The sequence below is a fragment of the Ixodes scapularis genome, unplaced genomic scaffold (assembly GCF_016920785.2).
Source record: "Ixodes scapularis isolate PalLabHiFi unplaced genomic scaffold, ASM1692078v2 PGA_scaffold4__175_contigs__length_147842914, whole genome shotgun sequence".
Classification (NCBI taxonomy): domain Eukaryota; kingdom Metazoa; phylum Arthropoda; class Arachnida; order Ixodida; family Ixodidae; genus Ixodes; species Ixodes scapularis.
The window spans coordinates 70121001-70193089 of record NW_024609879.1 but is presented as its reverse complement, the minus strand read 5'-3'; the positions used below and the strand labels follow the sequence as shown (position 1 = coordinate 70193089).

The window sequence follows — 72089 nt, the reverse complement described above, 5'->3', positions numbered from 1 at the left end:
TCTAAGTTGATCATACTTGAACTTGCAGTCTATACTTCGTTTCTGCTTAAGTCATGATGCAGTCGAAGCTACGACCAAAAGGGACAAATCAAGCAGCGTCAAAAGGGCAAGCCACTATGCCGTCCCTATACATATTTGTCCAGAGATGATAAACCAGGTGCAGAAACATGACGAACACCCTGATTGTGCGCAGTCTGATTGGTCCCACTAGCATGTAGCACTGGCTGAGACTTAAGGTGAAACAATGTATAAAATGCCAAATTTTCTTCAGTTTCGCGCAGAAGAGCACGCAGAAAGGGTACCCAAGCACAGAGAACCACAACTGGATTTCTGCGAATGCGGTTGCTGAGGTTATGACTAGGCCTACAATGGGCAAGCTGCGCAGGGAAGATAAGCAGAGTATTTGAAAGGCCCAGGGTTAGTACAGACGTCGCGTTATTCGGGTCTAATTATATTTTGAGTTTTGTGTTAGTAGCGCCACACTCGAAATTGATTTAAACAGTGCATAAGCAACTTTTTCCAAGGGACGTAAGGAGGCGCGGTTGGTAGTTTAGGTCCCCGCAAGAATACGAGCATAAAGGATCTCCTCCATAGCACCGTCTCTTCAACGTTTATGAAATACGAGATACTCGATGGAGATTTTTTATTACTCCCGTAAGACGACCGATTCCCCCTAAGATGTTGAATATCACACCATCGGAGCCTCGGTAAATTCTCCACTTTGTAAATTCTGTATATCTTCATCGTCCTGGAAATTTTACATCAACCAATTCGGAAAGCCTGTCGAAACGGAGCGACCGGAAGTATTTTGCGTATAGCCGCAGACGGCTGCAGGTTCACGCATTACCGTTTTCGTACGTTTTCTTTTGTTATATGTAAGTCAGCGAAACATTCGTGTCTCGAATATCGCGTGCCAGGATATCTCTGTAAACTGGTAGCCACGCTTAATATGAAGCACAGATGTCTCGACGATTTGATGCATAAGCTTTTGTAACGTAACGTAATGTAAAGTTAAAAAAAAGGGTTGCGTGAACCGGCCTTTACTGCGGCGTACGCCGAGAGTCACTGAAAATATATGTACTTTGTATGAAGCGTGTTAACCTGTTCAAGGAATCCACTTGCACACGACGTTCGCTCACTGATGTTCCGGTGACTTACACATAACGTAAGAAAACATCACGGAAAAGCCCCAGTGTGATCGGTGCGCGGCTCACGTTACGAGCCGGGGGCCAATCAAGCAGCAGCAAATAGTCGGCGTTATTGCGTTCGCAGTCTTTCCTTGCGTGCTCATCCGCCAGTTCATCCAATCAAACAAAGTATGCCGTGAGTCGGTGCTTCTATTATGAATGCATGCAAATGTGTATCTCTTACAGTTACTGAAAATTTAGGAAACACTTTACGAGGCCATGCCCCACTTATCTTATTATCCCTACACAGCCAATGACACTGCGGCATTAGCCCATAAAAACCCCACAAACACAATCACGATGCAAGAAATGGAAACTTAGTGAGCCATGACCGGCACTTTTTAAATCTTTTAAAGACTATATAGTCTGTGATAGCGCTCTGACTTACGGTGAAACGAAGTCTAGGCACGCCACGTTTGCTTAAGTAGTGAATTAGAATCATTCGGCGTTAATATTTGCACCTTCATAATGTCAACTGCAGAAGTTTAAAAACTGATATAGGTGCTTCTCAGTTCTACATGAACACAAAAGTAGCCTTTTGTATGCCAAACTTAAACATGAAAAGCACGCGAGATCACCCAAAACCTTCGCGTGAAAGAACTTACCATAGGCTAGTCCGCAGAATACAAGGAACACTGGCAGAAGAACCATGATCTGAGCTCAAAACAGGCGTTAGAAGAAAAATACTATTTCTGATGGACAATATGTATGTGACTCGAGCCTTTAGCCGAAGCTGGATAAGATACACACATCTTCTCGCCTCTCTTATACCAGAGCGGAGGTGGAGCTTGTGCCTGTACATTAATTTTGATAGGCCACAACGAAAGTGAGCTTTTCCTAGGAAGAGTGGCTGGCTGTTACGACGGTGTCGAATTCTGAGTAGGATATGGATGGCATTCAGTATGTGTTGTTTGCGAGTGACAGTGATCTCAACGGAACAATAAAGCGGAGGTTTTGATTCGGTTGCCGTGATAATGCAGCAGAGTGTCAGCTGTCCATCACCATTGAATCGAGTTGCCCTACGCCAAAATATTTTGCTCTCACCTTTTTTGTGACCTTAGTGTATCTGAAATGCTATTTGAAGATATCCCTTACCCTTAACGCTTCCCATGTTTTCTTCCGCCCTGCAATTTAGCAAAAAAAAACTGAAATGCAAAAATAGCCTTGTTAACATCAGTTAGGAAGTGGAATGTTCATATTAGATGATCAATAACCATAACCTAAACAAAGACCACTACACCATTTCATTTCGAAGCAACCTTCGATTAAAAACACAACAGCAACCGAACGGACCCGATAATGGGCAAGGAAGAGCTGCAAGATAAAACAATCAGGTTATGAGTTTCATGAACGAAAAAACGGCAAGATAAGTAAAATGTATCAAAAACAACGTCAGTGTTCTGCTTACGTGGATTAGCTCATTCCCTCAAGCTCGGGCTTTAAACATTTGATATCAGTTGGGGGCCATGGAAACATGCTAAACTGGTTAATTCGTTGGCTAATTAACATGTTTTCTTTTTTTTTTTCACAGCTTTTTATTTTGTCTACTCTGTATTTTGGGTGGATTTCAATTGTGTGTGCTTAACCCAGTAGGCTTTCGAGCTGTTGGTTAGCCCAGGAGAAAAATAAACATTGATTGATTGATTGATTGAACTAAACCAATTACATCACCTTTTAGTTTTGTTTTGTACTTGGGGACATATATATTGTAGTTGGGGAATTAACGCTCAATCACATTATGGTCTAGCCGTGACACGAAAGTTTTACTAAAGAATTAGCAGTAGGTGCTTTGGGGCGAGATATTTCATTATTTTACTCGGCTTCAAACCGAATCTATGCAAGCGAAAAAATGCCCACGACGTACATTCCTCCGTTCTGGGTCGGAAGAAAAACTGTGGCTGTACAATGGGATTCGTCAGTACTCTCAATGAGGCAAATTTCCAAAGCGCCAACGGAATTGCCATTATGTTGTGTCACGCAAAATCATCCGAGGTGTAGTGAAGCGTGGTGGTTAAAAAAATATTTCCTCCGCACGGTGCTTGCGTTCAGGTGTTTTATAGCCAATGTTTTGAGTCAGCAGATATTTATAATTGCAAACTTAATTAACGCTTGATGTTATTTTAATGGCAAGATTCAAAATGTTATCGTCTTGGGTTAACGTTCGCGTCTGACCGCCCGAGTAAAGGCTCAGTTTACGTCTAAATAGATGATATTTACTTGCACACTCGAGCGTTTTTCTCCGTTATATCTACCGCGCTCATTCCAAACGAGTATGCCATTCGTTTTTCCTAGGAAGTGAGTGGAAGCACGTTTGAGAGACATGGTCAAAACTAAAGTCTAGAAAACCAGCCAACAGGCAGCTACAAAGGTTTTCTGTTAGGTGCCATGTTGCACATGTTGCAAGTTCGTTCGTATGGTGCGTGCTTTAACCACGTTGAAGATGATTCATACTCGTATGTTGAGCTGTTAATTGTGAAAATTACTATTTAACTTTTTTAATAACTGAACAGATCCATACCCACAAAACTCTCGAACTGGAAATAACAAAAGACGAATTGTTAAAAAAATACAAATATACGTGGATCTTTACGAGCGTTCCCATCAATTTTGGCACAATAATTTTGATGGTCATAGGTTCTACACGCTTCTCTGTGATGTGTACTGAAAAGCAGAACTAGAAATATTTACCTCCGGCGAAAACTGAGCGGAAATTGTTTTCCCGCTTAAAACTATTGTGGGTGTCGTCTTCTGTGACCTTCACGATTGCATTGTTGTTTTCCTTAACTTTTCAATAATTCTCGGACTTGAGCGGAGACGGGAAAGATTGTAACTGTCATAATGTCAGCATTCTTGTCCGTAACCTTTGTGCTCTCATTCTACGTGTTAGTTCTTATTCTTTTAACACTGCTGTATAAAGATCGGGATTTCCGAAGAGCAACGGAATGCTACGGAAACCGCTACAAAATGCGTAGCACCTACTTCAAAGGACGATCTTTGCAAACTAGTCTTATATTAAAAAGAAATAACAAAATTCTAAGTGCGCGTCAAAATAATTAATCCCACGACCGATTGTGAGTATTATATTCTGCGAGTGCTCCAATTATTGAAGATTTTTTTATTGAGGCGCCAATTAGAGAGTGCACGCAAAGCTAGCTGGCTTTGTCTCACCACGGTGGTCTTTACTGCCATATTGAACACGAACGCCGATCGCCGGACGCCCAGGTTTGGTGTTGAACGTTTCGGTGTTTGGTGTTCGGCGGATTGGCGGTCGCGTTCGAACTGTTTATGAGACGAAGAAAGAAATAAAAGACGTTCCCACGATCACATAAAGGAGTACAGAGTTTGACGTAAGTTAATATAAAATAGCCAAAAAAGAACAAAACAAAACAAAACAAAAAAACGTCAACCTGACCACAAACTTCAAAGAACGCCCCGGAAACACATTATTTGTATACCAAATTCACCCGTAGGAAGAGAGTGAATTAAGACTCTTTGGTATTCCGCCCAAACGGAGATTGTTTGTGCTCACTGTGTGCGCAGTGGGGTCGATTACTAGCCGTGAAAACTAACCGCAGCTCGGAGCACGTAGCGCGAAAGCGATGCAGAACCCCGAGATCCTGAAGTGATTTGGTGACGCGCAATGCGTCAGCGGTGGGAGCCAACAGAGCTTCAGGCGGAGGTGTCGAAAACGGAAGTGGCCGAAGAGACGAGTGACTAGATTCTAAATCGATGATCCCCTATACGAATATTACCTAAAATTTAATATAATTCAGTCCAGTATTTTGGATCGAATGGGATTAGCATTCCCTTGGCACTGCATACGAGATTCTGCATGCAGCACTACATAATATGGGTGCACTGACACACGGTAGTGCAAACCAATGTACAGACAATGCACGTTAAAATATCAGGTTAGGTGTCAGACAGCCCTTTGTCTTACAATATCGCATGAACTACTTACACCACATGACACAAGCAGGGGAGTATGTATTTTCGTTCTATGATTTCATAATACAAATACCCTCCCATCCAAGGCATGATCGAAAGCAAAAAGTTCATTCTCAAACAGCCTTCAGTTCACTTTAAGGTGAAACGAAGTACGGTGGTGAAACGAGTCACCTTATTTAAATGCAAACTAAATACACGCTGTCTCGATGCGGAGCACAAGTTCGTCCGCTTCTTGGCAGGAGTGTGGTGACGTCGGAACGTCGAGCTCTTATTGGCTGACTGACAGAAAAAAAAAATTGTGAAGACCACAAAACATCTACCACTATGTTCTACCCACTATCCTTCCACTCAGAGCCAATCGGAGCTCGGCGTCGTTCTGAGGTCACCGTGACTCCTGCGCAAAAAGCAGACGACTTGCTCTCCGCATATTAACACGACCTCATTCAGTCTTTGCGATACACTAGGAATTAGAGAAATTGGCATGAAACTGCGTGCAACTGCACGAAGGCATGGGGGCGTCCGAGATAGGACACTGACGATGACCTCGGTGTCACATACAAAAACAATATTGTATGGCCGAAATTTATCTTTACCTCCTAGTTCTCAAGCTGCCTCTTTATGTCCAGTGACTGCGGGCGTACAATTACAAAGCAACATATAGCAGCAAGTTTTTATTGTCGTTTTCATTATTTTCTTGAAGGCGCAATTTCAATCAATGCCATCTGTGTAACGTTTGAAGGCTAACACACCTCCTTGCAATGTAGCACATAAACTGCTTCAGCGAAAGCAGTTCCTCTGTATGCCCGAAACTACTTTCGTTTCTCTGCCAACCACGCTCGCCAAAACCAGTTTCGGAGCATGTGGCTGGTGTGGAGCGAACAATTACCTGGTTCCATAATATGTTGATCATTTGTTAAAATATCCACTGGTGTATAAAAAAAGAAGATCAGTGCGGTACCGAAGTGAAGATCTATAATAGGTAACAGGAAACAACGATAGGAATGTTCCTTTAGAAAAGTTAAAGTCCTTCGGTTCTAGGATATCTAATATATAAATTAAAAGTTATATTTTTATAAGTTGTAGCGGCAATTAAGGAGGTTGTGCTGACATGCCCTGACATGGTGTGTGCGCTTACTCACGGACGGACTCTTAAACAGGGGAGGGACGCAAGGATTTCTGGGTGTAGGGGGTTTGTTTAAAAAAAAAAATATTCCAACTTTCAAAATAAACGCGCAGCCGGGTGATGCACAGGATAGGTAATGGACGAAAATAGAGACAGTCCAGCTTTCTCAGAAAGCGATAAGAATAGGGCAAGGGTAAAGCCAAGGCACCGCCAGTCCACTGCGTGTGTAACACGCAGGGGACTGGCGGTCGTCAAGCTTGCTCTCAAAAATATTTATAGACCAACTGTGGTTAACGTTTTTTTTTTCCTTTACAGATGGTGAAATTAATACAAGATACAAGCAGCAGGGTGCACCAGCGTTTTTGAGAGAACTGTTTCAGGGGTCAAATCGACTCAACGCACTTTCGCTTCTTTTTTTTTTACCCTCCATTTGTTCTTGTGTTTTTTTTGTTTGTCTTTGCCACATATATCGCCATAAAACTTAAAAACGACCGAACCGAAGCTTTAAAAAGAATATACTGTGAAAGACACGACTACAAATTTCTGCAGAATAAAGTTTTCATATCTGCGTGCTATATATATATATATATATTGCGCTGGGGTCAGAAACTTTGGCGTATACCGACTCGAATATGAACGGCAGTAATTGTTATGTTTTTGTTCTTGAAAGAAAACTTTATTTACTGACAAGGTAAGCGACAGTTGTGGCGCCGGCTTCCGTGGCTACCGTCCGTCTCCTCTAGAAGTCGGTTGTGCCATGCGCAGACATGGGCGGAGCGGTTGCGCTCAGAGAGCCTAAATTCCAAATCACGGGGAGCGTTTGCAATTTACTGGCAGACGCCCTGGGAACATTCTTCGAAAGTGCGCATGCCTCGCATTGTCGCATGACGAGAGGGAAATCAGGCAGAAAGGCGGAGACGCTCGCCGACGATCACCGCCTTCGGCATCTGGCCCGACTGCTCGAATCGCGGTTAAGCGCTGACCGCGGCTGAAGTTAGCCGCAGTACCTAGGAGAGGGATTTTGAAATCACGTGACTGGGCTCGATGGGGATACGGGGAAACATAGGGAAACATGGCAGTGCCCCGGTGAGTGAGCGCCGCTCGCTTTGGAACTAATATGTCAGTGTAGCAGCAATATCGGGCGCGTTAGTCAGCAACGAATGGTGAAGGAGGCTTTCGCTTTGCCTTACCTCACTTAAATCGCAATGCATGAGCAATGACCTCGCCGCATTTCTTAGATGATCTTTCGATTCTGGCCATTCCTAAGCATAAATTAACGTGATAATTGTCGGCGTGGACACGTCTTCGGAAAGCCGATTGCTTTGACTCAATCGGCCATGTATTGATAGCACACAAAACCAGACAACGTCCCACTAGACCCCTTTGTAAAGGCCTGTTCCCACATGCAGCGGAGCGCTACAAGCATAGCGCTTACCTCGCGCTAAGCGCGTGCTGATGGGAGCGTTCACCAGCTTTGTATCGCACCGTCAAAACTGTTGCTCATGGCAGACGATAAGTAGCTGACGGCACGTGAGGAGCGCTACATGAGCGCTTCGCTGCATGTGAGAACCGGCCTTAATTTTCCCAAGCAGCGAGGTGCATGCTACGAGTGTAGTTACACGCGTTGCACGTGCTGGCGTCTTCAGTAGCAATTGTTCTAAAGGGAAAAGTCTAAAACAAATTTTGCCTTGCACACGCGTTCGTCAAAGCCTTATTATGATTATTTACTTTGAATCTTTTATAACAGAAAGGCCAGCGCGCGCGGACCGTAGAATTACACCTCCAGCGTTCTTCTCGATGCTTGGGTAATTTACTAAAAGGTAAATTTTCACTGGAGCCGAGTTACAGGTTTTTTTAATTTATGATGCTGTTAAATACAGTTCTTACATGCTGACCAACCATGCTGCCGGTGTACCGCCCGCCTTTCACCGCTCACTTCTTCCTTATCGTTTCTACGACTGAACATCGTCGTCCTCTTTCGAACTTTGAAAGAAATTTCAACGAAGCTTGTCTTCAATACCGACGGGCAAGCATTTATAAATTATCCAAACAATGGTCAATTTAGTTTTACCTTACCCAATATCTGTACCACGAGCAACAAAAAAATTGTCTACTGAACTGTATGCCGCGCTGCGTCGTGAAAACACAGTAGCGCGCGTTCTTTGGTGCCCCCCTTCTGGAAACTTTATCCACGCAAGCCACATATATTCGCTACAACTAGTCGGCGAGACCAGCTACCACCCCATAATAAAACACGGAGCTGTCGCTCATTCAGCCATCGTCAAACTTAGCTAGGTGCTTGTAGGTACCTAGTAGGGAAGGGCAGTTAAATTTTAACCGCGGTTAAAGTTAACCGACCTCGAGCAAACGGGCTCTGAAGAGAAACACCAATGCGGTCTTGAACGTCGAAAGTGCGTACGCCGCAGCCATTTTGTCAAACGAAGCGATGGGGCCATGCGTGCCTCCCCGCATCCCTACCGAGCCAGTCACGTGATATCAAGATCCGTCTCCTAGGTACTGCGGCTAGCTTTAGCTAGGGTGCCTCAATGTCCTTCTGTTTAGGGTGAGGCCACCCTTTGTAGTACCACATGCCGACCAGTGTTGCGGAGTTGCCACTCCGGAGTTGGAATGATTCCGGAATCATTCCGCATTTTCACGACCCCGGAATGGAATGGGAATGGAATGGCGGCAACGTTCAGGGGAATGGAATGGGAATGGAATTAAGTGCCTTTTGCCCGGAATGGAATGGGAATGGAATGGGCACGGTTATTCTTTTTTTTTTTAGTGCTTACGGTCAGCTAAACTGAGCCAGTCAGCGAGTCAGTTGCTCAGAAATAAAATGAGCGGGAAACTGCTAGCCCGCGTGGAGCCCTAACAGACTTATATGCCAAAAATGCAATACAAAAAACAAGCGTCAAAGCAAAGAGCAAAGGGGGAAAGGGGGGAATGCGGCGCCTTTCACGGATGCGCAGGCGTCGAATCGGGCTTCGATGGCGTTACACGAGAGCGAAACAAGAAACCAAGCACCAAGAAAGAGAAAAGGGAGCGGCAAAGAAAGAAACCGCCATGCACAACTCCTCATCGTCCTTCTTGCCATGCTTTTTTTGTTGTTGCTGCGACGGTTTGTAGAATGCACGCGCGCGCACAGACTGAGATCTGGGAGCGGAAGCGACTCATACTCGCAGAGCTGTGATAACTCGTTGACTCGGGCAACGTCGAAAGATGATCAGGTATTGTTTTCTTATAGTTCGAGGCGCGTTGTTTAGCAGGCAGCCAACCATGCTGCCTTCCACGTTCATTCGTGCGCACTTCTTTGAAGTGCGAAATGTGGGTTTGCTTTGGCATTAAAACAAAGCAAGATTCACTTCCCTCTTCTCCTCTTGCGCTTGGCTCCGAGGCTTGTTTTTTATACTGCATTTGTAGTGTAAGTCCCCCAATTACTTCGGCTTTGTTCCGATGCTTGTTTTCTGTGTTATATGTTTTAGTGGGTTGGGGTTACAAGCAAGCTAGCGGATTCCCGCTCATTTCCTTTGACTTCAGTCTCTGCACACTTCGTTTCACCTTGCGATGGACCGCTGCGGACGCTACGAGTCACCCTAGGGAATCCAGCACCGTGAGCAGGGTCACGCGACACGCAGAAAGCACGGGATTGGTTTCGATGGCTCTCGTGCTGTCTGTTGAGGTCCATCGTAAGGTGAAGTAGACTATCGTCACCGCTCTTGGTGTGACCGAACTGACTAGACTTGCAGAAAGATCGTCCCGCGCCAGACGAGGCGCGACCGTTGCTGTGAGGGCAACTGAGAAGGAGAGCTGGGTGCTAGCTGCCACTGACGTTTTGGCTTCAGCGCGTCTCGGCTGTCCGGTCTGCATTCGTGTTCCTTGTCCTGGACCCTTTTTGAGGCGGTGAGAAGTCAGTTGGACGGTGTTGTTGAGGAAACACGGGGAATGTCAATTCGAACGGTGCGGTATCACCCCATTAATTGTATCTTGGTGTGAAGAGCTTTGTCAACGTTGACTCCCGACCCGTCGCCACAACGCGAACAACCGACATCGAGGTAGAAGAATAAAACGGTTGGTGCCGTCTGCTGCCTGAACCCGCCGCTCGATCAGCGCGAAGAGGAACATTACAATTCGGACGAGAAGGCAAGATAAATACAGATCGAGTCATGGCATCGCAGAACACATTTTTCTACATTAGTCGCGAAGAAAATAAACAAGCTGCACGCTGAAAGTTGTGCAACGAAACTATACATGGTGCAGTCGGCGTATATCATCAAACTTTATTCGCCATCTGAAGAGGAAACACGAGAATGAGTATGCGAAGGGTGGAAAAGGGCAGGCGGACCAGCCAAAAATTGAATTGAATATGATAAGAAATGTCGAGATTCGTAAAGCAAGCGTGAACTTATGCGTTTTAAAACAGGTTGCGTGACATGGTCTATACAGTCCCTCGTGCTGCGCCGCAGAGGTTGCATTTTGTCAGAGGATGTGTTCTTGCCCACTGCGCATGGAGTCGCTTCCAGCAGTGTACTAGCAGTGTTGCTGTATTTGAAGAATACAGTAATATAGCTTATTCCTGCTTCACGCACGAACTGGATATTTTTACGGTCTTATCAAACAAACACGCTGGCCGCGTATGTCTTAAAAGTCCAATGCAAAAAAAGTTTAAAAAAAAGAAAAGAAAATAAGTGGATTTCAGTTTTGCTGTTTCTTGCGAGCCACGTGGTCGCGAGACCGATGTCTTAAACAAGCATCGACATATCAAGGGGCTTTCTCGATGTTTGCAGTACATTGTAAATGAACACTTTCTGCCACCAGCGGTTCGCTTAGTAAAAATCAGTGCTTTTTTGAGGAATTTAGCTTTCTTTTTTTTTTAAATTGTCTCTGCATTTGATAATGTCAGCATTATGCTGCTTATGCCGGCAACTAAATGTAGCTGTCAAGTGCCAATTTTTACGTTTAGGAATTAAAGGAATGGAATGGAACGATTCAGCCATTCCAGGAGTGGGAATGGGCTCAGTGGCTCCATTCCTAGGAATTGAAAGAAATGGAATTATCGAAAACTCTAATTCCCCGGAATGGAATTGGAATGGAATGGGGGTGCCCATTCCGCAACACTGATGCCGACAGCACGCGCTCACGGGAAAAATACAAAGAAATCGACGAAAACAAAATGTCGCTATAGACAATTGCAAGCATGGCGCCACAAGTGGTGCCCCATGCGTGCAAGCGCGTGCAACGCGCGGGTGAACGTAGCTTTCGCAAGCTCGTAATCGCACGGGCGTGTCTGCTCGAGCAGAGACATGGCGGCGGCCAGTCGCCCAGCTTGCAATCGTCTATAGCACAGTCAGTGCCACAAGCGCGTGCAGGGACACGCTCTTTCACGCGCTTCTGAACAAAAAATAAAAATAAACGTGTGTGACAAAATGGCGAGATGCCACCACCCTAAGCAAAGCGCACATGAAGGCACCCTAGCTTTAGCCACGGTTAGCGCTTCACCGCGCTTCGAGCAAACGGCCCCTGCTCACACCTCTATTGAGAGTGCAACATATAAACCCCGTGACTTCGATGGAACAGATGGACACAGCAATACAGGCTCTGAATAGTTGCAGGGAGGTGGCGCCATGTAGTAGCGGTTTCTGTAGTCGATACACTACGCTGCTCCCTACATTCTGATGCCAAAATCCCACTAGGATTTTTTTTTTATAACAAAACCCCTACACCCATAAATCTTTGCGACCCTCCCCCGTTTACTTGCTTCGCCCTCGGAACCTCCCCAGCGTCCCTGTATTTGGGCAACGCGTTGCTCTCGGCTTGCCCTTTTGTATTATTATTAGTGCAACAACTAAAGCTTGTTCGCCTCGAAACTCCACTCGGCCAACAACACTCGGCCCGCGCCTTGCCGATTATCCGCATGGGGCGATCGAACCCGTAGCCCCCTTGGCGACCGAACACCCGGCCAGCGACAGACGGGTCGAGGAGCCCAGTTGTGTTTGATAGAAGAGCAATAATAAAACCTGACCGTACACCATATGATCAACATTCTCCAAATCATTATTTGTTTTCCCTTGGCGAACAATACGTAGCTATGTTCTAATTGTGCGAAATATGTTTTTTTCTCCTAGGCCGTGGCCCCACAGACAACTCAAGAAGCCTGAAGGTTTTCCCGACCCCATTAGAAAAGTTCTTGACAGGCTTTCAGACATTTCAAGGCATTGTAAAGGGGACTTAAGATATTTCAGGAGAGCCTCCGACGGGGCCAACGAACGCACCAGGAAATATCGGTGCACCCTCCAAACATCAGAAGAATTCCTGAAGTCCCCTTCACACCCTTTAAAGAATTCCTGAAGTCCCCTCAGAGCGATTTTCAATAGGAGCACGACAGGAGAGCGCCGCGATACGAGAGCGTTCGACAGCAGAACGGCGCGACACAAGAGCGCACGACGGGAGAGCGCCGCGACACGAGAGCGCAGGACAGTAGAGCGCCGATTCAGCAGAGCGCGCGACACAAGACCGCACGACAGCAGAGCGGCGCGACACCAGGGCGCACGAGAGGAGAGCGCCGCGACACGAGAGCGCACGACAGCAGAGCGCCTCGACACCAGAGCGCACGACGGGAGGGCGCCGCGACACGAGAGCGCACGACAGCAAAGGGGCGCGACACCAGTGCGCACGACGTGAGAGCGCCGCGACATGAGAGCGCAGGACAGCAGAGTGCCGCGGTGCCAGAGCGCGCGACAGGAGAGCGGCGCGTCTCGAGAGTGCCGCGACACGAGAGTGCATGACACCAGAGCGCCGCGAAACCAGAGGGCACGACAGGAGAGCGCCGCGACACGAGAGCGCACGACAGCAGAGCGCCGCGACACCAGAGCGCAAGACGGGAGAGCGCCGCGACACGAGAGCCAACGACAGCACAGCGCCTCGACACCAGAGCGCACGACGGGAGAGCGCCGCGACACGACGGCGCACGACTGAAGAGCACCGCGACACCAGAGCGCACAACAACAGAGCGCCGCGACACGAGAGCGCACGACAGCAGAGCTGCGCGACACCAGCGCGCACGACGGCAGAGCGGCGCGACACGAGAGCGCAGGACAGCAGAGCGCCGCGACACCAGAGCGCGACAGGAAAGCGCAGCGACACCAGAGCGCACGACGGGAGAGCGCGCGACAGGAGAGCCCGTGCCATTAGAGCGCGCGTCACGACAGTGCATGTGCGCGCATTGGGAATGCTCGATTTTGGAATCTTCAAACACATGTTTTCTCGAATGGCGCAGTTTTTTGCATGTAAGTTAGTTGCCCAATATATTGTAAGTTATACGCAACATACAGCGCGTTTTTTGTTTTATCAAAACGATATTTGTTTAATGTAGGGCTTTGTGCTTTGTGAATGTTGTCTTAGGTATGTGCTGTTCAAGGTTGGTCGACATTGGAGGTACCAATATACGGTAAAATGTTGGGCAATGAACAAAACGTCTCTAAATACCCCTTTAATTTACTGTTGCATGGTTTATGTTGCAATTGCAAGTACCGCCGTCTAATAACGTTGTTGGTTGGGGGTTCCGGAGAAAATTTCCCTGCAAAAAATGTCCCCGGAAAAAAATATGTTTCGGAAAAAAGATCTGTAGGTGTAAAGTAGAAAGAAAAGCCACCAAAGGGTTCTTTATTCCTGGATTTCCCTGATTCTCATGACATTCGGGAGCTCCGGTCGTTGTCTGGTCCAAGTGACCTGACCCATGCTAGACTACGTCCGCCGTGTCGCGCGATCATTCAATCTTTGAATGTTTTTCTTTTTATTTTAATATAATAGAGCGGCAATCGATAAACCGCTATATTTCCGAAATTCTGAATCTTGCTTCTTCACTTCGAGTTTGCAAAAATTGTATTTTTTAGACTTCCTACAAGTCTGCGTACTCAACGAATAAAATCACGTAAAGCGTTCGATCCGAGAAAACATGTGTTTGAAGACTCTAACATCGGTCATTTTCAAGGTGCGCGCATGCGCTTTCGTGACGCGCGCTCTAATGGCACGCGCTCTCGTGTCGCGGCGCTCTCCTGTCGCGCGCTCTCCCGTCGGCGCTCTTGTGTCGTGCGCCCCCGTGTCGTACAGTCGGCTATGGTGCCGCTCATGCACAGCTGCTGCAAAGCGTCTATATGTTTCGCCGTCAGGCCTACTGACAAGCAGAACTAGAAATGTTTACCTCTAAAGATAAACAATAGGCTATTGTTTGCCTGCAACATTGTGGCTGTATTCTTCTGTGAGCTAACCTTTGGCTGTGTTGACATCCCGAACTCTCCTCCGATACACGCATTGGATCAGAGATAGGGCAGTTATTGTAGCCGTTATAATTTTAGTTTTCTTGGCCGCAACCTTTTGAGTTCTGCTACTTTTTAGTTATTTTTCGTTTTAACACAAAATATGTCAAATCGTTCAGGAAAGAGTAACGGAACGCCACGGAAACCGTTAGAAAATGAGTAACACGTACTTCAGAGGACGATCTGTATAGAATTGTCTTAAATTGGAAAGAAATCACTAAAGTCTAAACACACCCAACAGAACAAAACCCACGACCAGTTAATGTGAGCTCAATATTCTACCAGTGTGCCTATTAGTGGGTTCACTTTTTTTCTTGACGCGCCAATCGATGGGTAGACGATCTGGCGTTGTCTCAAGACGGTGGTCTTTACTAACTGATCAAACACGAGTGCCGATCGCCGGCGTTAGGCGTTTAGGTGTTCGGCGTTACTGCGTCCGGCCTTCGCGTTCGGCGTTTGCGATCCGTGTTCAGTGTTCGGCCGATCGGCGTTCGCGTTCGAACTGCTCATAGGAAGAAGCAAGAAACAAAACACGTGTCCACTGTCTTGGTGCTCAGTGGCAGCCGAAAGAAATACGACTGACTCCGTGTCACAGCAAACCAAAAAGTACGTTTATTCCCTCGTCGCCCTGCACAAACCACGGGCCCCATTGCACGGGCGTGCGTGCCTCGCTTACAGAAAGCGGAAAGTTCAAAGGAGGCTGAGGCCACACCCACCATAACATAAAAAGGACTTAGTCTGGTATAAAATATTTGCAACGTGCGCGCTCGAAAGCGTCGTGGTGGTCGGCCTTCCACGATTGGCTGAATGGTGAATATGACGTCAGCAAAAGAGTTTTCTTGGACGGAGATAAGAGGGAGGTGAGGACTTCAATTCTGACTATGTTGACGGTGTTGGTTCCAGAACGCTATGATTTCAAGCTTCCGCCATGCTAGTGACAAACACAGTCGAAATTGTTGTTCGCAAGGCAATGACTTCACGAAAGGTAACCATACGAGGGCGCCCCCGAAGCATCTCGCCGCTAATACCCAAATAAAAATAAATCAATATTCCCCACAAACTCCGAAGATTGCCCCGGACTCACCGTATATGCTCGGAGCACGTAGAGCGAAAGGGATGCAGACCCCCGTTATACTGAAGGGGTCAGGTGAACGGAGCCAAGAAAGCTTCACGCGGTGGCATAATAGGAAATAGCCGGGGACACGACTGGTTAGATTCTGAATCGACTGAGTACACCCTACCGAAGTAGTATGACCTCAAAATGTAGTTGAAGTAAGTACACTAGTTTGCATTGAATTAGGGTGTAACTATTTAGCATTGCATCCGAGATTTTGGGTGCAGAAATATCGGATGCCATGGTAGTGGCAAGCGACAGTGTAACCAATATACAGATTATGCACTTTAAGATATCAGGTTAGGATCCATACCGCACTGTACTTTGCCTTACCACTATGAATGAACTGTCGCACAGACTACAAGCAGTGGGCTGTAGCTTAGTCTCGTGGTTTCATTATACAAACACTTCCCTATCCGAGGCATTATCGAAAGCAGGGAGCTCATGCTCATGCATTGGCAGTTCATTTTAAGGTCAAACGAAGTACGGACGTGTAACGAGTCGCCTCATTTAATTGCAGATTAAATCTATACTGTGCTAGTATCGAAACAACCTTTTTCACTAATTGCGACACACTGGTTATTAAGAAACCGCGACGAGGCTACGTGGGACTGTTCAAAAGCATAGAATTGCTTGGAATACAAAAATGAGGCTGAACCTTGGCATGCTAATACCTTTACGCAGTATCACGTAACGAACTTCATTTCACGGTCGAAAGGTCTTTTCCACCTCCTAGTCGTCGAGCTGCATCCGTATGTGCAGTGAATAGCTCTGTACAATCTGAAAGCAGCTTATAGCAGCAAGTTTTTATGGGCGCGTTCAATTGTAATTGGGATACGCAATTTCAATCGATGCTCTCTTAGAAAGGTGTAAAGGCTCACACAGATCGTTGCATGGAAGCATAAAAACAACTTCAGAGAGAGCTATCTCCATGATTTCCAAATAAATTCTGCGTCCCTGTAACACACTTCGTGGCGCAAAATATTTGCTTGCGAAGGTGTTCATTCAACGTGTAGTACTGTCCAAAGTAAAATTCCAAACTGACTCGCAGTCGATCGCGGAAATGTGCGACTAAAAAAGGCAATACTGTAGGTCACTTTTTGTAAAAATCGAAGATAGCAAGTAACGTCGGAAAAGAGGGACCTACATTTTTACTTGTACTCTTCTGTAAAATCATTCAAATCATACGGCAGCTATGCTGAAACTTGATTATAATGCAATTAAATGCAAAGGTGCAAGCGAACTGGATAAGAATGCCGAAAATAATCCCTGGAGAAGGGGAACAAGAGGGACAAAGGACAAACACAAATCTCCAAACACAGCGAGGTGACTGGTGCGCGACCGTAATGGCGAGGTCCCGGGTTCGATACCCGGACCAGGCGGATTTTTTCGGTCGCGCACCAGTCACCTAGCTGTGTTTGGAGTTTTGTGTTTGTCCTTTGTCCCTCTTGTTCCCCTTCTCCAGGGATTATTTTCGTCATCCTTGTCCAGCTCGCTTGCACCTTTGCATTTAATTGCATTATAATCATAACCTGAAATTGCAAGCTTCACCCTTGTTGGTGTTAGACTGGTGGCGGTTGATAAAACCCGTTTGCTCTACCGATGACTAACCCCTGCATGGTTAGCTTAATTGGTAGAGCGCTCCACCTGTAATGGAGAGGTCCCGGGTTTGATACCCGGACCAGGCGGATTTTTTCGGTCGCGCACCAGTCACCTAGCTGTGTTTGGAGATTTGTGTTTGTCCTTTGTCCCTCTTGTTCCCCTTCTCCAGGGATTATTTTCGTCATGCTGAAACTTCTAGGCCTATGCCCAAACCAGTAATATCTACAACCGCCCACACACAGATCGCGTTCTATCAACCGGAAAATAAAAAAAATCCTACAAGTAGCGTCTTTATACATACGCGACTCTGTTTAATGGTAACATTTTACACATGGATAACCTTCCTTTATGGGAAGTGGCGCATGATATAAAAAGTATGTCTCCACACTCTCGCAGATAGAATTCCGGGAACACTGCCTCCGGGTTGCTACAAGTGCCACCCGCACAACCAGTGGCGGAATCATTCAGAAAGGGTTTCGGATATCCTGACCCCCCTCTTAGATTCTATATGAGTAAAAATTAGGGCGGGTAAGTGGAGGAGGGGGGAATGGGTTCTCAAACATGATGCGCTGACCCTCCCCCTCCAGAAATACCTGCACCCGACCCAGCGCACAACCGCACGGCCCAGAGGCCGATCTCGGCCTGTGAGCGATAGGCGCAGTGGCCGACGAGCGGGTCTACTCAAGTTTTCCCCGCGCGCGCACAGGAAGAGCGACGCACGCAGTATTGGCGGCATTAAAATTCACGCCAAACGAAAAATGCGCGCGAGAAAAGGGGGAATGTTCCTCCACGCAACACTGACCGCGCGACACGTTTGGTACCTGATGATTGGGGGTTCCGCCGGACACTGTTAGTATATTAGTAGGGTTATGAAGGAGGAGAGGTGCCAGGGGAAAGGAGAGGTATGATGCTTCGACCAAACAGTCTTCTTCAGTTATACTAAAAGGGGAGATGACAGATCCAAATATAGACAACATATATACAAAAGGAGAAAAAACACGTTACAAAAAACATAAAAATATGTCGAACAAAAAACTATAAAGGCCCGTTCACACTCTTGGAACCGTGTACGACCGAGAGAGACGAGACCTGTTTTAACACCTTAAAATTTCTTAGAACGAGAGAACACACTGGCACTCTGGCGTCATCTGTGCGGTGACCCTGGAACTATATTTCACAAGAGCGAAGGTTTTGCGGGATTTCCGAGGTCAAATGTGCGTAGTACCTATAAAAAAAGCTTGTTTATAACGTTGACAAACCTTTTTCGAGCCAAGAAAGAAAGGATAATGCGCGAGAGAAATAGAAGATATGCCGGGCCACCAAGTTTACACCTCGACCCAATAGATGGCGCCAGTGTGCCCCCCGTTCAGAGCCGTGTATTGGGATTGTTTGGCCAATAGGCGGAGCAAAGGCCGCTGCCACGCTTAGAGCGTAAACTAAGTTTGGTGAAAGCCTATCGACGAAAACTTTGCGAAAGTGGGCTTTTTCCTTACCCCAAAAGGGGTGACTGCCAGGTCTGAGAGGATGGCAGCCTTCACTTTGAAAAAAAGCTTCACTCGCTAATAAGAAATGCAAAGAATTTTTCATTACCGGCGTTCATGGTGAGCCGCGCGGTACGTTTCTGCGCAGGAACGTACACTGTAGGCACGACGCAGGACACGAAGGCGAAAGAGCAACACGGTCACACGGCCGATGTAAACAGAGTCCGCTAGAGACCAAACAAAAAATAGAACTAGCAAAACAAAACAAAAAGTAATCAGGCAGTGCTTCAAACGCACCGAAGTAGAAAAATTACAGTTCTTGCTTGAGAGATACCGCCGTGAGCATGGTGCGGACACGGAGCGTTAACACCTGAACGGAACGCTGCACGGAGCTGAACAAGCACCACCGTCGCAGTGCACAAGTCCGCTAGCCAAAATACAACAAACTAACAATACAAAAAAACTCCTATCGCGCTTCAAAAGCAAAAAAAAACTCCCTAGTTTCGCCTAAAAATCTTTTGAAAGTTGTAAAATGCTCCAAAACCACGCAGAAAGTTTCGGCTGGACGACAGCCGACAGGTACGTAGGATTGAAATAGACCACGAAGATGGCGACCGTGGTGGTCGATGCTAGCGCCCCTAGCGAGTGACGTCACTGAATGTCACTTACAGGATGGCCCATAATGTAATATGGGAACTTGACATATCATTTCATTGTTGAGATTTTCCAATACGGTTCATACAGTAAAGAACGCCCTCAAGGTATTTACCAATGCGGCTCCTACAGTGAAGAAAGGCCTCAAAAAATCATAGGGGAGAGACCTTAAGCTCAGACTTGCCCAACGGTTGCTCATGTGCCACGGAGCACCCCCTCCAAGCGGAACGTCTCCAACTGAACGCATACTGGACCTTTGCATTCCCAGGAGAGCGTAAGAGGCAATCCTGGAGCAGTTGCCAACACATTCCAAGCAACACCTCTATGAAAAGAAGGACCACGCAACAAGAAGGGTGATAAGGTCGCAGTTCGCAATAGACCCTTCCCGAAATACAGTCTGGCCACTTTGATCACTATCATCATCTGTGGAACGGCATCTGTGCCGCACCAATGGCGGCCTTAATAATAATATCTTTATTTCCATCAATTTTGATGGGGGAGCCCGAGGAAAAAAGCTGCGATATGCAGCTTGACTGGTCCTCGGTCCCCTTACAGTGGTCAGCGGCAAGCATCAGGAAACAAAGATGAAAATCACGTCAACTAGCAGCTGCAGGTATTGTTAACAGAAAAACAAAACATATAACGCTTTATGAAAGGAATGCATTATGTACAAAAATATTCACGCAAGTCTTTGAAAGTCAAGTTTACAAGAGAAACATTACTACTGCAAAAAGTATTTAACAAATTTGGAAGAGTAAATTGGAGCATCTGAGAGCCATAGTTCGTTCGCTGGGTGACCATCTTCCACTTCTCCGCATGACGAGTAGAATACACTGGTGAATTTTCCTCTAACAATGCAAGATTTTCTAGGAAACATGTGCCCTTTAATCTTTCACTCTTAAAACTGGTACAAAGTCGATATGAATACAATTTATGAACATCAATTATCCTATAGGTTCTAAATAATTCGGCAGTGTGAAAATCAAAAGGCACATTACCTATACCTCTGAGTATTTTCTTTTGTAGTATGAACAGTTTTTCAATATTAGTTAACGTTGATGTACCCCAAACGAGGTAGCAGTAGGCTAAGTGGGAGTAAAACAAGGAATTATAGATCAAGAGTTTCACATTTGTTGGCAATATGTAACGGTAGCGATTTACAATCCCTACCACGCGAGCTAGTTTTGGAATAATATAATTTATATGGCTATCCCAGGACATATTTTCACTAAAAAATACTCCGAGAGTTTTAAAACAATTGACTATTTCAATTAGAGACGAATTAAAACGGAGATGCTTAGACACCACCACATGTTTATTTTTTGGACGAAAAATAACAGCTTTTGTTTTGCTACTATTTACTATCAACGAGTTACTATCACCCCAAGATTTAATTCTAGACAGAGTTAAGTTAGCCATATCGATTAGGTCATCAGCGTTTTCGGAGGAAAAGAATATGCTTGCATCATCAGCATACATTACAAATTTTGCCTCCTTATTGACGTTAATTATATCATTTATGTACAAATTAAAAAGGAATGGCCCTTATACACTACCCTGTGGAACGCCTGACGTAATAGGCTTAATAGTGGAGGAATTACCATTGATGGACACATATTGCTGTCGATGCCCTAGATAAGAATGCAGAAGTAATAGCGCCTGCCCACGGATACCGTAAACTTCAAGTTTTTGAAATAGGACCTTATGACTAATACAATCGAATGCCTTGGTAAAGTCTAAAAACACCCCGAGAACCAAGTTTTTCTTTTCAAAGTTTTTTAATATAAATTCTTTTTGACTAAGCAAGGCTGTTTCAGTTGAGCAATTATTTCTAAAACCAAACTGCGAGGAAGTAACAAGGTTATGTTTTTTTGAAAAGTCTACCAAACGGCGATGAATTATTTTTTCTAGCGCTTTAGAAAAAACTAGTGACTTCTAGTGACTTAGGAAATTGAAAACAACGCGCAAAAAGACGAAGACAACGAGAGAAGAGCACAGGACATGCGCTGACTATCAACTGAAGTTTTATTAAAAACGGCTCAAACAAGAAAACACCACACAGCCAACCAACGCCAAAAGCAGCACTTATTGGTGCCATAATATGTTGATCATTTATTAAAACATCCGCTCGTGTAAAAAACAAGATAATAATGCGGCACCAAAGTGAAGATCTATAATACGTAGCACGAAACAACGATAGAAATGTTCCTTTAGAAAAGTGAAAGTCCTTTGGTTATAGGATATTTAATATATAAATTAAAAGTTATAATTTATAACTTGTAGCGGAAATTAAGGAGGTTGTGCTGACATGCCCTGACATGGTGTGTGCGCTTACGCACGAACGGACTCTTAAACGGGTGAGGGACGGAAAGATTTCTGGGTGTAAGGGGTTGTTTTAAAAAAAATATTCCAACTTTCAAAATAAACGCGCAGCCGGGCGATGCACAGGATAGGTAATGGACGAAAATAGAGACAGTGCAGCTTTCTCAGATAGCGATAAGAATATGGCAAGGGTAAAGCCAAGGCACCGCCAGTCCCCTGCGTGTGTAACATGGTTTCGTACAGCTTGCTCTGAAAACTATTTGTAGACCAACCGTAGTTAACGTTTTTTTTTTTTTTTTTTTTTTTTTTTTTCCCCTTGCAGATGGTGAAATTAGTACAAGATACAAGCAGCAGGGTGCACCAGCGTTTTTGAGAGAACTATTTCAGGGGCCAGATCGACTTACGCACTTTCGCTTTTTTTTTTTTTTACCATCCATTTGTTTTTTTGCTTTTTTTTAAACATATATTGTCATAAAACTTCCAAACGACCGACCCAATGCTTTAAAATTGATATATTGTGAAAGGGGAAGGTTACAAATTGCTTCAGAATAAAGTTTTGATATCTGCGTGCTAGATATATATATACTGCGCAGGGTGTCAGACACTTTGGCGTATACCGACTCGAATATGAACGACAGCAATTGTTATGTTTTTGTTCTTCAAGGAAAACTTTATTTTCTGATAAGGTAAGAAACCGTTGTGGCGCCGGCTTCCATTTCTGCTGTCCGTCTCCTCTAGGAGTCCGTTGTGCCGGGCCCAGGCTTGGGCGGAGCGGTTGCGCTCAGAGAGCCTAAATTCCAAACCACGGGGAGCGTTTGCAATTTACTGGCAGACGCCCTGGGAACATTCTTCGAAAGTGCGCATGCCTCGCATTGTCGCATGACGAGAGGGAAATCAGGCAGAAAGGCGGAGACGCTCGCCGACGATCACCGCCTTCGGCATCTGGCCCGACTGCTCGAATCGCGGTTAAGCGCTGACCGCGGCTGAAGTTAGCCGCAGTACCTAGGAGAGGGATTTTGAAATCACGTGACTGGGCTCGATGGGGATACGGGGAAACATAGGGAAACATGGCAGTGCCCCGTTGAGTGAGCGCCGCTCGCTTTGGAACTAATATGTCAGTGTAGCAGCAATATCGGGCGCGTTAGTCAGCAACGAATGGTGAAGGAGGCTTTCGCTTTGCCTTACCTCACTTAAATCGCAATGCATGAGCAATGACCTCGCCGCATTTCTTAGATGATCTTTCGATTCTGGCCATTCCTAAGCATAAATTAACGTGATAATTGTCGGCATGGACACGTCTTCGGAAAGCCGATTGCTTTGACTCAATCGGCCGTGTATTGATAGCACACAAAACCAGACAGCGTCCCACTAGACCCCTTTCTAATTTTCCCAAGCACCGAGGTGCATGCTACGAGTGTAGTTACACGCGTTGCACGTGCTGGCGTCTTCAGTAGCAATTGTTCTAAAGGGAAATGTCTAAAACAAATTTTGCCTTGCACACGCGTTCGTCAAAGCCTTATTATGATTATTTACTTTGAATCTTTTATAAGAGAAAGGCCAGCGCGCGCGGACCGTAGAATTACACCTCCAGCGTTCTCCTCGATGCTTGGGTAATTTACTAAAAGGTAAATTTTCACTGGAGCCGAATTGCAGGTTTTTTAAATTTATGATGCTGTTAAATACAGTTCTTACATGCTGACCAACCATGCTGCCGGTGTACCGCCCGCCTTTCACTGCTCACTTCTTCCTTATCGTTTCTACGACTGAACATCGTCGTCCTCTTTCGAACTTTGAAAGAAATTTCGACGAAGCTTGTCTTCAATACAGACAGGCAAGCATTTATAAATTATCCAAACAATGGTGAATTTAGTTTTACCTTACACTCTAAGAAAAAATCAAGCCTCCGGGGTCTAACGGCTGCATTTAGTCTTGAGAACTCCCCATTGCACCCCGAAGGGACCATTTTGTCTGAACTAGGTACCGTGTGCAAAACCCCAGGACTAACGTCAGTCGACTGGGACTAACTGAGAGGTGAGGAGAGCAAAAGCAGCGGTTAGTCTAAGCAGACTAGGGCGCATATTCATCCATTAGTCTCCTAATTTTTTTTTTTTTTTTTTTCTGGCACACCAGCAACTTGCAGCGTGGTCGTCGAAAGTGACCTATAACTTGGTGAAACGCTGAAACTGCTGAGCAATAATTCAAACATTGCCGGGTGACGCATCATCTATCACTCTGGAACCGGACTTACTCAACGGACACTACGTACTACGTGCTGAAGTGCGGAAGCGTCTTAGTCACGCCGCGGTCTCGAGACGGGAGAAATAACTCGTGATGGTGTTTACGAAGTACTGCGGATGAAAGAAGGTAAAATGTTTTTTTCCAAATGGCAAGCTTTTCCGGACCAGCTGACGGACCACACCGTTTGACGGTGCAAGGCTGCGCGATTTTTGAAGGTTTGCCAGTCGACGCCGCAGATTACTCACGGCACCGTTGTCGGGCGAAAGCCCGCTGTGTGAAGTGTCTTTCTCCTATTATTAGCTGTTGCGCAGTCGCGGGTAGCAGTGCTAGACCATCGCGCCCTAGAACAAGCGGCCCATGTACGCGAGCGGCGCGAAGTCTTAGTCACGCCGCGGTCTCGAGACGGGAGAAATGTTTGTGGCCCCCGTTTGCGTCTATACACGGAGGGGGAGGCGTCCTTGATCGTTTGCAGCCCGAACGTCGCTCACTTTTTTCGTTGGTTACGCCAGTACCGCAGCCGGGATTTCGGGGCGGGCGGGCGGGGGCCGCGAGTGCCTATGTAAAAGTTGGCCTGGGTGAGGGAGGGGAGAGAGGAAGTGCCAGCAAAACTGAAAATTTCGGGGGGCGGGCCGGGGGCCGGGGCCTGCGTTATTCACAGTTTGGTCTGTGTCCGAGAGATTCTATTGTTCATGTGTTTTCATCTTCATATGTTGGTTGGTTATATCTAGATTCTTCAATTAACGTCTCCGTAGTATGTTGTTGTTTTAGCAGTGTGGGGAAGTTTGTATTCCCCTCAAGCCTGACCCTAGAAAAATGGAAATCAACAAGTTTCCATTGGCTCACATTTTCTACCCTCAGAGAAATGCAATGTGGCGCTCGAATGTATACAACTGCATCCGCAACTTTCTCTCAAACCGCACGGCCGCCTTTAAAATTCCTGGACACCTCTATACCCCTTTTCTGTTACACCGAGGTGTACCACAAAGCTCCATCCTCTCTCCCACCCTTTTCAATCTTGCCATGAGCAAACTTGCCGCACAACTCGACACCATCCCCTGCCTCAAATTCTCCATCTACGCCGATGCTGTTACCATATATGGACCAACACCGGCTCCCCGGCCAGCAAGAAGAAACACTGCAACATGCCTGCGACACTATCACACGCTATGCCACTAGTATAGGTCTGGCCTGTTCTCCATCTAAATCTGAACTCCTTGTGATCTCCAACTGCAAAAACAATCCCGACAGGCAGCTGATCACTGTACACCTCGACGGCACTCCCATACCCCAACACCCGCACATCAAGCTCTTAGGCTTCACCATCCAAAACAATGGCGTGCAAGCAATATCACCATCTCCACCCTCTCCAAACAGACGAATCACGCACGTCCTTGGTCGTGTCTTTCGCGGCCACACAGGCCTCAAAGAGGGCGACATGAGACGAGCTATCGAAGCTCTCATCTACTCTCTTGTACTCTACCATATCCCCTGCACCCCATTCAATAATCGTCAACTCGAACACCTTCAGACACAGTTCCGCAAACCCACCCGCCTTGCTCTCGGTGTGTCACAGTACGCTCCCCTTGAGCACCTACAACAGGTGGACCACTTCAACACACTCAAGGAGCGAGTCGACTTGCACCGACTGGGTCAACAGCAGCGTCTAACCACATCCCTGCAGGGTCGCTACGTTTTCCACTCTCTCGGTTACAACACCCTGCACCTCCCTCTTATCAAGAAAACCACACCTCCTTGGGATACCCATACGCCAAATCACCACACTCCCCATCCCCGAACACATGAATCCCGACAGCAACCTGGAACACCGCAAGCACAGAGCCAAACTCATATCCCAAAAACTCGCCACACTTCAGACACAGCAACACCTCATATACAGACGCCAGCTACGACTGTGGCACCAAGCTCGGTCGCACCGCACTTCACTGTCCCCAGACCAACACGACGCTTAGGGAAACCTACACCGAAGTGCCTTTGGCAGACCTCCTGGCGCTCGGGTGCCGTGCTCCACCATTCACTACGCCATCACCAACCCCCCCCCCCCTTGAGGGACACACCTCCATCACTGTCCTGACATTCCCAAAAGGCAGTCCACACATTTCAGTACAACCAAGTCCCCAACTACATGTTACGTGAGCCTCGAGCCACCCTCAACACCACCCCCACCCTTTGCTTCTACTCTACTGGGTCCCTGCAGCCACGCTCTAATCCCAGACAAAGAACGAGCACATTCACTTTTCCGAGTTACTTCCACTCCGGAACCTGCGATAGACTGGCCTATGTCCTATGACCCCCAACTTTAGCACAATGAATACCATAAACGGTGCTCTGGCACAGTCCGACAACTCGCCTTCGTACCACCGCCTCCCACACTCTCCCGAAAACAGGCCAGCACTCTATGCCGAGCACAGACCCACATGCTCGACTCCTCCCCACACTATACTGATCTCTTCCAAAGTGCTCAGGGAACCGCTAAGTGTCCTTTCTGCACTGACTACCCGAACAACACGCACACGTATACCTACTGGCAGTGCCTCCATGCACAACCATCCATCGGCTCTACACTTACCAAACTCCCTCCCAGGCTTCGGCCCACGACATGGAAAGGGTGGCTTTCTCCCCCAAATCATCAACACGTGCCCGCCATCTTCAACGCCAAGGGGTCAATAAAGTTGTGTTTTCTCTTTCTCTCATATTTTCATACTCAAATAAATATTGTTGATATCTCAGCGTGAACTATGGCTTTTTTGTGGGTACAGGCATGTTATTTCACATAAAATTTGGCAACCAAGGAGGCGTTTCAATAAACCGGCTGACATACCTTCCTCTTCAAAATTCTTGTTGAGCTGAATGCCATGTATATCACGAATGTGTCAATAAAGTGATTTTGAAACAGTTTTTCTTCATATACTACCAAAACTTCAATATTCCCCACAATACAACTGGTTAGAACACCATATATATATATATATATAATGCAGCAGATGTCATCGCTTCTTTATTTTGCTTCAGTTGCGTTTTTGTTCAACTTTCCTGTGCCCATGCAATGGTTGAATGACCGCATCTGAACTACACGCACTGACTCAGGCGATGATGCATTCACTGGCACGGCTCTGACATGAGTGTACATTCATATGTTATTGCCAAAATAAGAATGTTTAGAGCTACACAGATACCTGCCTATGCCTGCCCTATCTACCTTGGAACTTGTCCTTAACAAAATCTGCAGGAAGCCTTGTCCTTTGTTAATTGGTATACTTCAATACTCGCCACACTAGCTATGTACATACAAACACCTTTAATGCATGTCTGAGACGCAGCTGCTTCACTATCTCAGCAAGTAAACAATGGCCCTAGCACTTCTGTCAGCCGCTTATTGTGTGCAGCAACTAAAGAGCTGCTTTCATTTCCTTTCTCAAGCCCAGCAGCTTCAAAGTACGCTCTGTCGTGATGCTTGTTGTGTGCAGCAACTAAAGAGCCGCTTTCATTTCCTTTCTCAAGCCCAGCAGCTTCAAAGTACGCTCTGTCGTGATGCTTATTGTGTGCAGCGACTAAAGAGCCGCTTTCATTTCCTTTCTCAAGCCCAGCAGCTTCAAAGTACGCTCTGTCGTGATGCTTATTGTGTGCAGCAACTAAAGAGCCGCTTTCATTTCCTTTCTCAAGCCCAGCAGCTTCAAAGTACGCTCTGTCGTGATGCTTATTGTGTGCAGCAACTAAAGAGCCGCTTTCATTTCCTTTCTCAAGCCCAGCAGCTTCAAAGTACGCTCTGTCGTGATGCTTGTTGTGTGCAGCAACTAAAAAGCCGCTTTCATTTCCTTTCTCAAGCCCAGCAGCTTCAAAGTACGCTCCGTCGTGATGCTTGTTGTGTGCAGCAACTAAAAAGCCGCTTTCATTTCCTTTCTCAAGCCCAGCAGCTTCAAAGTACGCTCTGTCGTGATGCTTATTGTGTGCAGCAACTAAAGAGCCGCTTTCATTTCCTTTCTCAAGCCCAGCAGCTTCAAAGTACGCTCCGTCGTGATGCTTATTGTGTGCAGCAACTAAAGAGCCGCTTTCATTTCCTTTCTCCAGCCCAGCAGCTTCAAAGTACGCTCCGTCGTGATGCTTGTTGTGTGCAGCAACTAAAGAGCCGCTTTCATTTCCTTTCTCCAGCCCAGCAGCTTCAAAGTACGCTCCGTCGTGATGCTTATTGTGTGCAGCAACTAAAGAGCCGCTTTCATTTCCTTTCTCAAGCCCAGCAGCTTCAAAGTACGCTCCGTCGTGATGCTTGTTGTGTGCAGCAACTAAAAAGCCGCTTTCATTTCCTTTCTCAAGCCCAGCAGCTTCAAAGTACGCTCTGTCGTGATGCTTATTGTGTGCAGCAACTAAAGAGCCGCTTTCATTTCCTTTCTCAAGCCCAGCAGCTTCAAAGTACGCTCCGTCGTGATGCTTGTTGTGTGCAGCAACTAAAAAGCCGCTTTCATTTCCTTTCTCAAGCCCAGCAGCTTCAAAGTACGCTCCGTCGTGATGCTTGTTGTGTGCAGCAACTAAAAAGCCGCTTTCATTTCCTTTCTCAAGCCCAGCAGCTTCAAAGTACGCTCTGTCGTGATGCTTGTTGTGTGCAGCAACTAAAGAGCCGCTTTCATTTCCTTTCTCAAGCCCAGCAGCTTCAAAGTACGCTCCGTCGTGATGCTTGTTGTGTGCAGCAACTAAAAAGCCGCTTTCATTTCCTTTCTCAAGCCCAGCAGCTTCAAAGTACGCTCCGTCGTGATGCTTGTTGTGTGCAGCAACTAAAAAGCCGCTTTCATTTCCTTTCTCAAGCCCAGCAGCTTCAAAGTACGCTCTGTCGTGATGCTTATTGTGTGCAGCAACTAAAGAGCCGCTTTCATTTCCTTTCTCAAGCCCAGCAGCTTCAAAGTACGCTCTGTCGTGATGCTTGTTGTGTGCAGCAACTAAAGAGCCGCTTTCATTTCCTTTCTCAAGCCCAGCAGCTTCAAAGTACGCTCTGTCGTGATGCTTATTGTGTGCAGCAACTAAAGAGCCGCTTTCATTTCCTTTCTCAAGCCCAGCAGCTTCAAAGTACGCTCTGTCGTGATGCTTATTGTGTGCAGCAACTAAAGAGCCGCTTTCATTTCCTTTCTCAAGCCCAGCAGCTTCAAAGTACGCTCTGTCGTGATGCTTATTGTGTGCAGCAACTAAAGAGCCGCTTTCATTTCCTTTCTCCAGCCCAGCAGCTTCAAAGTACGCTCTGTCGTGATGCTTATTGTGTGCAGCAACTAAAGAGCCGCTTTCATTTCCTTTCTCAAGCCCAGCAGCTTCAAAGTACGCTCTGTCGTGATGCTTGTTGTGTGCAGCAACTAAAAAGCCGCTTTCATTTCCTTTCTCAAGCCCAGCAGCTTCAAAGTACGCTCCGTCGTGATGCTTGTTGTGTGCAGCAACTAAAAAGCCGCTTTCATTTCCTTTCTCAAGCCCAGCAGGTTCAAAGTACGCTCTGTCGTGATGCTTATTGTGTGCAGCAACTAAAGAGCCGCTTTCATTTCCTTTCTCAAGCCCAGCAGCTTCAAAGTACGCTCTGTCGTGATGCTTATTGTGTGCAGCAACTAAAGAGCCGCTTTCATTTCCTTTCTCAAGCCCAGCAGCTTCAAAGTACGCTCTGTCGTGATGCTTATTGTGTGCAGCAACTAAAGAGCCGCTTTCATTTCCTTTCTCAAGCCCAGCAGCTTCAAAGTACGCTCTGTCGTGATGCTTGTTGTGTGCAGCAACTAAAGAGCCGCTTTCATTTCCTTTCTCAAGCCCAGCAGCTTCAAAGTACGCTCTGTCGTGATGCTTATTGTGTGCAGCAACTAAAGAGCCGCTTTCATTTCCTTTCTCAAGCCCAGCAGCTTCAAAGTACGCTCTGTCGTGATGCTTGTTGTGTGCAGCAACTAAAGAGCCGCTTTCATTTCCTTTCTCAAGCCCAGCAGCTTCAAAGTACGCTCTGTCGTGATGCTTATTGTGTGCAGCAACTAAAGAGCCGCTTTCATTTCCTTTCTCAAGCCCAGCAGCTTCAAAGTACGCTCTGTCGTGATGCTTGTTGTGTGCAGCAACTAAAGAGCCGCTTTCATTTCCTTTCTCAAGCCCAGCAGCTTCAAAGTACGCTCTGTCGTGATGCTTATTGTGTGCAGCAACTAAAGAGCCGCTTTCATTTCCTTTCTCAAGCCCAGCAGCTTCAAAGTACGCTCTGTCGTGATGCTTATTGTGTGCAGCAACTAAAGAGCCGCTTTCATTTCCTTTCTCAAGCCCAGCAGCTTCAAAGTACGCTCCGTCGTGATGCTTATTGTGTGCAGCAACTAAAGAGCCGCTTTCATTTCCTTTCTCAAGCCCAGCAGCTTCAAAGTACGCTCCGTCGTGATGCTTGTTGTGTGCAGCAACTAAAGAGCCGCTTTCATTTCCTTTCTCAAGCCCAGCAGCTTCAAAGTACGCTCTGTCGTGATGCTTATTGTGTGCAGCAACTAAAGAGCCGCTTTCATTTCCTTTCTCAAGCCCAGCAGCTTCAAAGTACGCTCTGTCGTGATGCTTGTTGTGTGCAGCAACTAAAGAGCCGCTTTCATTTCCTTTCTCAAGCCCAGCAGCTTCAAAGTACGCTCTGTCGTGATGCTTATTGTGTGCAGCAACTAAAGAGCCGCTTTCATTTCCTTTCTCAAGCCCAGCAGCTTCAAAGTACGCTCTGTCGTGATGCTTATTGTGTGCAGCAACTAAAGAGCCGCTTTCATTTCCTTTCTCAAGCCCAGCAGCTTCAAAGTACGCTCTGTCGTGATGCTTGTTGTGTGCAGCAACTAAAGAGCCGCTTTCATTTCCTTTTTAAAGCCCAGCAGCTTCAAAGTACGCTCTGTCGTGATGCTTATTGTGTGCAGCAACTAAAGAGCCGCTTTCATTTCCTTTCTCAAGCCCAGCAGCTTCAAAGTACGCTCTGTCGTGATGCTTGTTGTGTGCAGCAACTAAAGAGCCGCTTTCATTTCCTTTCTCAAGCCCAGCAGCTTCAAAGTACGCTCTGTCGTGATGCTTATTGTGTGCAGCAACTAAAGAGCCGCTTTCATTTCCTTTCTCAAGCCCAGCAGCTTCAAAGTACGCTCTGTCGTGATGCTTGTTGTGTGCAGCAACTAAAGAGCCGCTTTCATTTCCTTTCTCAAGCCCAGCAGCTTCAAAGTACGCTCTGTCGTGATGCTTATTGTGTGCAGCAACTAAAGAGCCGCTTTCATTTCCTTTCTCAAGCCCAGCAGCTTCAAAGTACGCTCTGTCGTGATGCTTGTTGTGTGCAGCAACTAAAGAGCCGCTTTCATTTCCTTTCTCAAGCCCAGCAGCTTCAAAGTACGCTCTGTCGTGATGCTTATTGTGTGCAGCAACTAAAGAGCCGCTTTCATTTCCTTTCTCAAGCCCAGCAGCTTCAAAGTACGCTCTGTCGTGATGCTTATTGTGTGCAGCAACTAAAGAGCCGCTTTCATTTCCTTTCTCAAGCCCAGCAGCTTCAAAGTACGCTCTGTCGTGATGCTTGTTGTGTGCAGCAACTAAAGAGCCGCTTTCATTTCCTTTCTCAAGCCCAGCAGCTTCAAAGTACGCTCTGTCGTGATGCTTATTGTGTGCAGCAACTAAAGAGCCGCTTTCATTTCCTTTCTCAAGCCCAGCAGCTTCAAAGTACGCTCTGTCGTGATGCTTATTGTGTGCAGCAACTAAAGAGCCGCTTTCATTTCCTTTCTCAAGCCCAGCAGCTTCAAAGTACGCTCTGTCGTGATGCTTATTGTGTGCAGCAACTAAAGAGCCGCTTTCATTTCCTTTCTCAAGCCCAGCAGCTTCAAAGTACGCTCTGTCGTGATGCTTGTTGTGTGCAGCGACTAAAGAGCCGCTTTCATTTCCTTTCTCCAGCCCAGCAGCTTCAAAGTACGCTCCGTCGTGATGCTTGTTGTGTGCAGCAACTAAAAAGCCGCTTTCATTTCCTTTCTCAAGCCCAGCAGCTTCAAAGTATGCTCTGTCGTTATGCTTGTTGTGTGCACCAACTAAAGAGCCGCTTTCATTTCCTTTCACAAGCCCAGCAGCTTGGAAGGACGCTCTGTTGGCTCATGTGATGCTTGTTGTGTGCATCAACTGAAGAGACATGTGTGGCTTGAGAAACACTTGTTGTGGCTTTCTCATACATAAAACGAAAGCTGAGAGCAAGCAACTGGTATTCAGTGGTATATAAAGGGATACTTCAACGAAATTTGAAATATATGTGTCGTGTTCAAAAACAGGTTGAATACGATCTACAATATCCGTAAATGACAATGGCACATTTGCACTTTTGAGCCTGGTGGCTGTATTTTTTGTTATAGACACGTCCCGCTCTGGCAAGCACTCGGAGAAGGCCCAGCTTGGAGCACGTGACATCCAACGCAATCGTGACGTAGTTCGTCTCGGGACGAGCAAAGCTACTGCGAAGCTGACGTCGAGAGGATGGCCTAGTCGTTCCAGTCACCAAAGCAGCTGTTTTGTGTGAATTTTGAGTGACGGGTTAATCTTCTATGATCCTGTAGGGCGAGAATCGCGACTTCTGGGTCACACAAAAGGGATTCTCGTGAAAAGGGGTGTTCGTTCTTCCTCTCCTCTCGTCGTGGCCGTAGGCGAGACAATAACCGTCGCTACCTTTCAAGGTTCCTAGACGGGCATTACAATCGAGGCGTTAGTGACATCCACGAGGCGCTCTTTGCTAATCGTTTAATTAGTTTTAAAATTCCTTTTCGTGTCTCTTTTAACAAGATACTGGTGTGTACGATGTGATACTGCTTTTTTGAACACCTATAGACTAAAAAATAAGCACCGAAATTTCGGTGTAGTAGCCCTTAACATATCCTTTTTAACCAGGGACAGATGCAAAGGGAAAATTTGATTACAACAAAGAGACTGTGAACGGCTTTTGCCATTTGTTACTGATGAAATGTGCCTGATTGAATTCACTGTCAAGAACTAAGAGATTATAGTGACTTCTAGGAATGCACTGTTGAATCATCCGATCCTCTAGACTGTTTCAGTCACCTGGCAAAAAAAAATCACTTGCACATTATGCATGAGATATTCAGCTCTACCCACTTGCTCATGTTTTTTTTATGTTTGTGTTTTCGACTACAGAGGGTCGATTTCATATGTAAACGTCCATGTAGAGCTTAAATAACTATTTTCCATCGCATTTCTACGGGCTGCTGAATGGCGAGGAGTAATAAGCATAGTAAATATCTCACTTTCAAATTTCGAAACGCTAAATATTTCCCTGCTGTCAGCCTTAGCTTTTGTAAAAATAATTGATTCAATCCCTGCCAGAGGTTATGGGATATGAAGTCAAACACCCAAAAGGCATGCTGTCATGCAACAGGATTTACAGAAACTTTCTGACCATTTATTTTTAAACTTTGGGGCCAGCAGTAATTGTGAGGATATTTAGACAGCGTGACGTTTGTCAGCCATCCAGGGCTTGAAACGTCTCTATGCTGTAGACGAGCAACTCTGCGAGTGCAGTCGACACCGGTACGATGTTTGTCAAAGAGATGGGTGGGGATTGAGCACAGGATCCATGGGTTGTACAGCGCGAGCTTTCGCTATGCGTCTTCCAAGCTGCGGAGTGCTAGGATAGTAGGCCAGCGGTAACTCAACTCAATGCGATTCAAATGGGATTTGAGTTAGCGCCATAGTGATGTGTGTGCTCCTATTTTGGTATACAGCGCCCGTGCTAGCTATGTAAGCACGCTGAGCACGCTACACATGTCCGTGGCGCTGCCCAGTTTTCAGCAACGGAAGAGTTTACGTATCAGTGCCCTCAAAACTGCAGTGGTGACAAAATTCACGACAGTTCTTAAATTGACGCTGCTCATTTGCGTTGGTCGCAAGACAAGCAGAATTCGCCGATATCGTCCACAGTATAATTTCCTTATAAGTTGGTCCAAGTTCTTTAGTCAAAGCATTGGTGTGTGTTCAGAAACAGGTGAAGCTTAAGGAAGGACACGCCGATATGCCTGCATGCTCGGTAATAGCGGTTCGACGCCCTGAACATTAAAGCTCATGTAAAGAGATGAACTGTAGCAAATGCGCGTCTGTCACGACCATACTGAAACCGAGACCAATTTATCGGGAACTATGTAGTAGAGGAACACAGAGCTGCTAGCTCCACCCCCTAGCTTTCTCTTCGTTGCCGCAGAAAGTTGAACCTGAGTATAGTATACCCTGTAACTCACTGGTAACTATTTAGTTTTGTGTGCCCTGGTTTGAAGACAACGAAGCAGATCCCAGTCCTGAACGCTCGCCCCCTTGTGGCAAGCTTGCAGCCTCATTGAAGTCAGGCTTTTAGCACTATCTATCACACATGCATCTGTACATTGCCGAGTTGTGTCATCCTGCCGTAGTACATAGCCTTGCACTATGGCAGGATGACACAATCGAAAAGACTGTTCAGAGGATGTTGTGAGCACGCCTTACAGATGAAGTAAGCAGGACGTATAGTTTCAGCGGATGCAAAGCTGGGAAAGACCCCTTCAAGGCACTGCCCTTGTGCAAGGTGGTGTTTATAAAGCTTAATTGTCCAACAGTTGAGCTTCTCGTGCTGTCACAATGCAGTCTTTAGTGAACATTAATTCGGCAGAGGAGAGGAATGTGATGCTTGCCAAGGTTGCCAAGATATCAATTTTAGGTAGCTGAGAAATGTTGAGAAGTCTAAAAAAGACCCTCGGCTCAAGATGAGCCAAGAGCAAAAGTCGCCACGCCGTCTGCTCTTGGAGATGTGGCTTGGGATTGGCTAACAAGTGCCTCTCGTCACCCCACTGTCACCTCGGCTGGACTAGGCACCGCCCTTGTTCAATGGAAAGTTCTGCTCGAGGAGGGATGTGTCCTTATCTTAGATATTTTTAGTGAGGAAATAATTAAGTGTGACATGAGCATAAAGTTTAGGATGTTTGGAGCCCGTAGATTGAGTTATCACCAAGAATAGACAATCTCGGAAACCTGTTTAGTGCACCTTTAAGTCTACACTGTAGGCTTCGCTACTCTGTCGGCTTAAAGGTTGTCCAACAGTCTATGCGAATCTTAACATAGTTCCCATTAATGCAAATCTTGACATACTTCCCAAAGACAGGCATGAGGTTGCAGCTTTGAAACGAGCTTGCATGTCACAAGCACTTGCTAGAAAGACATTTCAAAGCAAGGCACTTAAGCTAGCGCTGCACTTGCAGTTTTCTTTACCTTGCCAGCTTATTTTTTAATCAAGTAATGTATGCTGCACAACGCTACACTGAGGGCAGTTACGAGATAAGCTTGTGTTGTTGCTGTTCTGCTGACAAATAAAAAGAGCATACACCCACAAACTGCGAGCATCTGCAGCATTTACAGGATTACATCTTTGGCAGACTTGCATTCACTGCTACTTCCTTCACAAGCGCAGTGTGGTTGAGAAAGAGGCACAAGCAATTGCAAGCCCGCCAAGGATACTTTTGCATGAATGCTGGGCATGCTCGTAATCTGGTGCATTGAGAACGATGCATTTTGGGACTGTTTATACTGTTTATGAAGCCAACGTCGAACAGATGAACCTCCACTCGGATACACTATGCACTAACAAAAACTGGTGAAGCCACCGAGTCGCACTCGACACCAGAAAAAAAAGAAAGGGAGATGTTATGTACAGGCGTGCAAATCTTGAAGTATGGAAAAGTACATGCAATCGAACATTTTAACACCAAAGTGCGGGAGAGAAGGGATTGGACAGTACGAACTTCCAGAAACTGGTAAAGTTTCTTCATCATAATATGACACCCCTAAATGGAACAGGACACAAAAAAAAGCTCTTGTTTTGTGGGCTTTTTTTATTTAAGGAGGTCGTAATATGACGAATAAACTTTGGCAGTGTATAGGTGTAAGGAGGTCGGTATTGTCCGACCTCTTTTTTTCCCGCACTCCGGGGCTAAAATGTTTGTGAACTTAACACACTTCCCATTTGAGAACAACTTCACTATTGTTGTACAAATCTAAAGCACAGTGGAGTGTGTCATCACTGTTAGCCTCCACGAGTTCTAGCTCACCAGATCTGCGGACACAGTAGCAGAACCTGTGTCTGTGGAAACCCTCATTAGTTAGCAGCTCAGCCAAAATGAACAATTTGCACGAAGCAACATACAGAGCCTCGACTCTATAGAACACTGGCTCGATATCCTGAGAAGCTTTCACAAGGACATCACCGCACCGATAATCACGGTGGTCGAGCGACGCATGCAGTACCTGGTGCGCATTCGGTGGCAGCAGTCCTTGAACACAAGGAGGCAGAGCACTCTGCTTAATGGGCTTGCCAGATGATGCCATGAGCTCACAGTCTAAAGCGAGCTCGTTAAGCTGGTGGCTCTGCAACAGTTGATGCCTTTTCGACAAGGTTAGAGTTATGTTCTTGAAGTTCTTGACCCGTGATGCTAAGCTTTTAAAATATTGGTGCTTGGCTTCGAACCTCATTGACCAGAACTGTTGCAGTGGCCCTAGTTCACGAATAAATCTGGCATAGTGCACGAGGTAGTGCAGTTTTGGAATTACAGATGCAGCACCATAGCGTTGTGCGAATTCCACAAGGAATGTCTGCACAAGTGACTCTAGGTAGGGCAGGTACTCGCAGGGTATGACAGTGGCAAAACTGAGGTCCACTATTTCGCGAAACTGAAGGTACAGCTCCCAATCAGGGTTGTCTTCTGGCACCAGGTTGCCAAGGATCAAACTCAGGAGTCTGAGAAGGCACCACTTCTCAGAAGCGGTTCCTTTCAGGTTTGCCTTGTTTGTTAGGAATGACCTGTTCATTCCAACAGGTTTGTTCTTTTTGTCATTGTGCCCATACTCGAATGAAGTAATGTGATCCAAGTCGCTGTACGCCAGTATGCCATCGTCAACTAGCGCTTTCAGAACTTGTCGAAGAACGATCTCGAAGCCCCCTTCCAAAATGTCATGCATCAAGTCAGGGGGCAATTGGCGTGTGACATCAAAATACGGGAGTTCCAGCATTGGAGATCGTTCATTCACACCATATATTCTCTTGTTTTGCTTGGGGTTGACAGTGATCGCTTGAAGGTGCTCCTGGTGTGCTTCAGCTGAACGCAGCACACAGAAGTCCTCCGTTGTTAGCGTTGAAAGTTTGCCGGATGTCGCCATACAGAAGCGACACACCCTGCCCTGGCTGAAACAACATGTAAAACCTCCAAGGCGGTTCATTGAAAGATTGTCACCACACACGCAAAAAACAAACACGTGTGCATTGTGCGTCTCACCTCTGCTGATGAACATTACTCCACAAGAGTGCAGTTCCTTGAGATCATTAAGCAAAGGGCGAAGAATGACGTCCAGGCCATACTCCTGTACGTCCTCATACCTTGCAAGGAGCACCAGGAAAATGGACCTCAACTGGGACCTGTGCCTTGCGTGGAGATTCAGCAGTGTGAAATACACTGCGAGCAGTTTGTGAACTCCACGCTTAGCTCCCAGTGGGTTGCAGATTTCTACTTCGTCAGAGTATAACAAAATAAAAATGGTATACTGGTCCCCTTCAGAGATGAGGTCTTTAAGGTCTCGGAACAAGAGCCCATCAGAGAAGTCCCTGTACACCTCAGCGTCATCACAACGTGCTTGTGGTGTAACAAGCTCAGCAGCAATGTCAGGAATCTCGCAGAGCTTTCTGAGGAGTCTGGGGATTGGCACGTAGTGGTATTCACCGCCTTCAGCATTGAGCTTGCAGCTTTCCGGTTCCACATATGGAAAGTTCGCCTTGGCATATTGTTCCCGCAAGTGCTTACTCTGGATGCCCTCGAAAAGGTCGGGCAGGAACGAACATTCCAGGAGTGAGATGACATCAGGAGGCAGGGCGGACACATCAATCTTGGCTGCGATTTCATCGGCAAATGCCTTGATGACGTGCTCGAAAACAAGTTGTAGGTCCCCAAAGATTTTTGTGGCTGCGCTGTGGGGCAGCTTGTGATTTTCAGTGACATTGAAAAAGAAGTTCCAGATGGCAGCTTTGGCTTCTGCAACGAAATCTTCGAACTGCTTTCTCTTTGGGGATCTGGTACTGCTTGCACTTGCTTCTGACTGTAGACTTCGTTCGTCGACATCGTCATAGGCACGATTTTCGTCAGTGCTTTGGAAGTCTCGGGGGTCATCATTTGTTCTCTCACTGCTGAAGCTACTTCCAGTGTTAAGCAGCACATCCCTGTGGCAACGATAAATATGGGACTTGTAGGATACAAACTGGTTGTAGCTGTTTGTACAACCGTTGATTCCACACAAAACTGTGAATTTATCCTCACCGCCATGCACGACTCCTATATGGGTGAGCACTCTGGTAAATTGTTCAGAAAAGTATGGGCACCTGGGACAGTACCTGAGTACCATTTTTGTTCACATATACTGAACAACTTGCAAATATCACTAGCAGTTCGTCATGCCTTTTACCAGGACGTGGTTGGCAGGTATTGGATTATACTGGATTCAAGCACATTTTCTGGCTTTTTTTCTTCTTCGAAAGGTAAGACACTGCACCAAAGAAAAGACTAATTTCTAAGCCTTTTTTTTCCTTCTCACATGTTTTCTTTTAAAAACTTTCCCCGATTTTTTTATTTATTTTTTTAAAACTTCATTGTTTCATCACAACACGAAGTTTCGTGCGCGGGGTGCGCGGTATCTTCTGAATAAACTATGACTTTAATGACTTTTCATAATTATGCTGAAAATATAATTTTGTACTTTTTTTTTTTTTTAAGAGTTGGGCAGAAAATTATTCGCAAAGTACCGCAAAAATCGCAACAAAAAAAAAATCGTGTTTGTAAATCAACAACAAATTTGGCTAGGTGATGATTTTAATTTCTATACATATCAAAGAAAAATCTTGCCGCCGTCAAAAGTTACAAATCAAAACAGGAAAACCTATCTTGTTAAGCCTTTTCCACTAAAAGCTAAAAAACGTTCTTGTGGACTTTGTGGGCGAGTGGCTTTATGCGGCTGGCTCAACGCGCTCAACGCCGCATATATTCGCAGATACCCCCAGCGGGACCTAGGCCGCCGTATATACCGTTTTTATTTATTGCAAATTTTTTTTTTTTTTTTTTTGTAAGATTATGTATAACGACGACTTTACTTGCTGAACTCCTTGGCTCAACGGCTACTAGTCAACGGTGAAGCCAGTGAGCCATCCGATCCAAACGCGCTGAGCTTGCGCACATGCGTAACGAGTTGTTGGCACTTGCGCAACCCTTGCTTTGTCTGTTCCCCGCTTTCCCGCGCTTCTTGAGGGGTCGGAGCAGAGACGGGAGTGTACAGTTTGCGTTGTCAACGGCGCGAGTCGCACCAAAGTGCGAACAATGAGTGCGATTCAGTGCCTGGTGACTTACGGCACACACAAGATCGTTGTCACTGTGGACGGAGAGCACCGGCGCCCCGATTTAATTCGATGCCTTGCTCAAAAACAGGTATTCGAAGGAGTGGACCTCGAACCAAGCCACATCATGGTGAGCACAAGCATCTCGCATATTTCTTTCTGTCCTTTGTACGCGAAATGTTATGAATGTTTACGAAGCAAATTATCACATAAGCGTTTAGACAGCGTGAAGTGCAGCAGGCGATGCCTGCCTACACTTCGTTTCACATTAGGTACGAGCGAAGCTACAGCGCGAGGCCCATATTTGTTGTGTTTCTGATCGCTCGTGCAGTGCGTGCACTGTTTCAGGCTGCAGCATGCCTCCGCTTGTAGCTTCGGCTTCGCTTGTACATATGGTGGATCTAATTCACGGTGCCACTGCAGTTTGTTTGTCAGGTCAATACGTGTATCACGCATTATGATGCATGTTCGCCCGCCGGTCGATGCTTATGGGAGTCGGAGTGGTCACCCTGGGCTCCGCGGCGTGAGCAGTCGAACTACTCACAAGGCTTCGCAAGATTTCCAGATTGTCTAAATTAATCCTCAGTCCTCCGCTGGGACGTATCGATGCCCTCCGTTATTAGTATTATGCAGTCCGAAATCGCGCCATACGACTTACTCACCTCAAGTGTAGGTAACTTCACAGCTAGTGTCAGTACACCTAGAACTGAACTTGGGCTCCCCTTTCCCAAAACATGCAGAACGGTACCTTCCCTAGCCATTCTATGCAACGTACCCAAATTCGCCGACTAGTGCCTTTAAGTTTTCTGCCCTAAACTGAATAGTAACCATATCTGATATTTCCTAATTCCGGGAAGCACTTCCTGCTCTTTATGGTTTATGACCTACTTGTTATTTTGTTCTTCTATTTCGTTTGTGGGCATTTAAGGGATTGATAAATTAAATAAAATCCAGATCAGTTTCACGTTTTGTGGGGTGTTCCGTAGACCCACTCATACAAGCGTAATATATTAACTGCATTGACAATGCTGCCTATAACAATTTTTAATTTTTTTCCTTCACGCAAGGTCTATCATGCCGGGTTCGAAACAGATGTGGACCTCACCGATGACATGATCCTTGAAGACAAAGCACTTTTAAAAGTTGTGCAAGATGAGCAGCAGTTCAGGTGAGTAATAATGCTTGCCAAGAGTGAGGCAATTGGGCCTGGTTCGCCTGACCCAATAGACCAGAATCTGCGCTAATCTCTGGGCACCTCCATATTTTTCTATGCCCACGCCACCATGCATAAAAATCGAGCAGCCTTGTTTTGGGAAGCTCCATACAGTGGGTCGTGCACATTTTACAAGATTGCACTCGTTGGTAGAGTCTGCCTGGCAATCGAGCTGGGATAACATATTGGATGTATGAAAGAAATGGATATGTAGACTTCCTTTTAAATCGAAATGCCACATCTTTATTCAGGAGCCTTTTACGCTGCCAATGGTGTGATGCCATTATGAAGTTGCCTAGGAACAGTACAGGCAGGACTTGAGGAAGGTGTATCTTGTAATATGCAACGAGTTGCGATAGCAGACATTTCAGCTTGCTTTGTTCGGGAGTTCCCATTTCCATAAAAATATTTAATTGGCCTTCGTTGTAGCATGCCAAAGATGTACACAAAACGTTGGATTCACATCACACAGGTTTGCTAGTCATGAACATTGAGTGTGGTGATAAAGTATAGTGAGCTTCACGCGGAAGATACATGCGAGAAAAATTTTGAGGCAGTACAGAACACTGATATGCAACCAAGAGAAATGCAAACATGTGCGTGTCTCCTGCTCTCGTGTCAGTCAATGAGAGACTCAATGAACCTGACAGTGGCAAGTCTTTCCAGAGCGAACGGCATCGGTGCCACCATGTCAGTTTTCTGTACATTTTGCACGACAGTACTGCTCTTGATGCTTTTGTGTTTTTTGTTTTTTTTTACATCCAGCATACCTGGGCCTATTAGAGCAATCTCACGATTTATTTGGTGCATTTATTGCGCTGCCATAGCTTTTGTTCTCAGGAGGAAGGAAATGGTGAACAAGACATGCTGTGCTGCCTCACGCACTGCGTGCACAGGCCCACAGCAATGTTGTACGTGCAGAAAGACTGAAGTTCGCACAATAAAAATTGCAGTATCGGTGGCTTAGCGAAACTAGATGGGGAGTTCGGGCCTACTGTTAAACAAGGGAGACAGCAATTTCTCGGGTTGCGTTTTTACTCAAAGCAATGCATATGATGTCGCTGATCCTGGCGTGGAACTTGTGCCAAGACATTGCAAATAATTTAGTAGTACATTGTTTCTGCCTAGTGGTCTTTATTTTTATTGCTGGGAGCCAGGAGGTTGAGGTGACACCACAGGTCAGTTAAACATATTATTATGGCAGCCAGATGGGTTCCTAAAGTATTGACATAGCAGTGGCTTTGTCTGCCCTCATTTTAGCACGTAGTTACATCTATGAAGAGTGCTAGCTCTAAACCACACAACTGGTAATCTGAGAATGTCAAGGTGGATGTCACAAGCGCCTCAGAGACTGCACTCTGACGTGGGCGCCTCAATGAAAGGCATTTCATAAGAATGCGACTTCTAAAAGGCAGGACTGATGAACTGGAAACGCTGACGGAGATGTTGCTAAGGCATCAATGTCAAAGTTTCGTTCAGGCAGCCACTTGGCACCTAACACAATAGTCATAGACACTACACACACCGTTGATGGTGCTGCTTCTACAACTCTGGTGTCTTAGGGATGTGCGCCAGTATTGTGATATGTACACTCAATGTGCTGCAACCGTGAATGCCTCTGCATCCAAATCTTTGAGGCCCGGACTCATCTGTGACATGATCCCGAGATCCTGCCTCCCAGCAATAGACGAGTGCAAGCTGGGCGACTGGCCGCCGCCATGCCTCTGCTCGAGCAGGCACGCCCGTGTGATTACGAGCTTGCCAAAGCTACATTCTCCCACGCGTTGCTCGCGCTTGCACGCATGGAGCACTACTTGTGGCGCCATGCTTGCAATTGTCTATAGAAATTGAGACCATTAGGTACAACCAATGCAATTACAAATTATTTACTGTGTCTTGGGAAGTTCTAAGTTAAATGTCATGAAAAGTGATGCAGTGTGCATATTTCTTAGTAAACAAGATACGACCCACAGCGTCTATACTCCTTTAAGAAATATTTAAATCGAGGGCATGCTTATATTGTAAATGGTTAACTATTTTGATCGAAGCTATTATGCCACTTCATTTCATGTATCTAGGATCATGGACGTCATCATGCAAGATGATCCTGGAACGTCCAGAGCTCCGTCAAAAAAATCGTCGGAGTATAAGCTTCCTCCCGTGCCCCTTGACATCACACAGGCAATGCGAAAGCATACTAAAGGTCACTATGTGGGTTGCAGAAGCAGACTGATCCAGTGGCTCTACCATGACCTGTGTCTGTATGATATGTAAGTAAAAGTTGGTCTAAATTTACTCCTATTTTACAACAACTCAAATCAGCCAATATGCATGTTTTGGTTTGCTTGTTACATTTACAGTTTCAGACAGCTGTTAAAAAAACCGAAATTAATATGCTTTCAATACTCTTGCTTATTCTTTTGAGGTGTGGAGGGACAGGAGGTTTTTCTTTGTATCCCTACTTTTAATGAAGCTGTGTGGGCGTGAGTACACATTCATGGCAGTGAAAAAGTAAGTCCACTTTGAGTGATGGGTCAAAGTCTGACAACTCCTAGAAGGCTCACGATAGGTGGCTTCAACTGCTAAGCACGTTGCTGAAGCCAGTTGCCAATCTTTAACCTTTTGAGGTCATGTGGGATCTTCCTTTGTTAGTCCGTCAGGTTCGACTTAGTTGATGCGAAAAATGACCCGATCAACGAGTGAATCTGGATTTAACTACTTAGTTTAAAATGAGTGATATATTCAATAGGAAATATCTTTGCGTTCTCCTGAATACGGGAGAGATTTGAAAGATCCACAAAGTTTGGAGAAATTTCGTAAAATTTAAAATCAAGGTACCATTCTTTGGAGAAGTTCCTTCACATAGGGTTCTCTGTTCAATGCTCGATGTTCAATGTTGAATGATCTATGGTGTCCCCGGTGGATTGATTTGAGCGGGAAGTCGCTGCACGTACGCATGCTGCAGCTGCGTGTGCTTCGCTTGTGCCATCAAATATTTAGGGCTGCAAATCTTGGGAAAACTGGTTTTACCCAAAAGCGATGGCTGTTGGCTAGGTGATATCCAAGGATGCATATAAATCTTTTATTGTAAGTCACTGCTGTGGACATAAAGAATGGTTTCCAGTTTCCCTCCCTGGATACTTTTTTTGGCATGACAAGTAGGCAGAGTGTCAATGTCAAAAATATCCCTCTCCCCCAGAACAGAGCACTGAATCGGGACTGAGTACTCGAGGTTAACTTCTCCGTCTTCCTTTTTGTCCTATCTCTCTCTCTCCATATGTTCATATAGTGAATGGGCTGTTGTAGATCCAGTTGCTTTGCAGTAGAAGAAATCTGGCGGGAGTGATACCTAAAATCGGCGAGCAATACTCAGATGCATTGAACAACATATATTGGTTTATTTTCAAAATCGGTTTATGTTGTATGTGTTTAAACATAATATTTTTACCTCTAACGTCTATTTGCTGGTATTTGTTTTTATTTTTTTACATCTAGTACATGGCCACAGATAGGTCTCTAGCTTGACACAGTCTTGGGGGTTATTGTAATTGAAAATTTTGAACTCGTTTCCAGACAACGTTTGGAAGACCTTCTGGTGTCTTTGCCATCTGTTCTGACAGGTCTTGCCATGCTCATAAGTTATATTTGTACTGGTAGCACAAATAAAATGTTTGTCAGTTATATAAATCCTTCATAGTGAATAATAGTTAGTGCAACTTTGCATTGAGATTTTTTGTTTTGTTTTGATTGTATGTATCTACTTTTTTGTTTGGCAGGTACCCAGATAAACTGTATGAGAAGGCTGCAAAGTGCCTTGTGGATATGTTCCCCACGCTTGCAGACACCACAGGAAGTGGACATGTGAGTAACTAGTTGCTGTTTTATTTGAATGCTTGTCCCCTGTTAGACAAATCTGTAGCCCTTCAAACAAATGGTGTGCAAAGCAGTGTTGCGGAGTTTCCACTCTGGAGTTGGAATGAATCCGGAATGATTGCGCGTTTTCGTGATCCCGGAATGGGGAATGAGAATGGAATTAGATGCCTTTTGCCCAGAATGGAGTCGAATGAAAATAGAATGAACCCAATTCTCCCTTTCATTCTTTTTTTTTTTTTTTTTTGATTAGGATTTATGGTTGGCTAAACTGAGCCAGTCAGCGAGTCAATTGCTCAGAAATAAAATGAGCGGGAAACTGCCAGCCCGTGTGGAGTCCTAACATACTTATATGCAAAAAATGCAACACAAAAAACAAGCGTCAAAACAGAGAGGGGGGGGGGGGGGGGGGGACTTTTAGAGACGCGCAAGCGACCACGAGCTTCACTGGCCACTGGTGTTACATGAGAGCGAAACAAGAAACCAAGCACCAAGCAAAGGAAACGAATGGAGCGGCAAAGAAAGAAACAGCCATGCATGGCTCCTTATCAACCTTGTATTTTTTTTTTTTTTTTTTTTACAACGGCATGGAGAGTGCACGTGCGCATCTGTACTGAAATTTGGGAGCGGGGGTGACTTATAACTCGCAGAACTATCATAACTCGTTGGCTCACGCGCCGCCAAAAGATGATCAGTTATTGTTTCGGCAATCCTGAGCAGGACTACACGCACGGCGCGTTGCCCCAGGATCACACGACACTCGGAAGGCACTGGATTGATTTCGACGGCTCTCGTTCTGTCTGTTGTGGTCCATCATAAGGTGCAGTAGACTATCATCACCGCTCTTGTCACGTGATCGAACTGACTAGACTTGCAGAAAGACAGTCCCGTGCCAGACGAGGTATGACAGTTGCTGTGAGGGCCACTGAGAACGAGAGCTGGGTGCTAGCTGCTACTAAGGTTTTGGCTTCTGCGCGTCTTAGCTGTCAGGTCTGCATTGGTGCTCCCTGTCCTGGACCTTGTTTAAGGCGGTGAGAAGTCAGTTGGACGGTGGTTTTGAGGAGAGACGGAGAATGTCAATTTGAACGGTGCGGTATTACCCTGTTAATTGTATCTTGATGTGAAGCTAGCTTTGTCGGCGATGACTGCCAAGCTTGCGAACCAGTGTGCAAACAACGAACATCCAGTATAGGACAAAGAAAATGCAAGGCCCCCATTTTTGCACTATTTTTAATATTTCACCACCTCCAACTTGAGCTCTCTAAAAAAAAAAAAAGAAATAAAGCATTTTGTGAAACTGCGTTCGCATGCTCAGTTTGAGCTATGTTCGATTGGAATTCGAATTTTGCAAGGCTTACCAAATGTATTAGTCCTTACGGCATCACCCGGTACATACAATCTCATTTGGGTTAAAGCCAGACACCTCGGTCACCGCAAAACACCGGTAACTGAAGGCTCGCGGAGTGCATCTTGAATGTCCTTGTAAGTAAATACTTCGGACGCGCACTCGCTAAAAAGTGTTGGCTCATGCCCGAATCATGAGCAAGATAATCAGGAAATGACATGTAATAAACCCATTACGTCCATATAATGAACAAACTGCAATGAACAAATGTATATTTGAGATCAGCAGACGTTCTATTGATCGCCTGGAAAACACTTAAAAATTGATTTGAATATGATCAGAAATATCGAGATTTGTAAAAGAAGCGTGAACTTGTGCATTTATAACAGGTTTAATGACATGGTCTGTACAATCCCTGGTGCTGCATTGTAGAGGTTGTGCTTTGTCAGGATGCTTTCTTGCCGCTGTGCATGGAGTCACTTCCAGCAGCGTACTAGCCGTGTTGCTGTGCAGTTTGAAGAATACAGTAATATAGCTTATTTTTGCACCATGCACAAACTGTATATTTTTATGGTCTTACCAAACAAACACGCTGGCCACATATGTCCTAAAAGCCAAATTCAGAAAACGTTTGCAAAAAAAAAAAAAAAAAAAAAAGGAAATGAGTGGATTTAAGTTTTGCTGCTTGCTGCGTGTCACGTGTTCACGAGACCAATGTCTTAAACAAGCATTAACATATCAAGGGGCTTTCTCAATGTTTGCAGCACAATGTAAATAAACACTTTGTGCCACCAGCGCTCCGCTTAGTAAAATGAGTGCTTTTTTGAGGCATTTAGCTTTTTTCGTTTTTTGCAATTGTCTGCGTTTCATAATGTCAGCTTTATGCTACTTATGCCGGCAACACAATGTAGCTGTCAAGTGCCAATGTTTACGTTTAGGAATTAGAGGAATGGAGTGGAACGATTCAGCCATTCCAGGAGTGGGGATGGGCCCGGTGTCCCCATGCCTAGGAGTTGAAAGGGATTAAATTATTGAAACCTCTAATTCCCCGGAGTGGAATTGGAATGGAATAGCGGTGCCCATTCCTCAACACGTAAGATGGTTCAGAAGCTGAGAAACAAAATCTGTTGGCTAACGCAGAATTCGGACGTCCGAAGGCTTCTGCGGACAGCTATTACGTAATAACCTGGCTGTGCCAGGTTTTTTTACGTAACAGCTGTGTCTAGTCGCGGACATTCGATGCACCCGGTGCGAATCTTGATGGCCTCCGGAGCGGTATGACGAGAACGTAACTGGACACGTTTGTCGCTACGCGAACGCCCGATTGCCTCCAGCCAAATAGCATTCCTTTCGGGGCGACATGGCTGCTGGCTTGCTGTGGGGATCGGACATCACTGAAAAGTCAGTATTTTCACGCACAAGCGCAAAAAAAAAGAAAGCACGCTAAGCAAGCAAGAGAAAAACGAGAGAACCGCACTATGAAAGCCAAAACCCCACGTCGCTTCCTATTACTAACACCTGCGACAGCCGCTAAATACACACTACTTCACTTCAAGAAGTCTCACTCAAGCACCTGGGTCAGCAGGAAACGCTGATCACCTCGGCGAAACGATTAGTCGAGGTAGGCGAGTCAGGCGGGAGCAAAGACTTTGGCGGCCATGAAAGAATGGCGAAGCTTTTATTTGTTAAGGTATGAATCCAAACGGAAGTGCCCGTCTTGTAAACATTTTGCAAAGAATAATAACTCATCACACGGGTTATTCTTTAAACGTAAAAATATGCTGCTCAAAAGGAAATTGCAACATATAACAAAGGTTTAACAACCAAGATCTAAGCTGTCAATCAAAGTCTTAGCCAATGAGCTGTATAGCAGCCGATTGGGATTAACGTCACGGAAACCCAACTTCGTGGCACGCGATTTAAGACGGACAAAATAGCCGCGAACTAAAATCAGTCTCACACAATAAATATTTCAAAAAAATTTCTTTTCTCGCAGAAAAATTGTTTTTTGACATGCTTGTCCAAATTAGGCTGTTTAAAAAAAAAAACTTTTTTCTTTGCAGTTACCCTTTAAAGGTATTGCCGGGGCTGTATTTGAACATCTCGCCGCTCTGATGGCCAGTGGAGTAGCCAGGATTTACACAACGGGAAAGAAAAAGGAGGAGGGTGGGGGGGGCTGAATATTGCAGTTGAGATTTTATACATTGTTCTGAACTACAAAGAAATATGCACGCATTCACACACGCGGTTTTGATCAGCGCACACAAAGCACTGTATTTCCTTGATTATAGCATGAAGCTAATAGAGCAATGAAATGGTACCTTTATTTTGCTAGAAATCGCTTCTGATGCAATTCCTGACAACTGTGAACTCGATTATGTACGGAGCCGGTCGAGTTTCTCAGCTCTTGCGTCTCTCTCGCAAGTTGAAATGGACATTGCACTGAGCCAGCTGCGTTGTTATCAGCTCCTTAAAAACGGCCAGCAGGAATGGGAGCTGCTAAAGTTTTGAAGTTTTAATTTTCCCGCTGACCAGGACAGCAATTTTTCTCGCAAAGATTAACCAAATACAGGGCAACACGCTGGCAAGGTTTGGAACCCCCAGCTTGTATAGATGCAAAGAAAAAAAAAAAAAAAGCTTTAGGCAGCATTGCGCAATGTACCATATTAGCGATTTTTTTATTTCAAAATACTGATCGCCATAATCCATGATAAATAATTTGATACAGTCCTATCTGTAATTATTGTGTCAATAAATATTTCTAGGCCCGCAGCCTCACCAGATTTTTGTTGAGAGCTGGCTGAAATGGCCACCTTGTGTAATCCGCAGAAAGCACTCCGGACTGAACAGGTGTTTCTAAATTTTTTTCTTGGGGACAAATATTTTTTTTCACGGTTTTGTTGTTTGCATCATTAAGGGCAACAATATATATTTTTCTACTCAAAATTAAAAATGAGCACCGGGCATATTTTGCTGTTATCTGAAAACGTCCTGCTTACTTGGAGCTCGTAGTTGTATTTAGTTTTGCTCATATAGTTTGTAATCATTGCTTCTTCCAATCTCTCGTGTGTGCTCCTAGGACTCCTGGCGCCTCGCACTTCGCTTCAAGGCGAAGCGTGAACGTGTGAAACTTCGCCAGACGGAAGAAGGGTACGGCGAAAATGGGGCTCCACCACGGAAGCAGCAGAAGCAGGCGAGGGTGCCAAAGGACCCGAAGCCTAAACGAGTGACAAGGCCTGGCACCGTATGACAATATTGTTCAAAGAATAATTTTTAACATTTATGGGTTTTGATGTTACTTCTTTACTTTCTTGTAATGTACTGCAGAATATCGTGCTGCCAGCCGATGGAGAGGACGAGGAGAGTTTCCAGGGCCATGTCCTTGGCATGGACAAGGAGATGCAAAAGTCAAGCCCTAATGTGGCCTATATAACGGACTCCTTGGCAAGGACGTTTCCCACACGGAGGTTGTGGGTCACAAGTCTTAACCCAAGTGTGGCGGAAATCGTGGAAAAATATCCTGCTTTGAAGTGCGGCACCTTTGTAAGTATTCTTGGGGTGTGAATCTGGAGCGTTGCAAAATGAATGGTTAAATATATGTTGACATTATTTTTTTTGTCTTTTTGTTCATTCAGCTCCAACAGGAGTTCACGGCAGCAACAGGCTGCACAATAGAAGACAAGCTGCTGGAGGGGCTGTCCAACAGCAGCCTACGCATCTTGGAGGCTGCCAGAAAGAAGAGGCACCTTGCCGCGTTCTTCGACGACCTCGACGGTCGTGCTGCAGGAGTGGACGCTGGTCCAGAAAATGGTAGGGCATAGTGCACAAATAAGTTTGGGTTCATTCTTGAGGGAAATTGGGGGTATTTTTTAGGGCTTTCATTCATTGCCTTTGTCCTTAATTCATTTTATGCTTAGAATAGGCGTTTGCTGTAATGTCATGATGACTTTTGTTATTGCAGATGTCTTGACCATGGCTGCATTGTACGTTTTGCCATGCCTGGTGAAGGAAAGAAGTTTGACCTTTCTCCACCCAGATGTAAGTTCTAGATAGAGGCCAACCCCTTTCTTGACAGCTGGTGACATAATTGCAACTGTTTTAATGGTTATCTATGCAATCATGCCTCATTATTATGTATCTCATCACCATACAGTAACTAACTCATGTTTAGAAACAAACTCGCGTTTAGTGAAGCCGAAAGATGCCAGATATGCGTTTTGGGGTGTGGGTAGAGAGCTTAGAGCCTGGGTTTTTCTGCGCATGTGAGCCATATAAAAGTTAAAAGATCCCTGTAATTATCCGCCTCATTCTACGGACAAGCTTGTTTCCATTGTCTGCCAAGCATGGAAAGCAAATAGTAACATTAGCTGTCTAACACAAGTTTTCTTTTGTTAAAAATTCTGGACAGTTCAAATAAATCAATTAGCTGCAGTTTTGTCTCATTATATGGATACACCCACAATATGGACAAAATTTTCAAAGACCGCTCCCTGGGCATGCAATTCTGACTCGTTAGAGGGGTACCGTGCCAGTTTTTTTGAGCCACTGAATCTAACTATATTTTTTGAATACGCTGTCTTTGCCCATCTCAGCGTGCTATTTAGTCTTTTTTTTTTAAATTCAGAGCAGTTATTGAGAAGACAGAGAATGAAAAATGAAACATTCGAAATTTCCCGTGCATTCCGGTGGTGTGAAGTCACGAGAACGGCAGACGTGTAGCCCAAGAGTGCAGTTGCATGCACCGGATTTGTTTGGAGCTGGTCTTTAATATAGAAACCTGCAGTTCAGATTATAGACACACATTTTCGGAAAATTTGCGTTTTTGCCTCATTATGGACTCCGGTCCATAAACATGCACAAAAAATAAAGACTACCACAAAGGTTGTATGTGTATCCAGAATTAGCTATTGCCCAGTTCGTTGCCCGCCTCATTATTTTGGATGTGAGTCCGCAACATAAAGAGAGATTAGTGGGCTGCATAGGTCATACAGTGTACCGGCGATTCACCACTGTCTCCGTTGAACCTCTTGAGAAGACATGCGCACCTAAAGTTGTAGGGTTCTTAGGGCTTTCAAGCCAAAGGTCATTTGCCCCTTCCAGGTAGCAGAAAAGTATGACTCAAAGTATTAGTTCAAACCTCCGTCTTACGTTTTGGGTGACTAAACTGTTTTGTTTGCTATGCTTGTCACGTAATGTTTGTGTTTTTAACCTTCATTATTATTATGGACAACTCGCATTATGAAAGATTTTTTTGGGGAATGGAGGTGTCCACATTACCAAGACACGGCTTATATGTAGGGTTCTGCATTTTCTGATAAATCAAAAATACATTCGCCAGCAAAAATTTGGCTGATTTGGATTCATCTGAAAAATTTAGAATTTCGGGGTCTGCCAATAATGAACACAACCGGTCTTAAATTGTCTCTGGATACTCGAACAGGTTTCACATTTATCTTCTTTTTTTAGTCCCAAGTGTCGATCATAAGCGTCAAAGAATTGTTTTTGGCCCCTTATCAGAAAAACAAGGTACAGTCATGTCTCGTTAATATGGGCACCTTTGTTCCCCAGAACAATCGTTCATCATAACGAATCAAGGTCACAATGAACATTAGGTAGCAAGCTTAGCGGATAAACGTAGCTCCGTCCCCTTGTGCTTTATCATTCTCTTTTCCTCCTTCGAGTTGACCAGAGACGCATCCTCCAGCATTGCCATTTATCCACAACGAATGTGATTTATCACTCATGTTATGCCGAAGTGGATAACATACCTTCCGATTTTAAAGCCGGAAAAAACTCCACCATCTTCAGGTGCCCAGGGCCGGTTTGCTCATCTTGCGGCTGCGGCCGCGGCCAAGAGGGATTTTTGCGTCACGTGACCAGCTCTATGGGGACAACGAAGTACCTAGCGTCCCTGCCTAATGGCGGAGAGACCCGCATCGCTTCAAGCACAAAAGCCTAATATCGCCCGCAAAAACTGATTGCAGGGACTCGCAACTGGAGTCCATTTGACCACCCCTTTATACTGTGGGAGCGGCAGGTAAAGTTACGGCCAGGGAGGGTAAATAAGAGCCAAAATAAAGAAAAAACCACACGAGGTAAAAGCGGTAGCAGTAAATTTATATACCTCTGCCGGCGCCAGCGCCTCACGCCTTCTGCTGTGGTCGAGAGGTTAAAGCGCCGGTACTTGTCGTCGCGGCATGAAATCGCGCTAGGGACTTTTTTTTTTTTTTTTTTTTTTTTATTTTGCGCGTGTCTTACTTTTCAACTGTGATCTTTTTTAGGAAATCATCCACTTGCAATACTGCGGCTTACACGGTTTGTACTGTTAGTCCCACCTGTCCATTCGAAACACAGGGAAGAAAAAAAAGATCAACGCAAGTTAACGCGCTAATACAATCATTTCATAATGTTCATTAAAAGGAAACCAAGGTAACAGCATCGGTACGGTTTTCACACAAACGGAGCCGAAACAAGTATCCTTTCCTCAGCAACTGCAATTTTATCTGTTTTTAAATAAAGCTCTTTCTTCGATTACTTTCTATAACAAGAGACGCCTATTTAGGACTAATAAAAACTGCAGTTGTGACAATTAAAAAAAAAAAAAAAAACTCCAAAAAGCAACAAAAAAAAAAAAAAGACTAGCAGCGGTGGATACATTGATTGAGCGAAATCCTACAGTCAAGGCAGCAAGTCAAACGTCTGAGAAAGTATTAAACCCGAAACAAAAGAGATCATACTTCTACTTGCATGTAATGTGATAAAAAGTATATTTAAACTCTTTAAATTTTGTTGTGGCAATCGTTTTGTAATATTAACCCATTACTTGTTGAATTTTAGTTAGCATAGCAGACGATCACGACCGAATGCAAAAATGAATCAGGTGTCGACATCGCAAACCCTCTCTCTAATGCAAACACCTAAAATGACTTTTAAAGAACAAATGGAATTCATAATAATTAATTTCATTTATGATCCAAAGTCATTTTAGGTCCCTCTCTCTAATGCAAACACCTAAAAAGACAGGATCAACATATGGAATTAATTATAATTAATTTCATTTCTTGATCCAAAGTCATTTTAGGGGTTTGCATTAGAGAGAGGGTTTGCGATGTCGACGCCTGATTCATTTTTGCATTCGGTCGTGATCGTCTGCTATGCTAACTAAAATTCAGCAAGTAATGTGTTAATATTACAAAACGATTGCCACAACAAAATTTTAAGAGTTTAAATATACTTTTTATCACATTACATGCAAGTAGAAGTATGATCTCTTTTGTTTCGGTTTTAATACTTTCTCAGACGTTTGACTTGCTGCCTTGACTGTAGGATTTCGCTCAATCAATGTATCCACCGCTGCTAGTCCTTTTTTTTTTTTTTTTAGTTTTTTTTTTAATTGTCACAACTGCAGTTTTTATTAGTCCTAAATAGGCATCTCTTGTTATAGAAAGTAATCGAAGAAAGAGCCTTATTTAAAAACAGATAAAATTGCAGTTGCTGAGGAAAGGATACTTGTTTCGGCTCCGTTTGTGTGAAAACCGTACCGATGCTGTTACCTTGGTTTCCTTTTAATGAACATTATGAAATGATTGTATTAGCGCGTTAACTTGCGTTGATCTTTTTTTTCTTCCCTGTGTTTCGAATGGACAGGTGGGACTAACAGTACAAACCGTGTAAGCCGCAGTATTGCAAGTGGATGATTTCCTAAAAAAGATCACAGTTTAAAAGTAAGACACGCGCAAAATACAAAAAAAAGAAAAAAAGAAGACCCCAGCGCGATTTGAACCCGGAACTTTCACGCCGCGACGACAAGTACCGGCGATTTAACCTCTCGACCACAGCAGAAGGCGTGAGGCGCTGGCGCCGGCAGAGGTATATAAATTTCCTGCTACCGCTTTTACTTCGTGTGGTTTTTTCTTTATTTTGGCTCTTATTTACCCTCCCTGGCCGTAACTTTACCTGCCCATCCTACAGTATGAAGTGCCGGTCAATTGGACTCCAGTTGCAAGTCCCTGCAATCAGTTTTTGTGGCCGACATTAGGCTTTCGTACTTGAAGCGATGCAGATCTCTCCGCCTTTAGGCAGGGCGGCTAGGTACTTCCTTGTCCCCATAGAGTCGGTCACGTGACCTAAAAATCCCTCTTGGCCGCGTCCGCAGCCGCAGCCGCAAGATGAGCAAACCGGCCCAGGTTTTATCTCAAGACGGGCGACGGACAATAGTGAATTCAGGGTACACTCTGTGATTCACTAACCTTTCTTTTCTGTTGGGTTTGTAAACCCGCGTTCAAAGTAAAAGTATGGGCAACAAACAACGGAAATTAGTGATCTCCGTGTATGCATGATGAGACTTTGGCGGTTCCCTAACTTATTTTTTCTTTCTTTCCTGTAAAAGTAACGAGACGGGCAAGGAACGGCAGACAATGGTGAATTCTCGGTACACACTGCGACCTCTGCAGGTCACTAGTCTTCTCTCTTTTTTATTTTTTTTGCTTGGTGGACCTGTGTCCATAATGACAAGACAAAAATGCCTGTATTTTCCCATTTCGTCCCCAAAACAGCCATCCATAGTCTGGACTGCAGGTTTCTGTAATAATAAGGCAGAATTGCGTGGTGAGAGACCGGTCGCCGAAAGTTTCGTCCATGCTGCGGGGTGTCCATATTAACGGGGTAATGAGGCATAACTAGCATTCGTACGACAATAGCCGTATAAGCCTTGTCTTTGAATAGGCTACTTTGCTAAATTCCGAACTATTGTCTTATATTTTTCATTTGCGTTCACAAAAAACTTTGAAACTCAAATGTGTGTTAAAAAGAAACTCAGAAAAACATCTTCCAATTTTGCAGAAAATAAACTAAGGAAATGCAGAACCCTACTTTATGGCTTGCAATGATGTAATCTGGTGTGCTAAAAATATATCGTTGACATCTGGTAACTGACCTTCCATGGCATTCATAAAATGAGTTATAGAGTGCTAGCAGATCTGTGTGATCCACACCTTGACTGCATTGGTGCAATACTGAGCACTTCTGTATAGTAGCTAGATTACAAAGTGTAAGACAGCTTGCACATTCGTTTTCGGAAACTTTGGCTGTAACTTATGCTTGTGGCTTATTCTCGTGGTTCTTTACTACTGAGGAAAATTTAGCATTGAAGAATTTTGCTCAATCATTTCTTGAAATATATTTTTTGTATTCCTACATTTCCTTAGGACCCAGCAGAACTTCCACCGTACCCGACGGTGGGTTATGAGGGAGATTTTTACCAGGCGGCGTCGTTCATCGTTTCCGTCGATGAACTGCGGATTGAGGAAGCGACACTGTTGGGTGCCATCAGTACAATGATGGCCATGTACTGGGTATTTAATATGGAGTTTTTACCAAAATCGTCGAAGACGCTCCAGCTGCTGTCCCATATGGTTGGTGTAGATTGTGCCCTTGCAGCTAGCCCACTTGTGCTGGTGGCGAAAGGAATAATTGATGGCTAGGGTAGCGCATGCTCTGAAGTTATAGAGGAAAAGAGTGCAAAAGACAGGTAGGAGAACCAGGACAGGACAAACCGCTACTATCAACTGGCATTTTTTAAAATAGAAAAAAAAAACTGAACATTTTTTTTTTGTGATAGAAAAGGGAGTTAAGGCTGTGCGTGTGCTCTGTTTCTTCTTTTTGTCTTGTGTGCGCCAATGTGAAGACCCACGTGGTTGTTTTCGGGCACATTAAATAAACAAATTAATATTATTAAGGCTAGTGACTGTGCGCTAATGCAGGCGGCCCCCCTCTGGCTCTGATGATTTGAGCCTCTTAGATCTCCCTGGCTCTTGGGTTGTGTTGTTGCTTGGGGATTCTGGTTCTAGGAAACCCAGGGGTGCATTTGCACTCTCGGATATGTAAAGCGTGTTCACATAGACTGATATGAACACACTGCCAGATTGGCCCACATGCACTTTCTCACAGGAGAGCAGTATCTCATAGACTACCCCTATACGGCAGGTGACATACTTGTGCATGTGCTGAACCTCGCGTTGGTCTTGTAGATGTTTCTCAGAATTGATCTTGGGACACAAACTCAAGAGGCTGTGTCCCAAGATCAATTCTGAGAAACATCTACAAGACCAATGCAAGGTTCAGCACATGCACAAGTATGTCACCTGCCGTATAGGGTAGTCTATGAGATACCACTCTCCTGTGGGAAAGTGCATGTGGGCCAATCTGGCCGGTGTGTTAACATCAGACTACGTGAACATGCCCTACATATCTGAGACTGCAAATGCAACCCTCGGTTTCCTAAAACCAGAATCCTCAAGCAAGAACACAACCCGGGAGTCAAGATGATCTATGAGGCTCGAATCGTTAGAGCCAGAGGGTACTTCCATTAGCACACCGTCAGTAGCCTCATCTGACAGAGGACTCCAATACCTCAATTTTTCTTACAATGCTAGAATTTTTTCATTTTTTTATTTCTCCTTTAAACTTCTTTCTTTTTCTCTAATTTTTGTTCCTAGTTATTTTTTGTTATATTTTTTTTTTTCTAGTCTCATTTCCCTAGTCCTGTTTTTCTTTAACTTTTAATTGAAAGAACATGCATTTTTTTCTTTGCTTTGACAGCAACCTTCCTCTTTCACAAAAAAAAAAAGCTCTAGGCTTGTTTTCCTTTTTCAAATTAAAAAAATGCCAGTTGATAGTAGTGCTTTGCCGTGTTCTGTTCTAGGGGAAAGGGCCAAGTGGGCCCAGCTCAACGTGCGTGGAGCGATAGCTCGCGCTGCAGAAACCAGGGGTCTTGGGTTCGAGCCCCACCCCTGGCCGTTTCGATCTGGATGTGCACCGCACCAGCGTGCAGTCGTGTATCACTACTGCGTGAGCATGTTAAAGACCCCAGGCTAGCAGTCTAACTGCACTGGCAAAATTGCTCATCTACAGTGTAAGCCTGTGTTGCCCCATCCTGGCAGACCGACCTGATGCTAAACGTCCAATTTGACTGACTTTGTTTTTCTACTTGCCCGTGTCTTTTGCACTTTTGTTCTCTATAATGCATTACCAGCTAGCCAAGCAGTTCATCCTGATACATGCTCTGAAGCTGTGGCGATAGGCTCATGGTCTGTGGACTATAAAAATCACAATCATTACTGACTTAAGCATTTTATTTACTGCACTGGCTTAATGTCTGGACTTCTTTTTTGAGTGACACTCAAGAAGCAAGTCAAGACTTAAGGCAGCGCAGTAAATACATTTTTTAGTACCTTCCCACTGGCCGTAAGCTTTTATGGCCAGTAGTATGTCTAAGTGTCAATATGTTGAAAAGTGCCTGTAGTTTTAGCTCTGCAGATGTTTGGTCCACCACATGTTTAATGTACCACATGCTGCAAATAGAGTTATTCTAAGGATGAATTGTGTACTACTTTTTTTCCACTCTTTATATGTGCCTGTTGTCCATGTAGTGTTTGAGAGAATGGCCTAAACTAATGCAATAGGATGCATTTTTTGGTGTGTTTTGCTCAATGTATGTGCAATGTTTCAAATGTAGAGGCCAAAGAAACAGCCTGGACCAATAGAATGAGTTATTTTGTTTTGTGTGGTTTTGCTCACTGTGTTGCAGTGTTATTTGCATAGAGGTCAAAAGGACAGCCTGAACCAACAGAATAATTAATAGGTTTGTTATTTCTGTGTTATGTTCACCGTATGTGCAATATTTTTTGTGTAGAGGTCATCAAGGGACCACTGTTACCCATAGGATAAGTCATTCATGCCTTATTTTTGTTTTGTTTACTGGCGTTTTTCATATAGGTGTCAAAATGTTCTCAAGAGGGCTTTGTTACGTCTTGTGCAGAGGTTAAAGGAACTGACTCATGCAATTCTGTGCTTCGTCGCACCCTGTGATATACTTGTCCTCTTCTCAAGCATCTTAGTGATAAGTGATAGTTTCTCATGTAAAGTTATATTTTCCACTTGTATGTGGTTTATGAAATGCTTTAAAGTATTTAAGATTGTTGGTTATTTTGTCAATGTATGCATTTCAAATACAAAAATGTTGTCTTGGTTTTAGCTTTTGAACTCAATGCCCTTTTTAGCGCTTTTGCCAAATATTTTCTTGTGGGCTTTAAATGAATGTTCCCATTTGGAATATCATATGCATTGGATATAGCAGAGATGGTTCAACTTTCATGAATAATAAAAGTGTATGACTTGACCTCCATCTTTTCCTTTTAGGATTCGGTATTTTTTCCTTATACTCCATTCACAGCTAAAGTGACAAGTCCATGCAAGTGACATGCTTGCTGGATGAGTCAATTGCCCGACTGCTCTCTTCGGGAAACTGATTGTTGACTGGTCTAGTGAGCACGGTATAGCATAATTCCGTCAGCTTAGCAGTGAATGGAGTATAGGGGACGAAATACAGAACTATATACAAGGGATCAAATTTACTCCTATGGGACTAAATACAAAGGATAATATTTACTCCTGCGAGACTAAATGCTAGGGATAAACATTTCCTCCCTTGGGACTAAATGCTAGGGATAAACATTTCCTCCCTTGGGACTAAATGCTAGGGATAAACATTTCCTCCCTTGGGACTAAATGCTAGGGATAAACATTTCCTCCCTTGGGACTAAATTGTAGGGATAAACATTTCCTCCCTTGGGACTAAATGCTAAGGATAAACATTTAGTCTTTTGGGACTAAATGCAGGGGATGAACATTTAGTCCTAGGGGTCTAAGTGTAGGGGTGCAACTGTTAGTCCTTGGGGTGCATGTGAAGGGGTTCAACACTTAGTCCTCGAGGGAGACTAACGGGTGGGGTGCAACAGTTACTCCTGTCCCCGTTAGTCCCCTAGGGGACTAATGGTAGTGGCAGCGCATTTACTCCCCGGAGGGACTAAGTCACGCTCCCTTTTTTTTTAGAGTGTACCCTATATCTGTACCACGAGCAGCAAAAAAATTGTCTACTGAACTGTATGCCGCGCTGCGTCGTGGAAACACAGTAGCGCGCGTTCTTTGGTGCCCCCCTTCTGGGAACTTTATCCACGCAAGCCACATATATTCGCTACAACTAGTAGGCGAGACCAGCTACCACCCCATAATAAAACACGGAGCTGTCGCTCATTCAGCCATCGTCAAACTTAGCTAGGTGCTTGTAGGTACCTAGTAGGGAAGGGCAGTTAAATTTTAACCGCGGTTAAAGTTAACCGACCTCGAGCAAACGGGCTCTGAAGAGAAACACCAATGCGGTCGCGAACGTCGAAACTGCGTACGCCGCTGCCATTTTGTCAAACGAAGCGATGGGGCCATGCGTGCCTCCCCGCATCCCTACCGAGCCAGTCACGTGATATCAAGATCCGTCTCCTAGGTACTGCGGCTAGCTTTAGCCACGGTTAGCGCTTCACCGCGCTTCGAGCAAACGGCCCCTGCTCACACCTCTATTGAGAGTGCAACATATAAACCCCGTGACTTCGATGGAACAGATGGACACAGCAATACAGGCTCTGAATAGTTGCAGGGAGGTGGCGCCATGTAGTAGCGGTTTCTGTAGTCGATACACTACGCTGCTCCCTACTTTCTGATGCCAAAATCCCACTAGGATTTTTTTTTTAAAACAAAACCACTACACCCATAAATCTTTGCGACCCTCCCCCGTTTACTTGCTTCGCCCTCGGAACCTCCCCAGCGTCCCTGTATTTGGGCAACGCGCTGCTCTCGGCTTGCCCTTTTGTATTATTATTAGTGCAACAACTAAAGCTTGTTCGCCTCGAAACTCCACTCGGCCAACAACACTCGGCCCGCGCCTTGCCGATTCTCCACATGGGGCGATCGAACCCGTAGCCCCCTTGGCGACCGAACACCCGGCCAGCGACAGACGGGTCGAGGAGCCCAGTTGTGTTTGATAGGAGAGCAATAATAAAACCTGACCTTACACCATATGATCAACATTCTCCAAATCATTATTTGTTTTCCCTTGGCGAACAATACGTAGCTATGTTCTAATTGTGCGAAATATGTTTTTTTCTCCTAGGCCGTGGCCTCACAGACAACTCAAGAAGCCTGAAGGTTTTCCCGACCCCATTAGAAAAGTTCTTGACAGGCTTTCAGACATTTCAAGGCATTGTAAAGGGGACTTAAGATATTTCAGGAGAGCCTCCGATGGGGCCAACGAACGCACCAGGAAATATCGGTGCACCCTCCAAACATCAGAAGAATTCCTGAAGTCCCCTTCACACCCTTTAAAGAATTCCTGAAGTCCCCTCAGAGCGATTTTATATAGGAGCACGACAGGAGAGCGCAGCGATACGAGAGTGTTCGACAGCAGAACGGCGCGACACAAGAGCGCACGACAGGAGAGCGCCGCGACACGAGAGCGCAGGACAGTAGAGCGCCGATTCACCAGAGCGCGCGACACGAGACCGCACGACAGCAGAGCGGCGCGACACCAGGGCGCACGAGAGGAGAGCGCCGTAAAACGGGAGCACACGACAGCACAGCGCCTCGACACCAGAGCGCACGACGGGAGGGCGCCGCGACACGAGAGCGCACGACAGCAGAGGGGCGCGACACCAGTGCGCACGACGTGAGAGCGCCGCGACATGAGAGCGCAGGACAGCAGAGTGCCGCGGCGCCAGAGCGCAAGACGGGAGAGCGCCGCGACACGAGAGTGCATGACACCAGAGCGCCGCAAAACCAGAGGGCACGACAGGAGAGCGCCGCGACACGAGAGCGCACGACAGCAGAGCGCCGCGACACCAGAGCGCAAGACGGGAGAGCGCCGCGACACGAGAGCCAACGACAGCACAGCGCCTCGACACCAGAGCGCACGACGGGAGAGCGCCGCGACACGACGGCGCACGACTGAAGAGCACCGCGACACCAGAGCGCACAACAAGAGAGCGCCGCGACACGAGAGCGCACGACAGCAGAGCGGCGCGACACCAGCGCGCACGACGGCAGAGCGGCGCGACACGAGAGCGCAGGACAGCAGAGCGCCGCGACACCAGAGCGCGACAGGAAAGCGCCGCGACACGAGACCGCACGACAGCAGAGCGGCGCGACACCAGGGTGCACGACAGGAGAGTGCCGCGACACGAGACCGCACGACAGCAGGGCGGCGCGACACCAGAGCGCACGACAGGAGACCGCCGCGACACGAGAGCGCACGACAGCAGAGCGCCGGGACACTAGAGCGCACGACAGGAGAGCGCCGCGACACGAGACTGCACGACAGCAGAGCGGTGCGACACCAGAGCGCAGGACGGGAGAGGGCCGCGACACGAAAGCGCACGACAGCACAGCGCCGGCACACTAGAGCGCGCGACAGGAGAGCGCCGCGACACGAGACTGCACGACAGCAGGGCGGCGCGACACCAGAGCGTACGACAGGAGACCGCCGCGACACGAGAGCGCACGACAGCAGAGCGCCGGGACACTAGAGCGCACGACAGGAGACCGCCGCGACACGAGACTGCACGACAGCAGAGCGGTGCGACACCAGAGCGCAGGACAGGAGAGCGCCGCGACACCAGAGCGCCCGACAGTAGAGCGCCGCGACACCAGAGCGCACGACGGGAGAGCGCGCGACAGGAGAGCCCGTGCCATTAGAGCGCGCGTCACGACAGTGCATGTGCGCGCATTGGGAATGCTCGATTTTGGAATCTTCAAACACATGTTTTCTCTAATGGCGCAGTTTTTTGCATGTAAGTTAGTTGCCCAATATATTGTAAGTTATACGCAACATACAGGGCGTTTTTTGTTTTATCAAAACGATATTTGTTTAATGTAGGGCTTTGTACTTTGTGAATGTTGTCTTAGGTATGTGCTGTTCAAGGTTGGTCGACATGGGAGGTACCAATATACGGTAAAATGTTGGGCAATGAACAAAACGTCTCTAAATACCCCTTTAATTTACTGTTGCATGGTTTATGTTGCAATTGCAAGTACCGCCGTCTAATAACGTTGTTGGTTGGGGGTTCCAGAGAAAATTTCCCTGCAAAAAATGTCCCCGGAAAAAAATATGTTTCGGAAAAAAGATCTGTAGGTGTAAAGTAGAAAGAAAAGCCACCAAAGGGTTCTCTATTCCTCTATTTCCCTGATTCTCATGACATTCGGGAGCTCCGGTCGTTGTCTGGTCCAAGTGACCTGACCCATGCTAGACTACGTCCGCCGTGTCGCGCAATCATTCAATCTTTGAATGTTTTTCTTTTTTTGTTAATATAATTGAGCGGCAATCAATAAACCGCTATATTTCCGAAATTCTGAATCTTGCTTCTTCACTTCGAGTTTGCAAAAATTGTATTTTTTAGACTTCCTACAAGTCTGCGTACTCAACGAATAAAATCACGTAAAGCGTTCGATCCGAGAAAACATGTGTTTGAAGACTCTAACATCGGTCATTTTCAAGGTGCGCGCATGCGCTTTCGTGACGCGCGCTCTAATGGCACGCGCTCTCGTGTCGCGGCGCTCTCCAGTCGCGCGCTCTCCCGTCGGCGCTCTTGTGTCGTGCGCCCTCGTGTCGTACAGTCGGCTATGGTGCCGCTCATGCACAGCTGCTGCAAAGCGTCTATATGTTTCGCCGTCAGGCCTACTGACAAGCAGAACTAGAAATGTTTACCTCTAAAGATAAACAATAGGCTATTGTTTCCCTGCAACATTGTGGCTGTATTCTTCTGTGAGCTACCCTTTGGCTGTGTTGACATCCCGAACTCTCCTCCGATACACGCATTGGATCAGAGATAGGGCAGTTATTGTAGCCGTTATAATTTCAGTTTTCTTGGCCGCAACCTTTTGAGTTCTGCTACTTTTCAGTTATTTTTCGTTTTAACACAAAATATGTCAAATCGTTGAGGAAAGAGTAACGGAACGCCACGGAAACCGTTAGAAAATGAGTAACACGTACTTCAGAGGACGATCTGTATAGAATTGTCTTAAATTGGAAAGAAATCACTAAAGTCTAAACACACCCAACAGAACTAAACCCACGACCAGTTAATATGAGCTCAATATTCTACCAGTGTGCCTATTAGTGGGTTCACTTTTTTTCTTGACGCGCCAATCGATGGGTAGACGATCTGGCGTTGTCTCAAGACGGTGGTCTTTACTAACTGATCAAACACGAGCGCCGATCGCCGGCGTTAGGCGTTTTGGTGTTCGGCGTTACAGCGTCCGGCCTTTTCGTTCGGCGTTTGCGATCCGTGTTCAGTGTTCGGCCGATCGGCGTTCGCGTTCGAACTGCTCATAGGAAGAAGCAAGAAACAAAACACGTGTCCACTGTCTTGGTGCTTAGTGGCAGCCGAAAGAAATACGACTGACTCCGTGTCACGGCAAACCAAAAAGTACGTTTATTCCCTCGTCGCCCTGCACAAACAACGGACCCCATTGCACGCGCGTGCGTGCCTCGCTTACAGAAAGCGGAAAGTTCAAAGGAGGCTGAGGCCACACCCACCATAACATAAAAAGGACTTAGTCTGGTATAAAATATTTGCAACGTGCGCGCACGAAAGCGTCGTGGTGGTCGGCCTTCCACGATTGGCTGAATGCTGAATATGACGTCAGCAAAAGAGTTTTCTTGGACGGGGATAAGAGGGAGGTGAGGACTTCAATTCTGACTGTGTTGACGGTGTTGGTTTCAGAACGCTATGATTTCAAGCTTCCGCCATGCTAGTTACAAACACAGTCGAAATTGTTGTTCGCAAGGCAATGACGTCACGAAAGGTAACCATACGAGGGCGCCCCCGAAGCATCTCGCCGCTAATACCCAAATAAAAATAAATCAATATTCCCCACAAACTCCGAAGATTGCCCCGGACCCACCGTAGCTCGGAGCACGTAGAGCGAAAGCGATGCAGACCCCCGTTATACTGAAGGGGTCAGGTGAACGGAGCCAAGAGAGCTTCACGCGGTGGCATAATAGGAAATAGCCGGGGTCACGACTGGTTAGATTCTGAATCGACTGAGTACACCCTACTGAAGTAGTATGACCTCAAAATGTAGTTCAAGTAAGTACACTAGTTTACATTGAATTAGGGTGTAACTATTTAGCATTGCATCCGAGATTTTGGGTGCAGCAATATCGGATGCCATGGTAGTGGAAGCGACAGTCTAACCAATATACAGATGATGCACTTTAAGATATCAGGTTAGGATCCATACCGCACTGTACTTTGCCTTACCACTATGAATGAACTGTCGCACAGACTACAAGCAGTGGGCTGTAGCTTAGTCTCGTGGTTTCATTATACAAACACTTCCCTATCCGAGGCATTATCGAAAGCAGGGAGCTCATGCTCATGCATTGGCAGTCCATTTTAAGGTCAAACGAAGTACGGAGGTGTAACGAGTCGCCTCATTTAATTGCAGATTAAATCTATTCTGTGCTAGTATCGATACAACCTTTTTCACTAATTGCGACACACTGGTTATTAAGAAACCGCGACGAGGCTACGTGGGACTGTTCAAAAGCATAGAATTGCTTGGAATACAAAAATGAGGCTGAACCTTGACATGCTAATACCTTTACGCAGTATCACGTAACGAACTTCATTTCACGGTCGAAAGGTCTTTTCCACGTCCTAGTCGTCGAGCTGCATCCGTATGCGCAGTGAATAGCTTAGTACAATCTGAAAGCAACTTATAGCAGTAAGTTTTTATAGGCGCGTTCAATTGTAATTGGGATGCGCAATTTCAATCGATGCTCTCTTGGAAAGGTGTAAAGGCTCACACAGATCGTTGCATGGAAGCATAAAAACAACTTCAGGGAGAGCTATCTCCATGATTTCCAAATAAATTCTTCGTCCCTGTAACACACTTCGTGGCGCAAAATATTTGCTTGCGAAGCTGTTCATTCAACGTGTAGTACTGTCCAAAGTAAAATTCCAAACTGACTCGCAGTCGATCGCGGAAATGTACGACTAAAAAAGACAATACTGTAGGTCACCTTTTTTAAAAATCGAAGATAGAAAGTAACGTCGGAAAAGAGGGACCTACATCTTTACTTGTACTCTTCTGTAAAATCATTCAAATCATACGGCAGCTATGCTGAAACTTGATTATAATGCAATTAAATGCAAAGGTGCAAGCGAACTGGACAAGAATGCCGAAAATAATCCCTGGAGAAGGGGAACAAGAGGGACAAAGGACAAACACAAATCTCCAAACACAGCTAGGTGACTGGTGCGCGACCATAATGGCGAGGTCCCGGGTTCAATAGCCGGACCAGGCGGATTTTTTTGGTCGCGCACCAGTCACCTAGCTGTGTTTGGAGTTTTGTGTTTGTCCTTTGTCCCTCTTGTTCCCCTTCTCCAGGGAATATTTTCGTCATCCTTGTCCAGCTCGCTTGCACCTTTGCATTTAATTGCATTATAGTCATAACCTGAAATTGCAAGCTTCACCCTTGTTGGTGTTAGACTGGTGGCGGTTGATAAAACCCGTTTGCTCTACCGATGTCTAACCCCTGGTTAGCTTAATTGGTAGAGCGCTCCACCTGTAATGGAGAGGTTCCGGGTTCGATACCCGGACCAGGCGGATTTTTTCGGTCGCGCACCAGTCACCTAGCCGTGTTTGGAGATTTGTGTTTGTCCTTTGTCCCTCTTGTTCCCCTTCTCCAGGGATTATTTTCGTCATGCTGAAACTTCTAGGCCTATGCCGAAAACAGTAATATCTACAACCGCCCACACACAGATCGCGTTCTATCAACCGGAAAATAAAAAAATCCTACGAGTAGCGTCTTTAAACATACGCGACTCCGTTTAATGGTAACATTTTACACCTGGATAACCTTCCTTTATGGGAAGTGGCGCATGATATAAAAAGTATGTCTCCACACTCTCGCAGATAGAATTCCGGGAACACTGCCTCCGGGTTGCTACAAGTGCCACCCGCACAACCAGTGGCGGAATCATTCAGAAGGGGATTCGGATATCCTGACCCCCCTCTTAGATTCCACATGAATAAAAATTAGGGCGGGTAAGTGGAGGAGGGGGGAATGGGTTCTCAAACATGATGCGCTGACCCTCCCCCTCCAGAAATACCTGCACCCGACCCAGCGCACAACCGCACAGCCCAGAGGCCGATCTCGGCCTGTGAGCGATAGGCGCAGTGGCCGACGTGCGGGTCTACTCAAGTTTCCCCGCGCGCGCACAGGAAGAGCGACGCACGCAGTATTGGCCGCATTAAAATTCACACCAAACAAAAAATGCGCGCGAGAAAAGGGGGAATGTTCCTCCGCGCAACACTGACCGCGCGACACGTTTGGTACCTGATGATTGGGGGTTCCGCCGGACACTGTTAGTATATTAGTAGGGTTATGAAGGAGGAGAGGTGCCAGAGGAAAGGAGAGGTATGATGCTTCGACCAAACAGTCTTCTTCAGTTATACTAAAAGGGGAGATGACAGATCAAAATATAGACAACATATATACAAAAATAGAAAAAACACGTTACAAAAAAACATAAAAATATGTCGAACAAAAAACTATAAAGGCCCGTTCACACTCTTGGAACCGTGTACGACCGAGAGAGACGAGACCTGTTTTAACACCTTAAAATTTTTTTAGAACGAGAGAACACACTGGCACTCTGGCGTCATCTGTGCGGTGACCCTGGAACTATATTTCACAAGAGCGAAGGTTTTGCGGGATTTCCGAGGTCAGATGTCCGTAATACCTATAAAAAAAGCTTGTTTATAACATTTACAAACCTTTTTCGAGCCAAGAAAGAAAGGATAATGCGCGAGAGAAATAGAAGATATGCCGGGCCACCAAGTTTACACCTCGACCCAATAGATGGCGCCAGTGTGGCCCCCGTTCAGAGCCGTGTATTGGGATTGTTTGGCCAATAGGCGGAGCAAAGGCCGCTGCCACGCTTAGAGCGTAAACTAAGTTTGGTGAAAGCCTATCGACGAAAACTTTGCGAAAGTGGGCTTTTTCCTTACCCCAAAAGGCGTGACTGCCAGGTGTGAGAGGATGGCAGCCTTCACTTTGAAAAAAAGCTTCACTCGCTAATAAGAAATGCAAAGAATTTTTCATTAGCGGCGTTCATGGTGAGCCGCGCGGTACGTTTCTGCGCAGGAACGTACACTGTAGGCACGACGCAGACACGAAGGCGAAAGAGCAACACGGTCACACGGCCGAAGTAAAGAGAGTCCGCTAGAGACAAAAAAAAAAAAAAATAGAACTAGCAAAACAAAACAAAAAGTAATTAGGCAGTGCTTCAAACGCACCGAAGTAGAAAAATTACAGTTCTTGCTTGAGAGATACCGCCGTGAGCACGGTGCGGACACGGAGCGTTAACACCTGAACGGAACGCTCCACGGAGCTGAACAAGCACCACCGTCGCAGTGCACAAGTCCGCCAGCCAAAATACAACAAACTAACAATACAAAAAAAACTCCTATCGCACTTCAAAAGCAAAAAAAAAACTCCCTAGTTTCGCCTAAAAATCTTTTGAAAGTTGTAAAATGCTCCAAAACCACGCAGAAAGTTTCGGCCGGACGACAGCCGACAGGTACGTAGGATTGAAATAGACCACGAAGATGGCGACCGTGGTGGTCGATGCTAGCGGCCCTAGCGAGTGACGTCACTGAATGTCACTTACAGGATGGCCCATAATGTAATATGGGGACTTTACATATCATTTCATTGTTGAGATTTTCCGATACGGTTCATACAGTAAAGAACGCCCTCAAGGTATTTACCAATGCGGTTCATACAGTGAAGAAAGGCCTCAAAAAATCATAGGGAATAGACCTTAAGCTCAGACTTGCCCAACGGTTGCTCATGTGCCACGGAGCACCCCCTCCAAGCGGAACCCTATTGAAAAAACCAGAAAGGATTTCAAGCTGGGCAAGCTGGTTTAGCTAGTTTTTGAGCTGGTTCGAGCTGGTTCGTGCTGGTTCGTGCTGGTTCAGCTGGTTTTTAAGCTGGTTCGAGTTGGTTCGTGCTGGTTCAAGCTGGTTCAAGCTGGTTCAAGCTGGTACGAGCTGGCACTGCAGCTGGGCAAGCTGGTTCGAGCTGATACTGAAGCTGGTTCAAGCTGGTTCGAGCTGACACCGCGGATGGGCAAGCTGGTACTTGAGCTGGCTCAAGCTTCTCATGCTGGTTCAAGCTGGTTCAAGCCGGTGTTGCTGGGAGCGCGCACGCGAAGGTCGGCGAGAGCTTGTCGAACTGGCATTGCCGGGAGCGCGCGCGCCAAGGTCGGCAGGGGTGGGGACGACGCCACGTCTTGTTCTTTGTCCTCTCGTTTTTGGTGGACGACCGGGCGCTTCAGGCACGCTGCGAGCTTCCTTTGTGTGCGAGAAAAGAGAGAGAGTGAGTGGTAGGAACGGAGAATTTGAGACACGTTTGGCTTTCTTGGACAGATTTTCAAAGGGAAGGCTGTGTGCGCGTTGTTTGGCGACTACTTGACGGGCGGCGCAAGCGAAGCGGGATTTAGGGAGGCGGCGAGCGGCAGTCCGTTCAGCGCGGGGAGAAATCGGATGCCCCGACGGAACCGTCATTTCGTGACTTCGAACATCCGTGTGCTCGTGAATACGGTGGTGCCGAGGAGTATCGCCAATGCCATCCAAGCCACACGGATTTCCTCGCCCCTGCCGACTACGCAAGAGGACGCTTCGCCCCTATTACGGGCGGGACCCAGGTTCGCTTTTCTCATCCGTGTAGTATTTTTTATTGTTATTGCCTGTTTTTGGCGTGTGTCTAGTATTTTTCGTGTTGAGAGATAAGCAATCTAGTTTTAATAGCATTGTTTGTTTTGCACTCTGCGCCGGTTAGTACTGTGTCAGCGCAGTGGATGTATAGCATCGGAGCTCATGTGCAGACCGCACATACGAAAATAATAAATTCGATGCCGAGCTGGCTTTTCTAAAGAGTTTGGCTTGTTTATCGTGTTTATTCATTAAAACTGGTTAAAATGGTGGGGAAGTACACCAGCCTAACAAGCATGGGCAGTTCACCCAGCATGACCCAGTATTTGCCCAGCATTCACCCAGCACGACCCAGCATCCAACCAGCTCGACCAGCATGACAAGCTGGGCATGCTGGGGCAATAACCCAGCATGAAGCTGGGATGCTGTAACCAGCTTGTGCTGGTTTTTTCAAAAGGGAACGTCTCCAACTGAACGCATACTGGACCTTTGCATTCCCAGGAGAGCGTAAAAGGCAATCCTGGAGCAGTTGCCAACACATTCCAAGCAACACGTCTATGAAAAGAAGAACCACGCAACAAGAAGGGTCATAAGGTCGCAGTTCGCAATAGACCCTTTCCGAAATACAGTCTGGCCACTTTGATCACTATCATCATCTGTGGAACGGCATCTGTGCCGCACCAATGGCGGCCTTCTAGTGACTTAGGAAATTGAAAACAACGCGCAAAAAGACGAAGACAACGAGAGAAGAGCACAGGACATGCGCTGACTATCAACTGAAATTTTATTAAAAACGGCTCAAACAAGAAAACACCACACAGCCAACCAACGCCGAAAGCAGCACTTATTGGTGCCATAGTATGTTGATCATTTGTTAAAACATCCGCTCGTGTAAAAAACAAGATAATAATGCGGCACCAAAGTGAAGATCTATAATACGTAGCACGAAACAACGATAGAAATGTTCCTTTAGAAAAGTGAAAGTCCTTTGGTTATAGGATATTTAATATATAAATTAAAAGTTATAATATATAACTTGTAGCGGAAATTAAGGAGGTTGTGCTGACATGCCCTGACATGGTGTGTGCGCTTACGCACGAACGGACTCTTAAACGGGTGAGGGACGGAAAGATTTCTGGGTGTAAGGGGTTGTTTAAAAAAAAATATTCCAACTTTCAAAATAAACGCGCAGCCGGGCGTTGCACAGGATAGGTAATGGACGAAAATAGAGACAGTGCAGCTTTCTCAGATAGCGATAAGAATATGGCAAGGGTAAAGCCAAGGCACCGCCAGTCCCCTGCGTGTGTAACATGGTTTTGTACAGCTTGCTCTGAAAAATATTTGTAGACTAACCGTAGTTAACGTTTTGTTTGTTGTTTTTTTTGTTTTTTTTGCCCCTTGCAGCTGGTGAAATAATACAAGATACAAGCAGCAGGGTGCACCAGCTCTTTTTAAAAGAACTATTTCAGGGGCCAGATCGACTCAACGCCCTTTCGCTTTTTCTTTTTTTTTTACCGTCCATTTCATGTTTTTTTTTTTTTTGCCACATATATTGCCATAAAACTTCCAAACGACCGACTCAATGCTTTAAAAATGATTTATTGTGAAAGGGGAAGGTTACAAATTGCTTCAGAATAAAGTTTTGATATCTGCGTGCTAGATATATATATTGCGCAGGGTGTCAGACACTTTGGCGTATAGCGACTTGATCATGAACGACAGCAATTGTTATGTTTTAGATCTTTAAAGAAAACTTTATTTACTGACAAAGTAAGACACCGTTGTGGAGCCGGCTTCCATTTCTGCTGTCCGTCTCCTCTAGGAGTTCGTTGTGCCGGGCGCAGGCTTGGGCGGAGCGGTTGCGCTCAGAGAGCCTAAATTCCAAACCACAGGGAGCGTTTGCAATTTACTGGCGGACGCCCTGGGAACATTCTACTGCCGCGTGACGAGGGGGAAATCAGGCAGAAAGGCGGAGACGCTTGCCGACGATCACCGCTTTCGGCATGTGGCCCGACTGCTCGAAGCGCGGTTAAGCGCTGACCGCGGCTGAACTTAACCGCGGCACCTAGGAGAAGGATTTTGAAATCACGTGACTGGGCTCGATGGGGATGCGGGGAAACATAGGGAAACATGGAAGTGCCCCGGTGAGTGAGCGCCGCTCGCTTTGGAACTAATATGTCAGTGTAGCAGCAATATCGGGCGCGTTATACCCCTGTCAGAAGGGCTAGTTTAGTGTCACTACAAGCGAGTGCACTTCAGCCCGTCGGAACACACTCCAAGTGTGTTGGTGCTACACGGGAAAACTTAGTGTCACTCCCAAATGATGGCAATAACGATGGGTAAGTAATGGGCACGCAAAATATCACAGTGCATACGCATTTGTTTCATAAATAACTTCGTCGTCTTATTAGAAACACGTTACCACACATTGTTGCGCTAAGTCACGAGCTTTAATTGAAATTTAAGTCCAATTTGATCATTACGATCAGCCATTACAAGCCAGTGATACACCTCCGCACGCCGGTACGATGCTCATCTATAGACGATTGCAAGCTGGGCGACTGGCCGCCGCCATGTCTCTGCTCGAGCATGCACGCCCGTGCGATTACGGGCTTGCCAAAGCTACGTTCACCCGCGCGTTGCACGCGCTTGCACGCATGGGGCACCACTTGTGGCGCCATGCTTGCAATTGTCTATACTCTGTTTTATTTTATGATGTACCGCAGAAAAGGCTACAAGCGCGAGCTCCTTGCTCTAGGGCACATCAAGGCGGCACACGCTCTCGTGCGTTAAGAGTAGCTCCCAACGCTATTAGCTCGCGCTTCTAGCCTTGTCTGCGGCACAACATAAGGTGAAACGGAGTATAGATCGAAACGAGCAGGAAGTAGCGATTGAACTCAGGATTCCAGGGTACAGCGCGAGCTTTCGCTCCGCGTGCTCCGAGCTGGTGTGCGCGAGCCCACTCGGCCACTCGCCACTCGCCACAACGAAACATCATGGAGTGTGTGGAGGACCAGCTGGAGGGCGATATCCTCGATGTTGGACAATGGAAGTGCGTGGTTGGGGCACTTTTCTCCGTGAGAGCCCAGCGCCTTTAAGATAAGAAGCAGCTGGACATGGATGCCGACGCACAGGCAAGAATTTCAAGTGATATCGATCAGCAGCTGCAGGCCAATGCCTTCCCCATAGCCGCTCTTACGACGGACAAGCTACCCGTGATCAGTCGAGAACGGTGGACTTTCCAGAGGAACGAACGGTGGTTCGAAGACACCTTGCCCCATTCGGGCGAATTCCATTTCAAGCTAGCGTTTCGCGTCTCTCCTGCCACTTTCAGATTCCTGGTGGAATCTTGCAGGTGCCTTCTGGCCGTCGCTGGCCGTCGCGCAGGGGCCAAGGCTGGAAACTAGATTAGCCGCTTGTTTTTCTACAGTGCACTGCTTTCCTGCCAACGGAAAACAAGTGCGCATCTACTACATTACTCCTATCAAGGTAATACCAATTTTTAAGCAGCGTTAATTTATTCTTAGATTTTTACTCCTTGAACACTCCTATCGAGATTACACACTCGGTCAACCGGAGCGAGCCTAGTGTGCTCCCCGAACTCACTTCATTGGAAGTGTGTTCTTCGGGTAAGGCAGGGGATTGAGCTCAGGAGCGCGAGCTTTCTCTCCACGGACTCCG

The 72089-nt window shown here is 45.9% G+C and overlaps 2 protein-coding genes across 2 annotated transcripts; one reads left to right on the top strand and one right to left on the bottom strand.

Annotated features, from left to right (window-relative positions):
* Nucleotides 1-35948: 35948 nt before the first annotated feature.
* On the bottom strand, nt 35949-38387 carry LOC121837783. Its single transcript, XM_042293591.1, has one exon. The coding sequence runs from the start codon at nt 38385-38387 to the stop codon at nt 35949-35951; it is 2439 nt and encodes an 812-aa protein (XP_042149525.1).
* An 881-nt stretch (nt 38388-39268) lies between these two features.
* Nucleotides 39269-55687, top strand: LOC8050653. Its single transcript, XM_029991146.3, has 9 exons — nt 39269-39499; nt 40437-40537; nt 42661-42852; nt 44359-44443; nt 48877-49041; nt 49125-49340; nt 49433-49607; nt 49759-49835; nt 55004-55687. Exons 1-9 carry the CDS (start codon nt 39353-39355, stop codon nt 55277-55279), a joined length of 1434 nt encoding a protein of 477 aa, XP_029847006.3. The 5' UTR covers nt 39269-39352; the 3' UTR covers nt 55280-55687.
* Nucleotides 55688-72089: the final 16402 nt, after the last annotated feature.

Coding starts and splice junctions, on each gene's coding strand:
- LOC121837783 (XM_042293591.1), bottom strand. CDS start 38,387: ATGGTACTCAGGTACTGTCCCAGGTGCCCATACTTTTCTGAACAATTT.
- LOC8050653 (XM_029991146.3), top strand. CDS start 39,353: ATGAGTGCGATTCAGTGCCTGGTGACTTACGGCACACACAAGATCGTT. Junction 42,853..44,358: donor GACCTGTGTCTGTATGATAT/GTAAGTAAAAGT, acceptor TTTGTTTGGCAG/GTACCCAGATAAACTGTATG. Junction 44,444..48,876: donor ACACCACAGGAAGTGGACAT/GTGAGTAACTAG, acceptor GTGTGCTCCTAG/GACTCCTGGCGCCTCGCACT.